This window comes from Periophthalmus magnuspinnatus, chromosome 11, assembly GCF_009829125.3.
Source record: "Periophthalmus magnuspinnatus isolate fPerMag1 chromosome 11, fPerMag1.2.pri, whole genome shotgun sequence".
Lineage (NCBI taxonomy): Eukaryota > Metazoa > Chordata > Actinopteri > Gobiiformes > Gobiidae > Periophthalmus > Periophthalmus magnuspinnatus.
The window spans coordinates 563972-636060 of record NC_047136.2 but is presented as its reverse complement, the minus strand read 5'-3'; the positions used below and the strand labels follow the sequence as shown (position 1 = coordinate 636060).

The window sequence follows — 72089 nt, the reverse complement described above, 5'->3', positions numbered from 1 at the left end:
CCCTTAAGACATAGTTAAAATATCATGTTTCAGAAGTGAAGTTGACCTCTGACCTGTCGGAAACACATTTCATAGATCGTTAAAGAATCTGTAGAGCAGCAGGTTTGGACTGAAACTTTAGACGATCGGGATCCAGCGACGGCTCCAGACTGAACATGAATCTGCACGTCTGAAAAACACAAACAACAAACAAACACGAGTCAAAGTTTGACACGTTACATAATAAACAACTACGAGAAGATCCAATAAAAAGCCTTGTTTTTGTTTTTACGCTGACAACGTCTTGATCAAAATTCAAAATATAAAATGCAAAATATGTTTTAGTTTTTGGGGTTTTCTTTTCTTTTTTTCTTTTTTTTTTTTTTTTACAGATACAGATAATATTTCGTACGCAGAGCTTTGGAAAATCAACATCTTCTAGCCTGAATGCTGCTGCTGTATCAGAGGCAGTTGACCTGATTTTGCTTTGCTCCTTTGTAAATAAATCAGTGCTGAGCTGAAATTCCTCCTTTTTTAGTTCTGCACAGATAAACAGAGCCGTTCTGAGATATGAAACACTCTATGTTCGTACGCGCATGTTATTATCTGAATCTGGAGTTTCCACGCTCTTAAAATGTCCTGTAAACAAACCTGACACGATAAATACACATTTTGAAGAGACGGATATGGAAAATATAGACGATAAATGATAATATTGAAACTTATTCCAAAAAAAAACAATTCTAAATTCACAATATCGTTAAAATCATGAGCTGCGATAAAGAAATACTGCAGAATATTTTTACTTTGTATCTATAATGAGCCACAGAAGTTATTTATTTAGCGAAGTTGTTGAAGTTAACGCCTCTTTCCGCTCGCACCTGTGTTTTTAGCATCGAGCAGGCCCTTAGCAACGCTGTCAATCAAACCTGTTGCTAAGGCTAGTGGGAGTGACCTCAGGGAAAGAAGGTGCATGATTTGTTTCTTATTAATGTTCATATCTTGATTTACAGACAATAATATCTAAATAAAAATCCAGTGTCATGTAGAGCGGGTTAATATGAACATTTAAGAGCAAAATGATGAGGCTGAGGATAAAGTAAAGTGAAATGGAGCGTGAAGTGTGCCCACGATCACTTCCTGTCTGAAACGTGGCGTTAGCTTAGCAGGTTAGCTTTGTGCATTTCTGGTTTTCAGTCTGGTCTTAAACTGCATCACACTGTTTTTATAAAGAGAGCATGAGAGCGAGAATGTGCCAGAGTCTGGACACTGCCCCAGAAAAGGCTCCAAAACACGAATCAATCAAAACCCGACCGAGCCGACGCCGAGGGAACGCCGTTATAACATCATATATGTGTTTGAATACGGTTACGCTCATTAAAGTTGATTTTGCATAATACGTCTCCGTTAAGACGTCCACAGTGTGAGGCCCAGAGTCTGTGAAAGCACCGAGGAGCTCACTGATTGGACGCTCCTCGTCTCACTGTGAACCCGGGACTAATGAAGTCCCATGTGACCCGCACCAGGCGCCATCGGAACTGAAGGCTTTTCAGCGCCGCACTCGACAGCTGCAGCGTCTCTGTGTGTCTCTGTGTGTCTGTGTGTCTGTGTGTGTCTGTGTGTCTCTGTGTCTGTGTGTGTCTCTGTGTGTGTCTCTGTGTGTGTCTGTGTGTCTGTGTGTGTCTGTGTCTCTGTGTGTCTCTGTGTGTGTCTTTGTGTGTCTCTGTGTGTGTCTGTGTCTCTGTGTGTGTCTCTGTGTGTCTCTGTGTGTCTCTGTGTGTCTGTGTGTGTCTGTGTCTCTGTGTGTCTCTGTGTGTGTCTTTGTGTGTCTCTGTGTGTGTCTGTGTCTCTGTGTGTGTCTCTGTGTGTCTCTGTGTGTGTCTTTGTGTGCTTCTGTGTGTCTCTGTGTGTTTCTGTGTGTCTCTGTGTGTGTCTGTGTCTCTGTGTGTGTCTCTGTGTGTGTCTGTGTCTCTGTGTGTGTCTCTGTGTGTCTCCATGTGTGTCTCTGTGTGTCTCTGTGTGTCTCTGTGTGTGTCTCCATGTGTGTCCCTGTGTGTGTCTCTGTGTCTCTGTGTGTCTCTATGTCTTCTCCCAGTTTCCAGTTCCCAGCGTCTCTGTGTGTCTCTGTATGTCTCTGTGTGTGTCTGTGTCTCTGTGTGTGTCTCTGTGTGTCTCTGTGTGTGTCTCTGTGTGTCTCTGTGTGTCTCTGTGTGTGTCTGTGTGTGTCTGTGTCTCTGTGTGTGTCTCTGTGTGTCTCTGTGTGTGTCTCTGTGTGTCTCTGTGTGTCTCTGTGTGTGTCTGTGTGTGTCTGTGTCTCTGTGTGTCTCTGTGTGTGTCTTTGTGTGTCTCTGTGTGTCTCTGTGTGTCTCTGTGTGTGTCTTTGTGTGTCTCTGTGTGTCTCTGTGTGTGTCTCTGTGTGTCTCTCTGTGTCTCTGTGTGTCTCTGTGTGTGTCTTTGTGTGTCTCTGTGTGTCTCTGTGTGTGTCTTTGTGTGTCTCTGTGTGTCTCTGTGTGTCTCTGTGTGTCTCTGTGTGTGTCTTTGTGTGCTTCTGTGTGTCTCTGTGTGTCTCTGTGTGTTTCTGTGTGTCTCTGTGTGTGTCTCTGTGTCTCTGTGTGTCTCTGTGTCTTCTCCCAGTTTGTATAACACAATTCGTACACAAATTCAAAGAGCTTTACAGAATAAGAAAGATTAAAATCACACAAATCAAAACATAAATAATCACAAATAATCATCATAAAATTAACATAAAAACAGAAGAAACAGAAGAGGCAGAATAAAAACTGTTCTATGTGTAAAGATCAAACTCTTGTGGAGGCAGAATAATCAGATCTGACCAATCAGAGCGCTTGCTGCTAAAGCGGAGCGAGCGTGGGCTAAGGCGGGGCTAAGGCGGGGCTAAGGCGGGGCTAAGGCGGGGCTAAGACGGGGCTAAGGCGGGGCTAAGGCGGCGCTTGAACTCACACAAAACCTGCTTTGTGCTCGGAGGTCAAAGGTCAGGCGCACTCACCCTCTGTTACACTGTGCTCTTTTGTCTCAGAGCTGCAGTACCAGGAGCCGCCACTAGTCGATCTCGCTCCGGGACAGAAGTGAAGCGTCTTTGTCCCGTTTTTATCGTAGATCCATGAGCACGACAAAACAACGACATCTGTGTGGAGAAAAGGTCCACACTGCCCCTTTAATCCACAAATAACACGTCGAGTTTGTTTCTATGACGACAATGACCGGGCACGGCGTTTGTAGATGAACTCGGCGGCTCTGAAATCGTGACATCACATTGTGGAAAGTCCTGAGCCGTTTTGTTCGCTCAATCCTATTTTCTCGGAGTCTTTGGCGAAGCTGCAGAGACACAACTCGTCTGTCGTTCTCTTATCTCCTTCGCCGCAGCAGAGGAAACACGGGACCGTCTTTTCACGAGGAATCTCCACCGCCACGCCCAGCGACACATTTAAGCCGACAAGGAAGAACGCCAAGCCGAGATTAAGCCGCGAGACGCTAACAAGAGCGGCGAAGGGAAAGATCAGCCATTTGTGTACGATTATTTCAGTGAGTGTGTTACGCCGTGTAGTCCAAGTGTCGACAGATTTATGTTTTTTTATTTTTTTTATTTAACTCGGTCACGTGAGATGAATCTTAAACATCCTGTACAATTTTCCTGATTTATTTGAGCTAAATCTGTCTTCTGGTGGGGGTCATGTTCTAAAAATAACCCGTAATAAACAAAATCCACAAAGTATCATCTTTATTTTTTACATTATTCTCTCTGTTTTTGTCTGTAAAACCCCTCACCACACACTTTATACACTTTTCTCACACAGGCGTTAACATTTTCTCACGTTTCTCTCTCGTTTAAACTCTCTCAAAGTTCAAATCTTCATAAATTTTCAAAAATAAGTGCAGTTTTATAGAAAAAAAAACAAAGATCAAAACCAACCAAACATTTGCTTGAGAAATAAAATAAATAAATATAAAAATAAATATAAAAAAATCAACATTTTCCTGCACTGTAAATAAAAATGATGCTTTAAGAAATAAGTCCTGAAGTTAAAGTCCGTCTGCTGTGAACTGCATCTGATTAGAAAGAATTATGTCATCCAATAATCAGGAAGTGCACGTTAGCATGGCTCCACTCTCTTCTGAAAAAACTCATATAAACTCTCTGTGAACTCTAGTCGTTTTTCACATTTTTTAAGACTGAAAAAAACTGTAAAAATGAGTATGTTCAAATGTGATTTTTGAATAAGTCGATTCAAAGCCGAAACAGAAGATTCTGGATAAAAGAAAGAAAAATAAAGCAGAGGAGGTGAAGACGAGCGGCTCTGGAAGAACGAGAGGTTTGGGATTCACAAAATGGATGGAGGTGCCACAGAAAACAGTGTTAATACAGAAAATAGTCACGTTTTTGTACAGCGTTTTACACACACACACGCACCCCCCCCCCACCCACACACACACCCACACTGGGGGGGGGGGGGGGGTGTCCTGCCCAAGGACACAACAACAGTATTCATCTGTGATCAATAACCCTCTGATCAGTGGACAAACGCTCTACCGACTGAGAAAAAAAGAAACTTTATATAAAAGAGACTTTGACATTCTATCGTTTTAACGACTGGAAAAGTGTCATCCTGAGTTTGACCAAAGATCAATCTGGACTCACCCTGTGTCCACCCTTTGTCCACCCTGTGTCCACTCTGTGTCCACCCTGTGTCCACTCTGTGTCCACCCTGTGTCCACTCTGTGTCCACTCTGTGTCCACCCTGTGTCCACTCTGTGTCCACAGTCACTTTGCTCCGTGATGGTCCTGACGTCCCCAGACGACTCTGGACTGTTTGACTTTGGGCTTTAACTTTCTCCAAATGAACAAACTTTTAAAAGCAAAGAAAGTTCAAACTAAACTGTATTTTTATGCAAATGGACGATTCATATTTTCAGTGGACTTCTGGTCATTCAGGTGAGTTTGTGAGCTGATGTTTTGTCTCATCACAGATCTATAAATTTAAACAGAGATGTGTTGTAATGATTTTTTATTATTTTTTTAATTATTATTATTATTTTTATTATTATTATTTTTAAGTACATCAGAATAAACTAACATATATTTATCATTATTTTACATTTTAGAAAAAGACATGTACACTTTTTTTTCTCACTGTCTGACTGAAATCAGACTAAACTTTTCCTGTTTTAGCTCAATTAGGATTAACAAAATTATTTCCATTTGCTAAATGCCAGAATAACGAGACCCGACTGTGTGATTTGGGTCAAACATTTTGGATTTACTTCCACAAATTTCTCACAATAGTTGACAGGAGTTTTGTCCCATTCGACCAGACAGAACTGGTGTAACTGAGCCAAGTTTGTGTCCGTCTCACTCACACAACTGAGATCAGGGCTTTGTGATGGACACTCCAAAACACTGACTTTGTTATCCTTAAGTCTCTCTGTTATCCTTAAGCCTCTTTGTTATCCTTAAGCCTCTTTGTTATCTTTAAGCCTCTTTGTTATCCTTAAGCCTCTTTGTTATCCTTAAGCCTCTTTGTTATCCTTAAGTCTCTTTGTTATCCTTAAGCCTCTTTGTTATCCTTAAGTCTCTTTGTTATCCTTAAGCCTCTTTGTTATCCTTAAGTCTCTTTGTTATCTTTAAGTCTCTTTGTTATCCTTAAATCTCTTTGTTATCCTTAAGCCTCTTTGTTATCCTTAAGCCTCTTTGTTATCCTTAAGCCTCTTATACCAGTTTGGCTGTATGCTTCAGGTCATTGTCCATTTGAAAACCCATTTGTGTCCAAACTTTGCTGTGCACGATATTTGAAGAAAAGAAACAATGAAATGAAACAAAAATGAGACTGACAGTTTAAAATGTGATTTGAATCATAAGATATTTGTCTCTGTTTCTTTTGTTTTCTTTTCGCTTTAATCTGAACTAAACGCTGAATCTTTGCTTTTTGCTTCTAATCTGTTACTGTCAACAAGCGTAAACTCTGTAACTTTACAACTTTCTAATCAAAAATGAGTAAAATGAAGCGTGTGCTGCCTCTAGTGGCCGTTGCACTTTCAAGGACTCTGTGACATCACGCTGCCCTGGGGCCGGAGTTTGAAGTGTAGATACCTGTTCGACCAATCACAGTCCCGCCCCTTTTAGCAGCTCTATTTAAACGTGCTTGTGGGCGGAGTTTGTGTGTTTAGTTCCACTTTAAATGTAAAACGCTAAATCCACGTATATAAGACCTGTCTATGTTTCGATGACGCTCCCTCGTCACTCTTAAACTCAGAGTCGTATCTTGATTGATTCATGCAGATTTGAGTTCTGGATCGTTCTATATTTGAGGCTCAGAAAATGTGGTTTTTCACCTACCTCCTATCCCCGCCCACTTTCTTAAATGAATCAGTGTTTATTCAAAACATTCAGGGAGAAATTCTATATATTATTATTATATTATATTTTTACGTCAATAAATGTTGTCGTTATTCTGGCATTTAGCAAATAATTATATATATATATAATAATATATAATATATATATTATATATTAATTATATAATAAAATAATTTTGTAAATCCTAATGGAGCTAAAACAGTAAAAGTTTCGTCTGATTTCAAGTCGCACAGTTAAAAAAAAAAGCGTACACGTGTTTTTCTATATCGTGCCCAGCCCCTCATCAAACCATCTCTACATCAAAAACCGCCAACGTTTGATTGAAATTCCAGACGTTCCTATTTCTGCTCGTTTGCGCAAATTAATTTATTTCAAATCCATCGCCGCGCGGAAGCGACGGGGAAGGACGGCGCGGCGATGTGAGCCACACGCAGACGTCCGTAATGAATTCTCCCTGTGAGGAAGCAACTGAACAAACAAACTGTACATGCAAATTCTCCAGGATCAAGTGACAGAGACGGCTTCCCCGAGGACGACTCCCAGCGGCGATAATTATCAATCTCGCTCCGCCGCCGTGTTCCAGGTGCTGTTGTTTATAAGGCTGTTTTTTAATACGAGAGAGAGGGAATCGTGTACGCAGTCGGGTTTGTTCGGGGCATAGGGGGATTGAAGAAGAGTAATTAATCTGTAATCTCATCAGATAAGAACGCACGCCGACAAATCAAGTGTAGTTAGAAACGCCTCCCTGTCCCGCGGCGGGTTATTCCAGGTAATGAGGCATGTTGGAGTAAATAAATCACTGAACGAACAAAACTGTTGTGTCCTTGGTCCACAAAAACGACGGAAATACTTTAACGAAAACTACTATGTGCAACAACAGACTGTAAATATAAACGGACACAGCTAACCCGCTAGCGTCCGGCTCCATCAACTCGTCGTTTTGGTCTTACATGTTCATCTTAACCCGCTCTACGTGATCCTGGGGTTTTTAGGAGACAGGCTGTTTCTCAGGGAGCGGGCGCTTAGCAACGCTGTCAATCAAACCTGTTGCTAACGCTAACAGGAGCGACCTCGGGGAAAGAAGGACCTGATTTGTCTGTTATTAATGTTCAGATCTTGATTTACAGACACAATAGTGAAATAAAAACCCCAGGATCATGTAGAGGGTTAATACGAACATTTAAGACCAGAATGAGTCTGAAGCAGCAGAGACAGAGACACAGAAAACAAAAAAATAAACCAAAAATAACACACACAAAAAACTCAAAATTACAAAAAATGTAAAAAAAAAAATAAAAATAAATAAATAAATAAATAAAGTAACAAAAAACAAAAAAATAAAAAAATTCAAAAATTAAATCAAAATAACAAAAAAAAACTCCCTCCAAATAACAAAAAATAATGATAATAATAATAATAAAAAATAAATAAATAAACAAACAAAAAAAGAACTCAAAATAACTTTAAAAAAAAAAAGGAAAAACATGGAAAAAAAAACAACCTCAAAATAAAAAACCCAGGATCATGTAGAGGGTTAATACGAACATTTAAGACCAAAATGAGTCTGAAGCAGCAGAGACAGAGAGAGGAGACAGATTTTACACAGAAAGTGAATTGGAGCCAGAATTGCGGTGGCTAGCAGGTTAGCTATGTCCATTTATATAAACAGTCTATGGAACCAACACAAGAATCAACGCAGACGCAGAGCAGGTGACCCAGAAAGAGCAAAAAACACAGTTAGCATCATATTACCGTATTTTCCGGAGTATAAGTCGCACCAGCCAAAAAATGCATAATAATAAAGAAAAAAACATATATTTCACATATAAGTTGTTCCTGAGTATAAGTCGCACCCCCTGGCGATTTATAATCTGTAAAATACGGTCGTTAAAATGAGTTTTGACACTGGCGTCTGTCACATCGATAAATACAAAGCTAAGTCCATTTCCACGTCACTATCACACACAAACGTCACACACTTTGGTCTGTTTTGGCTCATTTCGATGGCGCGTATGAATCTGGTCTATAATTATTAGCGATGACAAAAGCCCCAAAGCCCTCGGGTGTAGTTCTCGTGGCGCCGTGATGAGGCTGCGTCAGTCCGGGCGTCGCACAAACACAGCTGCTCGTCCTGTAGATTAATGCAGCATCGTCACACGCCGTGATGGAGCGCTCTGCAAATTAGATATGCGCTACAGCTAACCCCAGCCCCCGGTCGCTGCTAGTCCCACATTAATCTGCTGATGACTGGAGAGGGATGGCTTTATATAGTGGAAGTGTAACTCAGGAGGCGCTGACGGCTGCTTTATATACGACGTCTGCAAAAGGAAGTTTTTATCTGAATTTTCAAGCAGCGGATGATAACGAGATGCAGCCTGAAGTTTGTGACGGCGGAATAGTTGAAGCTAGCATCTGTACGGCTGTTGTATTCTCACATATCACCACTAGAGGCCGTCTACAGTACTGCAGTCTGATGGTGTTCCAGGGAGGGGGGGTTCACAGCGGACTTCTATGGTAAAAAATCTAGCTTTTTTTTTTATTTCAAACAGACCTGGAGTTGTGTTTTGTTTCATTTACACATGTTTAAAATGCAAAACAAACCTGCAGATTTAGGCTGAGTTCTTCTCTCAAACAGAAAAAAACACTCTGTTCCACCTTGTGATGTCATCATGTGGTGATACAGGAAGTGCTCCACTGTGTTTTTAAACTCCACACACCTTCATTTATAGAATCATTTGGAACATTTCAGGAATCCTGGAATTGCCAATCTCTACTGAACTAAAGGTAAAAGGAGCTCCTCCTCTCCTCCTCTTGTCTCCTCTCCTCCTCCTCTTGTCTCCTCTCTTCCTCTTGCCTCCTCTCCTCCTCTTGTCTCCTCTCTTCCTCTTGTCTCTCCTCCTCCTCTTGTCTCTCCTCCTCTTGTCTCCTCCTCTTGTCTCCTCCTCTCTTCCTCTTTAGGCTGAGCTTTTATCTTAAAAACTACCACTTGATGACATCACAAGGTGGAACGTTGCATTTTGATCTGTGTAGATGTGACAGACTGATAATAAAGTGACTCAAACATGTGAATGAAACAAACACAACTCCAGTGTTTTTGATGCAGTTTTAAAACATGGATTAAAGCTGCAGGAGTCACTTTTGTGTGATACAGCAACTTTAAATTATGATTCACCGATTTATGGGAATGTGTTTAGTGTGTGTGCGTTTAGTGTGTATGTTTGTGGGTGTTTGAGCGCCCCCTGGAGGTAGAAAATTGTTATTTAAAGCAGTTCTTTCTCTATTTACAGTTGTCCTGGTTTGAGTCCATAGAGTTTGCACGGTTTTCTCCAAATGCATTTCCCCCAGAGGAACATGAGGATCAGCCATTGAATCAGCGTCTGCACAAATCAAACTTTAACACCAAACTTTACGTCAAACTTTACGTCAAACTTTACAACAAACTTTACGTCAAACTTTACGTCAAACTTTACAACAAACTTTACGTCAAACTTTACGTCAAACTTTACAACAAACTTTACATGGAACTTTACACTAAACTTTACACTTTACATCAAACTTTAAACTAAACTTTACATCAAACTTTACATCAAACCTTACAGACTTTACACAAAACTTTAAAATCTTAGACTTAACAAGATTCTGTTGAAATGCACAGATTGATGTTTTGATATCTAAATTCCAAGTTTTATTAATTAGTTTGATTCATTAAAATTTCGCCTCATGTTTTAAAATCAGGAAAAATTTGAATTTCAGGCAATTTTTCAGAAAGATTTAGTTTTCTCACAAACAAGACACACAAAATGTCCTCTGTTTATTTTAAGATGTAATATATCGACAAAATGAAGCGAGACATTTAAAAAAACAACAAACAACAACAAAACATGATGAAAAACTAATTCATATAAATAAACTACTCATAAAGTTTGAAACATTAATCTGGGACAACAGATGGAAATGATCCTTTGGCTCTAATCTGGTGTATTTACATTCATGTTGAGTCATGTTCATCCAAATGCATTGTCCCAGTCAAATAAATAAATAAATCTGTAAATGTGGTGTTTTTTCCTGTTCAGCCGCAGCGTCGGGTTTAAGTAAAAACATAAACGATGTCACTCAGCAGTGATCTCCTTAAGTGAAGCATGGAGCTGTAAATATTGTGCTTCGCTAATATCTGTCCTCCAGCTGCAAACATCATCAAAACATCACATCCAGAACTGCACCGAGAGCATTCCAACGCCGCCGCCGCCAACGCCGCCGCCAGAACCTTGGGACAGTTTGAACTTTTAAAGAGTTTCAAACTAAAGGCAGAGGTCAAGTGTTTGTGCTGACCTGTGATAAATCTTACATTTTACCTCTGACCCGGAGAATGTGGATTAAATATCACGGCGGACGTGTTCAAACTGCACTTGTGCCCCGAGCCGGAGGGTTTAGGATCATTTCACCCGAGTTTCCTCGTGTCGGCGACGGAAACATTTGAGTGACAGACATTTTGGTTTGATTTGCGTCGTTTTGGAGGTGACGGCTCCTGACATGTGCCACCGCTTAAACCTGAGATGCTTCACAGTGAGATCTTTACAAACTTTGCACTAAAACTTTCAACACAATTTTATATCATTTTTTCTGTTATTTAAAGCATCTTTAAAGCAGCACTGCGTAACTTTTCTAGTGTCTCAGTTTTATAGCAACGAGATGTTAGCATTTTACCAACAGAATTTATTTCATTTCTACTGCGCAAAAACACCTCCAAAAACATTCATTCTTATGGTGTCGCCTCTCCACAGATCGGACCGGTAACTGGGTGTGGTGGTGTCGTCTGTTTGTCTCCATGGAGATAAGAATGTGCATCGTATCGTCAAAAGTCTCACAATAACATCATGGGCCATCTCTATGTATGCAAGTCTCTTTGCTTGACACGCCCACTGTGACACGCCCACTGTGACACGCCCCCTGTGACACGCCCACTGTGACACGCCCACTGTGACACGCCCACTGTGACACGCCCACTGTGATGTCCGCACTTTCTTCTCCATTTTTTTTTCTTAATTGTTGATACTCGTACTCATTTACTCGTCGATACTCGTCGTCATTTTGGTACAAATGTATAAAAAAAAACGTGCTGCTCTAGTGTGACGTGCATCTGTCCATAGGGGGCGCTACAGCATGCGGCGTTTTGTTGTGATGATGTTTACGGCGACACCACAGTTTTGTGGACGTCAGTGGATTAGTTTCTTAGTGGTTTTAGATGAATATTGTGATTTAAAATGTGTAAACTGTGACATAATGATGAAACAGAGAGAACTACATGGACCATGATCCTTTGCTCTGTTTCAATGGCAACTGTGTTTATATTTTAAATCTTAGTTCCACAAAAGTTAAACAGAACAACCTCAGGAAGAACTACACTGTGTGTGTTTGAATGAGCTACCATGTACACACACACTAACACACACACTAACACACACACACACACAAACGCACACATACGGAGACACACACTCATCCAGTATCTAAATGAGCTTATGAAGCGATTTCTTTTGTGTGCATGTTGTGTATCTGTGTGTGTGTATCTGCGTGTGTGTGTGTTGTGCATCTGAGTGTGTGTGTTTGCTGTGCGTCTGAGTGTGTGTGTTTGTTGTGCGTCTGGGTGTGTGTGTGTGTGTGTGTGTGTGTGTTTGTTGTGCGTCTGAGTCAGCAGCCTGTGTGAGCTGTCAATCAAATGAGCCAATAAGTGACCACAGAAACACGTCGGACTCAAACTGAATTGAATCTGATTAAAGATAAACGACCACAAGAGGAAGACGCTTTTATTCAGGCAACGCAACATTATCTGGACAACACAATTCATACATAAAGTGTTTTACAGAATAAGAAAGACATTAAAATCACAACAAATCAAAACATAAAACATGGTCAAATGATCTTTATGGAGTTTATATGATACAAACTGACTCCTGCAGCTTTAATCCATGTTCTAATCATCAAAAACAGACCTGGAGTTGTGTTTTGTTTCATTCACATGTTTGAGTCACACTTTATTATTAGTCTGTTACATCTCCAAAGCTCAAAATGCTCTGTTCCACCTTGTGATGTCATCAAGTGGTAGTTTTCCCTGTTAGCTCCTCCTCCTTTTGCCTTTAGTTCAGTAGATCGACCCAAGTCCATTTATAAAAACAGAAGATCATGACACACAGAGCAATAAAAACATCCAATATGAATAAACATGTTTTTTTTGGATGAAAAAGTTACACAGTGGAGCTTTAACTGTTCACCTTGAGGACACATGTTTCGTGGCTGTGAGGACCTGGTCTGTGACTCTCATCCTTCAAGAAAAACATGAAACACTTGGATGGATGTTGAATAAAAGTGTTGATTTATCGTCAGATTTAACTCAAACCTTTCGTTTTTCATGGATCATTTGAAACATCGGGACTTCAGGAGCCGGGAATCGGGAGCCGGGAGCCAAACTCGGCGGATCCCGGAGAGTCTGGACGTGTCTCATTTCTGCACATGGACATGAAGATCTCACTGTGTCGCTGTTTATGTGGGAGCAGATCAGACCTGAAACATTTAACCACACCAGAGAAAACGACAGGGACGATGCTCAGGAGCAGACTCGATACTCGATACTCGATACCACCATGATAAAAACACTCTTTATTTAGACGATATGTGACAAAGTGCGTCTCTGTCCCGTTTAATCTCACCGTAACTTTGTTTAGGTTTGTTTTGTTTAGTTTTTCAGTCACTTTACCTTTAATTTAAACACCACTCACCTGCTAAAGACATTTTATTTGATTTTATTTGATTAAACGTCAGTTCAGTTTAACACATCCGTCTGTTTTGACCTGAGTCTCCACCTGGTCCAGACACAGAGGGGGCGTGGTCTGTGTCGGCCATTTTGAAAGCCTTGGGTGTGGTCTGTGTTTTTGTTTCTTTTGTCTGTGTTTGTTTCAGTCTAATGTTTATAAGTTTGCTTCTGTTGATGTTTGTAACTGGACTATTGTATTTTACTGTATTTTGTTAACAGTGTCTTATAAACCCGCTCAGCTTTTCTTTTTTTTTATGCAAGACACAATAATAAAATAAATTCATTCTTTCATTTTTCTAGTGAGGCTCAGGATCGTTCTAAAGATTCAGAAAAGGTTCATTTCTGTCAGTGGAACCTCCTCAGTGTCTAAAATAAGTATCTTTTTTCAATCCGAGTTTCAGTATCTGACGTCGGACCCTTTGGACAGCCCCACTAGCATGCTAACGCGCACATTAGCTTGTCAACAGTCCTTTAGCTCTGATCCGAGCGGAGAACACGCCGCGGGACGCAACTGTGAGAACGAGTCAAAAAGGCACAAAGGCGGAAAAAATGGAGCTGGAATCCGGTGAAAACGTAAAGCCACAGGGGAAACGGAGTGATAAAAGGCCAGGGACGAGGGAGGAGGAGAGGAGGATTCTGGGAGTCGACAGGAGCGCGACGCCCGGAGGGGCCACAGCCACGCTCCACCCACGACCATCCATCCTCCCGCCCCACAACCCGGACCACACGCGCCTTCCAGCAGCTATTTAACATGGAAATTGATTTAAAGCGAGCGCAGATATCCGCAGAGGGAGCGCGGGACAGGTGCCTCCAGTCTGCACCGGAGACGCTAATGAGAGGAGACCCGCGCAAGCTAACGAGGAACAGCACAACGCCACAATAAGCTAGTGAGAATTAGCGTCGGAGCAAAGCGTTGAAGCAGAGTCGAGAAGAAATAAGAAAAGAAATGTTTTTAATGAATTTTTTGTTCGGTGCGAGTTCTCCAGACGGCGGCGGAGGAGAATTAGAGGAATAAAAATCGCTGGTTTGTGTGTAGGAGGCTGCAGTCAGAAAGTTAGCATCGCAATCCACACAGGAGATAACTTTGCACTTTTGCCACGTACAAGTGAAGTTTTAACTGTAAAATATGCTGCAAAAAGGTCTAAGTTTGCCTGAAAAATGTTCTCGAAAACCCAAGATTAACTATATTTGAGTTATAAATGTTGGAGCGCCGCGTTCAGAACTTACATAACAGTGTTTGATTATTATTATTTAGACTATCAGGCCTCAGCACAAAGATCCTGCAGGTTTAGACGGGCTGGAAAACTCATGAGACAGAAGAAAACGCTCTGTTCCACCTTGTGATGTCATCGTGTGGTGATACAGGAAGTGCTCCACTGTGTTTTTAAACTCCACACACCTTCATTTATAGAAACATTTGGATCGTTTCAGTCCTGGAGTTGTCACTTATCTCCACTGAACTAAGAACATCTTCACTCTCTTCACTCTCTGTCGTGAAAAACTGTTCTCACTTTAATCACTTTTTCCGTATTAAAGAGTTTACGCTGCGTTTGAAGGAAACTCGACTCTTTTGTTAACGACTCTTCGCCTTTTTTGTGACTTTTTTGGTCCAGAATCACAGACAATAACAAACATAAACATGAACTAAAAAGGAAACGGCCAAATTATCTCCTGTGGTTTAGTGAAGTGAAGTGGACCAGATTATAGATTATGTAAATAAGTTAAATAATGGTGTAATAATGTGGTTGTTCTTATGAATGTTCAGTGATTTATGATAAAAAATAAATAAATAATTATGTCATAAATCATACTTCTCTCTCAAATGAAGCTTTTAGCGATTTTTGGCTCCTGTTGGTAATGACAGCGCCCCCTTGTGTGTTTATTTCTTTTTTATTTCATCATTTATGTGTGTCTATACGTGTAGATGTGCTCGTTTGTATATGTTTACATGTGTATATATATTTTATTTTATTATCATTATATATTTTCTCTTTCGCTTCTATACTTGTTTTATTATTAATAAAATGTCTGTTTTATGACTCAGCTCAGTGAGAGGAAGTAACAAAACAACATGGAAAATTGTGAAACTAAAATTATAATTTATTTAAGAGGAAAAAAATAAAATAGAATAATATTTAATGAACAACTAACACAAAAGTACAATTACACAAAACAAAACAGATTTACAAAGACACAAAAACTAAACGAGTCACAGAGCAAAGGTGGCGCTGTTCACTGTCTGGAGCGGCGGGGGGCGGGTCCTTTTAAGGCGTGGCTGCCGCAGGTGAAGGCTCAGGATTGGCCGGAGTCTCGGGCGTCGCACCAAACCACGCACAGGGCCTACGAGCCAATCAGGCGCCAGTTTGAGAACGACGATCCAATCACAAGAGTCAGACCAAAACTCGCAAAGAAACAGGGATGAGCTGCAGAGAAAACTACCACTTGATGACATCACAAGGTGGAACGTCGCATTTTGAGGTTTGTAGATGTTACAGACTAATAATAAAGTGTGAGTCAAACATGTGAATGAAACAAAACACAACTCCAGGTCTGTTTTTGATGCGTTAACAACATTATAACATGGATTAAAGCTACGAGAGTCAGTTTTGTGTGACATATGACCTTTGACCTGGCGGGTCACAGGTCAGAGGTGTTGAAAAGTGGGTCAAATGTAGAGAACACATGTCTCTACACACTGTACGGGTCTCACCAGGACACGGTCGATTCATTTGCATAGTGTTTTAAACCAGACCCCGACACAACACGACGGATCCTCTTCACCGATGTTTATATTGTGAAGTCAAAGCGCCGCAGTCGTCGACCATTAAACGAGCCGTTCCCTCGTCTCCGCGGGCTCTTCACCTCCTCCGCCGGATCCTCTTATTAATATTCCCCACACTTGAGAGAAACGCGCCCCGTCCTCAATTAACAACAAGAGCAGATCATCTTGACTCCGTTGTGGCGTCGGGCTGATTTCACTCAGACTCACTTCAGCTGAAACACGACCCCAGAGGCGAGGACCGGGTCAGGGCATCAGGGACGAAGAGAACGACCACGGAGCGACGCAACAAGATGCACATGTCAGTCAAACAGGCAGAACGCTGATGGTCTATAAATGTGTGATTATGCAGCGACAGACGCACAGTGAGTGTAAACACAGGAAATGCGACGCACAACTGACTTTTGTGAGTTTTTAACCGTGTTGTATCATCGTCACCTCATGGAAAACACACCTGTTCAGCTTCACACGTGTTTGTTTTATTTACCCGTTAACCCAAAACTGTCTTCTCTGTTTGCATTTTACCCAGATTATTGCGTCACAGGTAAAAATCCGTGTGGTTCTTTTCGGCTTCAGGCTTCATTTGTTTATTTTTGAGTTGTTTATTCCCGTTGCAAACTCTAGAATCATTGAGTAAAGGTGCACTGTGTAGCTTTTCCACGTCTCCGTAGAGATGCTTTGTGTAGAAAAGTTCCACAGCAGCGTGACTTTACACATGCTGCCCGTTTGTCCCGTTATCTTATGTGTATTTTATATTTATGTTTGTTTTTGGGTCACAGTATAAATAGGCCGGGGTTTGTCCATTTTAAAGTAAATTAAAATTCACTTAAAATAAACGATTTAATTTTCTTAACCCGTTTAACTCCTGTGTTCTTCTTAAATATGTTTGATCCACTCGGTCGTACCACACACTTTATAAACAAACTTTATCTCATGGACTTTTTTTTTTTAAATACCTTGAAAAACACGACTTCTTCTGTGAGTTTGACCTGCAGCTTGTGATAAATCAGTTTAATGCCACACTGTAGAACATTCTCGGCAACGCAACAGCATCTCCATGGAAACTAGCGGTGAACCATTCAGGAGAGTTTTAGACTGTGTCCGGATGTCCACGCTATTCCCTACAGGGGGCGCTCGCTATTTAAGGCTCACGCCATTTTTAGTCGTGTGCGATCGTCCAGTGATTGAAAAGCAGCGCACGTGAAATTACCCACAATGCACCTGGAAAAGTAGTGACACGGCTCGACGTGGAGGAGACGGACGCTCTGGTTTATGACTGTGGATCCTGAATATGAATCAAACTCTGAAATAAACCGTTATGCTTAAAGCTGTTAGCATTAGCCGCTTTAGCTCGAGTGTCGTCCTGGGGTAATTTATGACCCCAAAAAAATAAGTCACTCGCAGCAGAACTTGGACATTTCTTCATCAAATAGGTTGAAAAAAATGTTGACTGGCGGATAAACAAGTTACGTTAAAGTTCAATTTGACCCCAATTTGTTTCTCTTATAGCTCAGATCGACTTAATTTCCACCTCTGCACTCGACAAACACAGTGATGGAAAGAGCTGCAGGTCCAAAAAACGCACAATCTTTACTAAAATACGACCTACTGACCAAAAAAAACAGAAAAGAAAAGTATGTTATTAAAAAAAATAAATAAACTGGGGTCAAATTGAGCCCAGAGGAACTTCAACGTATCTCTACCTGGAGGAACACGAGGGTTTTAAAAGAGCGAGAATCTCCACATCTCAGACAAAAAGATGAATAATCCCGTCCGTTTACGTCAGATCCAGTTTGACATAAACACATGAGATTATTATTATCAGTCCATAAAAACTTGTGCCAGTCCAATGTGCGGAGGAAAACAAACGCGGCGATGAAACCTCCAGAACGGCGGCGTCTTTAGAGTTTTCTGTGAGTGAACCTCGTGTCATGTTTGAGACGTTTCTACTGACGTTCTGCGCGAAATCAATCCAGAATATCCCGAGCGCTGAAAACCTCACTGCCATTTCCAACATCGTGTCTGTGTGAAGCGTTTTTTTTTTCTGCGGTGACGGCAAAAAAGACAAGATCACAGAGCAGACTGGACGTAAGAAACACACTGCGGCGTCGTCTCGTGTCTCTCCTCGATGGGACGACCTCAGAATCGAACGCAGGACTCGTCTGATTCAGTGAGTTATTATCGTATTTAGGCCGATCTGTGAAAATAAAACCCACATTATTCCAGTTTGTGGTGCAAAAAAGGTGAGGGACTCGTGTGAATGAGGGGGTCAGGAGCTGGGGGAGACATTCAGACACACCCATACTCTCTCTTTTTTCAGTGTATTCCTTCTTAAACAGTTTTTACTCACAGATTGTTCCACACCGATGTCGTAAACTCTCCCAAACGTCTCTTCACGGCGCTCGGTTTGACGTTTATTTGACAGATTTTCATGTTTTTCTCTCGACGTTTGACGGATAAAACCCGTCAAAATGTTTCTGTAATCACCTCTGTATCACTTCATCTCTGCTGCTCATGTTCAACCGGGAAATTTAACGACAAATTTCACCAAAATTTAAAACAAATCTAAGCAAGATTTTGAGTAAGAAGTGAAATACGAGCGTCCGACCGTGTGAAGTGCAGTCGTATTATTTCAGATGACGAGTTAAAGTTCAGAGTATCCCATAAAAACACGAGCTGCCCGTCTCCTCAGACTCTCCCCGATCTCTCGTTACCGGTGTGATGTATGAATGCCGTGTTGTGTGTAGCGCTCGCCGTCTCGCTGCGGCGTCTGAATATCAATGGCATCACTAAAAGGTCTGGCTGTCAGGAGGTTTTCAGATTGTAAACTGCACGACGAGTCCGCGCTGTTCCTCTTTAAACGCGATCTTGAGATTTGATGAATGGTATTTGGGAAACACGACAGGTATGACATTTCCGGCAATATCCTCCCACAGATGTAAAGGCAAAGCTCCGTCTGCGGCGTCGCAACAAGAATCGTGACGTTTGTGAAAGAGTCGGCTCCTTTGATCGGTTTCCTAATGTGAAAGGCTAGAACTGAATCTTTTCCTTAGCAATTTGTTTACATTTTTACACTGATTAACTCTGAACTGCACTGATATCGTCTGATATTAATGTTCAGATCTGGATTTACAGACACAAAAGTGAAATAAAAAGGATCATCAGGTTAATACGAACATTTAAGACCAGAATGAGTCTGAAGCAGCAGAGACAGAGAGAGGACACAAAAAAAAAAAAATAATTAACTCAAAATAACACAAAAAATCAAAAATTAACTCAAAATAACTAAAAAAAAACCCCAAAACATTAAAATTACAAAAAAGTTAAAAAATAAACTAAAATAAATAAATAAATACATTCAAAAAAAGAACTCAAAATAACCAAAAAACAAACAAAAAAAACTCAAAACAACAAGAAAAGGAAAAAATAAACTAAAAAAAACACCTCAAAATAACAAAAAAAAGAAAAAAAAAGAAAAAAAAACCCTCAAAATAACAAAAAATAAAAATAAAAAAAATTCTAAAATTAACTCAAAATAACTAAAAAACAAATTAAAAAATAAACTAAAAAAAACTCAAAATAACTAAAAAAATAAAAAGTAAAAATGGAAAAAAATAAAAATAAACTGAAAATAAAAACCCCAGGACCAAAATGAGTCTGAAGCAGCAGAGACAGAGAGAGGAGACACAGATTCAATAGAAAGTGAACTGGAGCCAGAGTCGCGGCGGCTAGCAGGTTAGCTTTGTCCATTTATATAAACAGTCTATGGAACCAACACAAGAATCAGCGCAGAAGCAGAACCAGAAAGAACACAAAAAAAACATAGTTGTCCCTCAGTACATCACCGTTCACCTTTTGTAGTCTTGTTGTTTCCTTTCGCATGTTTTTTTACAGAGTATGAACGTGTGCTGTGTCGTGTGTCCTGATTGGCTGTTGGACTGTAGACCATTGTGTCCTGCGTCCTGAAGTCCAACTTTTTCTGCGATGGTTTGCGTTTTTCTCGATCTTTTGGACTTTTGCCAAAAACATAGAGAATAATGTAAAAAATAAAGCTATTGTGGGTTATTTTTAGAACGTGACCCCCGCGATAAACCAGGGACCAAAGTATTAGTTAAAATTAGTTTTCACATTGACTTTTGTCACATCAATAAATACAAAAAGAGACAGTTTTTTGACATGAACGGCTCTTTGTCATGAACGGCTCTTTGACATGAATGGCTCTTTGTCATGAACGGCTCTTTGACATGAACGGATCCCACAGAACGGAGACTCGGCTCCCATAAAAGAGTCGAGAGTCCCTTCGCTAAAAGCAGCTGATGGACTTAGCTCGCCGCACACGGGTTTTCGTTAATAACTCTGCTGAAACGTAGCACAGAATAAAACCCCACATTGCGACACGGAGCCCGTCGTCCCTGGTAACGGTTTGAAAAGTACGATTCCTCCACTTTATATAGCTGGCCTAGTTTGTCTCCGCTCAGCCCCCGTAGAGCGTCGCCATCAGTGGTGACGGCCGGGGCTTTGTGCGCACACGAGGCTCAGGGGTGGGGAGGGGGGGGGGGACGCCATTGAAGTCGTCGCACCAGAGCAAATCCCTGTGTAAATACAACATTTATGCTGGAGTTTTGTGCCCCACTTAATCATGTTTGAAAAAGGCTGAAGAAAGAACGAAGCAAACACGAGTCCCACTTTTGGATAAAACCTGCAGTGTGGAACTTTCTGACGGACGGTCTGCCACCCGCTCGTCGCCATGGAGATGTTATTGCTTCGCTTTCAATGTCCCGCAGTATGGTATTAAATGGATCTATCTCAGGTGAGGCCAAAACGAGTCAGATCTGTGGAGCGGAACATGTTTTTTAAGGGATTTTAAGGGATTTCAGTGGTAAAAACAACTGCAATACAGTCAATCCAAGACACACAGGTTTAATGCCGGACTGTGGAACATCGTAGACAAACAAATAACATCTCCATGGAAACAGGGATGTTACAGAGTGGGGTTTTTTGGCCCTCAAACAGTGACAGACACATGGTTTATTGACTTTTACACATCAGTTTGAGCGTTGGTGGTTCAGTCGCTCATCGCTGGACGGTTCATACTTTTGTTGTGCCTTTGAGCAAAACAAATCTCAGTCCACAGAATCTGGATGGACTGTTTTGATTAAAGTGAAACTGTGCTGCTTTTGGAAATAAAGCAGAGATGTTCTTCTGTGAGTCGCACTCGTCTGTCACTCTTCTGTTTTCTCGTTTCTCCTCAGTCCGGCTCCGTTTTCCAGCCTGTTCCGTTTCTTCGTTTGTTCTTCCTTGTTTTCCTCACACTTGTCGTTCATTTCATAATCAGAGGTGTAGTTTATAAGTTCTCCCTCTGTTCAGTTTGCGTTGTGTGATTGTCATTTGTTCTTTTCTTTTCTTTCGGTCCACTCCGAGACACATAAACCTGTCGTTCTCAGATGTTTTTGGGTTTTTCTCTGTGTTGGCGCATCGTCGTCTGAGCCTTGAGATAATAATCGCTCTCGTTTCGCCGTAGTCTGGATTATTTTGCAAACATTTAGCGTCTTTACTGATTTCTCAAACTGCATTTTCCCTCCTGGAGTTCAGTGGTTCAACAGCAGGATGGATTCTCACTGTATTTATAAACTCTCAAATTTCGTGAGAATCGATCTGGAGAAACTCGCCCTGTAAAGTTCAAATCCGCCCAGCGACGTACGGACCAATCACAGAGCAGCAACTCAAACAAACACCTGCGACGCTGACTGATGAACTTCAGTCTGACGATGACGAGGTCGGAGCTTTTGTCTCAAGTCGACGCTTTTTTGTTTTTGTTTTTGACGTTTTATATGGATTTATTTGGGGGTTTTTTTGTATTTTAAACAGGAAGTTCACGAAAGCGAGTCCCCAAGTGCGTCGCTGACCACTGGGACGCCACGCCCTGGTCTTGTTTCGTGGCCCACGCTTCACAGACCACGACGACGAAGAAATCTGCAGCACGACAAACAACGACCGCAACGAGACGGAAGAACGAAGAAGAAGATGGAGACGAAGAAGAAGACGAAGAAGAGAGTGAGGAAACATCTGGAACGACCTCAAACGCCACATCGCACTGTTCTCTGATCTGATGTTTCCTCGTCACAAACAAACCTGCAGATTTAGACTGAGTTCTTCTTCTCTCGGACTAAAAACACCCCGTTCCACCTTGTGATGTCATCATGTGATACAGGAAGTGCTCCGCTGTGTTTTTAAACTCCACACACCTTCACTTCTAGAATCGTTTGGATCATTTCATCCACTGATCTCGACTGAGCTAAAGGTAAAAGGAGCGACAGTGGCTCAGTTGGTAGAGCGTTTGTCCGTCGATCTGAAGGTTGGTAAATAAATAATCACGTTCAAACATTTGTCACGGTGATTTCTCGATGTTTCATATTTTCCCGACGTCTTTCAGCGAGAGTTAAACGATTATTTCTACTGAAAATTGAGTTTTTAAAAATCCGTTTGACTAATTTTACATTTTAACAGTTGAATTATCTCCTCTCAGTCTGATTTTTGGTCCTGAGTCTCACACGTTAAAGTTCTAGAGCAGATTCGTCTGTTCTCGCACAGATGGATGTGGGACTGTGGTAAAGTGCAGTTCTGACGTTATAAAGAACACGTCCCGGCTTTGATTTAACTCGGCTGAATTATTTTTATCCCCAGCGAGCGCTAAATTCATCCAGCCTTCATCGTGATTAATGCTCGTCCGGGCCCCAGACCATATAGAACGCCCAAAATAGCATCTGTGGAGATATTAATGTTTGAGGGAAATTAGCTGCCGACTCGTTCAGACGACACGGGACGAGCCGCTGGAGCCTCGTTATAATTCGATGGTGAACGATGTTTGTGTCGTCGTTTCATTATGAGATTGTTACATTATCACGGCGTTTATTCAGGGGGTTACCGTGGCAGAGTGGTTAGCATTTTATAGTATTGAAAAGGTAATAAACTTTTAATGGTGATCTCATCCTGACGGTGGCTCAGTTGGTAGAGTGTTCGTCCGCGCTCGACGTAAACATCTCTGGTGACCCACAGGTTGTCGGTGCGATTCCAGCTCTCACACACGAATACTGTCGTTGTGTCCTTGGGCAAGACACTTACCCCCCTCGCCTCAGTGTCTGTGCCATTTTGGTCAAATCAGTGAACAGCTGTAGGACACTTTTCTTCTTCTGTTACTTTTTCTGTTTCCATCTCACACACCTTTGCTCTTATTGGTCTGTCTCTGTGAGTGACAGCAGGAAATGACCAATCAGAGCACAGAACCACAGCCTCCTGGGAAATGGAGTCCACATGAGGACAACACATTTTGGGTCTAGGTCATGATACAAATTATTTTCTCTACGAGGTCCTGGTGTCTTGTGTGAGGTCCCGGGTGTCACATGTGAGGTCCTGGTGTCACATGTGAGGTCCTGGTGTCACATGTGAGGTCCTGGTGTCACATGTGAGGTCATTAAACTGTCTCGTGTCCTGCTCCTGTCTCTTCATGTGAGTCCCACTGATCCAAATGTCGTGTCTCTTTGTTTTTACTCAGGACACATGTTGCTGTTTCAGGCTCTTAATCATTTTTGATAATTATTGTGATTGTGATTTAATTTTGTTCTTTCATCATTAAAAAGTAGAACAAATGTCTTCATACGTGGACGACATGTTTCTCAGGATGTAAAAACATAATTCTAAGTTTTTACACAATCAGCCCCGAAAACAAAGACAAATGAATAAATCCATGAAAGAGTTTGTTCTGAGGAGGTGAAGCCGACGACTTTATTCACCTGTTATGGACTTTTTATGTTCACTCTTGATCGACTTTTATTCAGTGGCTCTGACCTTCCTCACGTCTGCACAGTCTCTTCTTCTCCTCTTATATAAGTTAATGAACCGCCCACTTTAATTTAATCGACTAATCACAACAGTGAAAAAACACATTTACACTCAGACCCCGATGAACCTGCAAAAATGTGCATAATTCACTTTACATCAGTTTAGTTACAACACGAACAAAAAGACAAATATAAAGATTATTATCACAGTAAAAAGGGAACAGTCGTGCAGCATAAATGTGACATTTTTAAACAAAATTAAGTGACGCCTCCAACAAGTGCGCTCTTCATGACCGCACCTTTAAAATCATGACACATTAAACGATAGTTGATCATTTAAACCTTTGGACTAAGAGTTTGTAAAGTAAAAATCCAACAGACTTGACGTTTTTAACAGTCACAGTCGTGTTTTAAACGTCTCTGAAGTAGATGAGCTGATCTGTGCTGTTCATCACGTTTCTTACATCACAGTCACAAGCTAGCATTAGCATTAGCATTAGCATTAGCCGACAGTTTTTCAGTTTTTTGTGTAAAATCAAACTCTTAAACATGGCCATGAGCTCAGATTGATCAGAGGCGACGGAAACGTTTTCTTTTCAGTTTTCCGACGATGTTAAAACGTTTTTTGGCAGTGTTTGCTAATGTTTGCTAATGTTTGCTAATGTTTGCTAATGTGTGCATTGTGTCTCCGTGGAAACTGCCAAACGTTCCATCACAGAGGTTCACATCTTCATAAATATCTCTAAAGTCTGAACATTTTTGGGGTAAAACATTTTTATTATAGAAGGAGATCCTGGAAAACACAGAGTTAAAATATAAAACGTGAACAAATAAACCATGTGTTTAACATTGTGGTGGATTCTGGCTTCATTTAGTCGTCGTTACTGATAAAATGTCACTTCCTGTTTTATTTCCTTCAGGTTTGGGGTTAAATGTTTGCAGATGTCGTGATTATAATGAAAATACGACTTTGAGGCAAACACTTTTCTAATTCTCTGTGGACGGTTTAATCAGTGTCGACAGATTGGGCCAAATGAACGTTTAATTAAAAAGTCTTTTTTATTGTTCCTGTCAACAAAATCGTCCTCTTGTGAGTTTTATCAAATCTAGAACATAAAATAAGCTCAGCTCAGTGTTCCAGATCTAATGAGAGTTTGAACATTTCTCATTAGATGTGATTGTTCTGTTTTTTTCTGTGATGTTTTATCACATTAAACGTGGAAGTTGTCGACAATCAAAGTATTTGTAAAGTATGTGTAAAGTATTTCTAAAGTATTTCTAAAGTATTTCTAAAGTATTTCTAAAGTATTTATACGTCGCTGCACTCAGACTGAACAAAGCTCCGGTCACAGAGTGTGAACCTGCAGAAGAGGAAAGTGAAATGTTTGACAGACTGAGCTGCAGAGGCTGCACTGGCTCAGATTCATGATGAGCTGCAGCTGGAACCAAACACCAAAGTAAAACTGAAACATTTAACACGAGTGAGGACGAGCTGCACCTGAACTGAGACCAGACACTGAGCAGTTTTACTTCACAAAAATGAAATATACTTAAAAAAAAGCAAAACTGGACACGTCGCTGACACAATCACAAATGAATGATCTGATAACAAACATTTCTCCACACACTGCTCCTGTTTTTATGTTTTTTATGCACTTATTTGTTTTGATTGTTTTTTTGTTTTGTATTTTAAACGGGGCCCATGAAAAAAAGTGTCTCATTGGGTCCCTCTGTACAAATAAAGATAAATAAATAAATAACATTAACAAACTTGTCCATGTGCAGAGTTTTTGGAATAAATCAGCAAAACATTTGTTCCATATTTGATTTAAACATGTTTAATTTGTGTCTGGGACAAATATAAGTCATGATCATGTCAAATGTAAATCTGACACGTCCCTTTAAGATGATCCTAACCTGTTATGCCACGCCCCTCCCCCTGTGGCCCAGCCCCTCCCCCTCTGGCCCCTCCCCCTATGGCCCCTCCCCCTCTGGCCCCTCCCCCTCGCCGCAGCAGCTGTGGCGAGGGGGCGGCTGATTGTCACCGTCCTTTTCGCAGGTTGGGGCGCGATGTTCCTGATGTGTGAAAATGTCAGGATCACAGGACTGGCGCAGCTGTCCGGCTCGCCGCGTCTCCCACCGCCTCTCCACCTCCAGCGTTCTGACACCTCCACCCCCCTAATCCGAGCCCCCACCTCCCCCCACCTCCCTCAGCCTCCAGCTCGTCTTCTGTGACTGTGACGTGAATGAAATAAACCAAAACGAGGAGCTTCAGGTCTGAGGACACGAGGTTTAGAAGACACAGAAAAGAAGAACAGTTTGGATTTAAGGGCGACGGTGGCTCAGTTGGTAGAGCGTTTGCCCACTGATCCGAAGGTTGGCAGTTCAAATCTTGCTCTCAACATAAACATCATTGGTTGCTGCTATAGAAAAATGATTATAGCCACAGCTGCCCTGGGTCAGACTGACAGAAGTGAGGCTGCAAATCTGCACCATTGACCCCTCTGACCGCCGCCAGCACTCACACGTACCACAAAAGAACTCGGCCTGAGCGGGAATCGATTCTCTAACTTTCTGTGTCTAACCACCAGTGTGGACAGGGGGAAATGTTCCACAGTGTGACTTTAACGTGATCTGCACAATAATCACCTGAGACCACGGAAAAGGACGAGTATTTAGGAAAGTGACCAGACTCTACTGCTCTTTATCACAGTTATGTTCATGGTTCTTGGTTTGTTTCTAAAAGGCAGAAATAAAAACTAAAATAAAGCAAATAAAATATAAAACATGCAAATACAGAATATACTGAAGCACAGGACATTTATGAGAAATATGATGTTTACAATGACACGAAACAATAATGAATTAACACTGAGAACATGGACTTTCTCGCCTAAAAGTATAAAATTACGAGTGTCTGTGAACGCACCACGGATGACAGTCGAGCGCAGGGAAAATGCAAAGGTCTGAAGGTCCTTGAACGCATCACTGGAGAAACAGAAACAACGAACAAAAGAAACAGAAATAAAACGAATTCAGGCTGAACTGACGGAATATGAACCACAAACAGTAAAATAATAATATCGACATTCTCAAGGACATGGACAATCGAAGATAAAGTGGAAAAGGACGGCGGGAGCGACTGTCCCAAACACGAAACTCGACCACGACCAAACGTTCTGCTGGAGGCTGGCGAGTCCTGATTGGTCGAGGAGTGAGACAGGCTGGTCACTGATTGGTTAAGACGGTCACTGGGCTCGAACGTCCGAATAATAATGAAAAAATAGTGAAAACCTAATGACTAAAAACAACTTAAATAATATGAATAAAATTACACTCGAGCAGTATTTCTTGGGCGTCATTTTGTCTTTGTATTTGTGGGAAAAATGTGGTTGTTTTTTTCTGTTTTCTGTTTTAAATGATGAACTTTTCTGTGGCTCATTATCGACACAAACTCCTGAAGTGCAAACATTCACTGCACTCTGTTATTTATTTATTGCAGTTCATAATATTTAACAGAATTGCACATTTATAATACGGTTTAGTTCATTTAGAGCATTTTTAGAGCCGTTTTAAGGCAAACTACAATTATTTTGGCGATGTTAATGATAATCGCGACACAAAACTTCAGTATCGTCCCATGTCTAGTCCATTTAAAAGCAGATTTAAAACACAAAACCTGTTTAAAATCTACAATATTGTTAAAAAATCATGAGCTGCTTTACACAGACTTAAGTGTGCTGATAAAACCTGTTTAAGAAAGGGCCTGTACCACATTTGTTTTAACATAAACTGCATTAAAACATCGACGGAGTGATTTATCAAACATGGAATCCCTCATTTTATTTTTTTTATTTTGTCTCATTTTCAATTCTGCGTTTGCCATTTGAACCTTTGTAGTCTAAACTGGATGTGCTATGAAAATGAGAATGTTGGAGTTACCGGGGGCTCTGGTCGTTCTAGTGGAGGCCAGTGCCTTTAGCCCCTCCCCTCGGCGCCGCCCCTGCTTCAGAAATACATCGCACTTCAACATTTGTTCTCGTGACAGGCTCAGTTCATATTTTATAATGTTCTGATGCTCAAAAGGACCACGAAAAACAAGTTATTGTCCAATTCATGTACAAAAACACGCTTCCTGCACCTTTCATCTTCCTCCTCTGGTCTAGTCTATTTTTTTATTCTCTTTAACTTCAGTGAAAAACTCTGAAGCCAAAAGTGTCTGGGTTGAAAAACACAGCGATGAGCGATGGTCGGCTTTGCTCTTAGTCAACTTTACTTTTATTGATCAGTTCCACAGCAACATTTACTTTCTCCTCTGGCCTTCTTCTCCAGACGCCTCCATTGATTCACACAAAAGAGATGGCCCCACGCCTTCACTTGTCTTTCATTAGATTATCCAAGACACCAAAATCATTACCCGGGACATGATGGCACATAAAGACTGAAGAATGATGTGTTTTGGTTATATCCTCTGAAATGACGGCGGCTCGTCTAATATCTAATGTCCTTCCTCGCGTTTCCAATAAACTAAATGGAGGCTTCAACTTGGCTAATGCCGCTTTTGACCAGCGGATCAGCGCAGGGGAAATTTGTTTTTAATCCGTGAAAGTAGAGTTTTGACCTCCAAATGTAAGTTGTAATGTAATCAGCGGTAATGGCGCAGAGTGGCGTGGACGGGAATCGAATAAACACTGACAAAATGGATGGAGAGATGGATGAGAGCGCGTTTGAAATGTCCTCCTTCAGCCGCGGAAGTGTTTTCACGGCGGCTGTGGTTTACGAGCGTCAGGACGGTCCGAGAGCGTCGGGTCACTGTGGTCCCGGTCAAAAACACTGAGCGGGTGTGAACAGGAGGCTACGAGGCGTTCAGGGGGCGCAGGACGTTAGCATTAGCGCTAAAACTTTGCAGCTACGATTATAAATATAAACATTATACACATAACCACACTAAAGGCAGAAATGGATCAGCAACATCTCGTTTATGTCGAGTGTTTGGTTTTTAGACTTGCTAAGACGTTACTAAGAAAGTCTGACAAAACTCACGGCGTTTCATATTTGGAATTCTGACTGAGTATCATAGCAACCGAAGAGCCAATCCGGAGTGAAGCTGTTAAAGGTAACGCCCCTTTCCACCCACAGCCTTGTGTCCGAGCTAATTCATGCTAACGCTAACGTGCGCGACATCGAGGAAAGAAGCTGCCACTTTACAGTTGCCCGTCATTATATTGCGGTTCATCTTTCGCCGTCTTGCTGTTTCGCAATTTTGCTTGTTTTTTCCGCCAAATTTACATAAATGTTTGATTGACACTACAGCCGAGCGGCGCCAGGACGAAGAGGAACTGGGAAATACACGAGAGTCAGTATTTATTAATTAAATGAGAGAGAAATGTGAGAAAATGTTAACGCCTGTGTGAGAAAAGTGTATAAAGTGTGTGGTGAGGGGTTTGACAGACAAAAACAGAGAGAATAATGTAAAAAAATAAAACTTGCAGGTGATTTTTGGAACGTGACCCCGACAATAAAAGACAGACCAGTGTATTTCTTAATTTACGGACACGAGCCAAATAAAAAACCCAGGATCATGTAGAGGGTTAATACGAACATTTAAGACCAGAATGAGTCTGAAGCAGCAGAGACAGAGAGAGGACACAGTTTAAAAAATTAAAAAAAACAGAAAATAAACTCAAAATAACCAAAAAAAAACCCAAAAACCTCTCAAAATAACAAACAGAGACGAAAATAACAAAAAAGTGGAAAAAAAAAAAGAAAAACAACCTCAAAATAACAAAAAAATTCAAATAATAATAATAATCAAAATAATAATAATAATAATGATAAATGAACCCCAGGATCATGTAGAGGGTTAATACAAACATTTAAGACCAAAACGAGTCTGAAGCAGCAGAGACAGAGAGAGAAGTGACAGTTTCTCCAATAGAGAGTGAATTGGAGCCAGAGTCGATGGAGCTGGACGTGCGCACACACTCACTTCTTTATTCTGAACGCGGCGGCTAGCGGGTTAGCTACGTCCCTTTGTACAAACAGTCCTGGTTACTCAGACTATTTGCTCTCGTTTTCACTGAAGCTCCCGTCATTTTCACTTCAAACCTTCAGTCTGTGAGTTTATTAGATTTTTTCCCCGTAGACGCCGTGTGAAACCTGAATCAGAGCGCGCCGTTACACGCAGCAGGTACGTCCAGATGGCGTCTCCAGATGCGTCTTTGAGATTCCGTTCACGACGCCTCAATCGCAGTTCTCAGGTTTTACTGCATTTTGAAAAATCTGTTTAAATCGGATTACAGAGTTATCCGGTTTTCCTGGTGTTTAAACGGCGTCGGCGTCTTACATTCGCTCTCCACTTGGACGCGGAGCAGCGGAGAAAGAGCCAGCGCTGGTTACGAAGGCGAGACGCGCTGGTCGTGAGCGAGCAGAACATGCAGCTCGTAGCATTAGCATGTGGTGTCCTCAGGGGCTCCGAGGCCGAGCGGCGAGGGGGGAGGGGCGATGCGTGGGTTTGTGCTGAGGGAGAAGATAGTTATTCAAAATGTCAGAATATTTCAAATTTGTGGTCCAATTTCGACCTGCGTGAACGTTTACTGTGTGATTTGGTTGAATTTGATGCAGCGAGCTCATGTTTCTGTGGAAATCTGTTTGGATTATTTCGTATGATAGCCCCGTTTAAAAAGAAAATCAGTTTATTCATGTTTTTGCACCTGATGCCCTGTCGCAATCTGTTTTTCTGTGCGTTTGGAATCATCATTTTGAACAGTTTCGGTGCAGTACATCCAGATTTATCACCGTATTGTCTCATGTTTTAAGTATAAATTAGGGAAAGGACGAGACAAAAATGCCACATGTTGGAAAATGATATGGCGCGATTCTGTTTCACGTGTTTACATCTGGATTGGTTAAGAACAAGTACAATCAACGCAAAAATATGAAATAAAGTTAAACAAAACTACTGAGGCTAAAGTTCTGACCTGATCCCACAGACTGTGTAAAGAAGTGACTGAGTCTGACGTCACCGCAGAGTTTGGCTCCAAATGAGGCGAAGTTACAGCGGCGAATTTAGAGCAGAGTTTCATATTTGTAATTCCGACCACGAGTATCATAGCAACCAAAGAGCCAATCAGGAGCGAGGATGTTGAAGGTAACGCCTCTTCCCGCCCACACCGCTGGTTCAGCAGGGAGCAGACGCTTAGCAACGCTGTCAATCAAACCTGTTGCTAACGCTAACAGAGCGACCTCGGGGAAAGAAGGACCTGATTTGTCTGTTATTAATGTTCAGATCTTGATTTACAGACACAATAGAGAAATAAAAATGAATATGATAATACGATAATGAATAAGGTCGTCTGGGCCACAGTGCAAATTTTTAGAAGAAGAAGAAGAAGAAGAACGGCAACAATACAAAAATGTTCAATTCAGAATATTTTTAAGAGTTTAGAATGTTCAAAATATGTTTTTATTTTCTTTTGTTAAAGTCACAGGTGTCTCATGTGAAGAGGAGCAGACCATTGTTGTTTCTCATTTTGTTTTTACTCAGGACAAATGTTGCTGTTTCAGACTCTTCATAGTTTTTGCAAATCATTATTCAAATGTTCTACCAAAATGATTAAAATGTCCACATATGTGTCAGAAATGACATGGAGTAAAAAGATAATCCTTTGTTTTTACTCATCAGGTCCAATCAGCCCATAAAACAAAGAAATGGATAAAGTCATGAAAGATCTCAGGCGTCAGGAGGATAAGACCAAAATGAGTCTGAGAGCAGCAGGTGCAGAGAGGACAGTGTTTCAATGGAAAGTGAAAGTGAAAGTGAAAGTGCACCATGATCACGTCCTGTTTGTGGCTGTGTCCATTTATATAAACAGTCTATGACATCATTTATAATAATGAAATCTCGTCCGGTCTCGTCGTCATGGAGACAAACTCACGTCTCGCGTTGTCCCCTCGTGTGAATCTGTCTTTGTTTACAACTGTTTAATTACAGGTGTTTTTAGTGTGAATAAATGTATATACACACTTTTATGGTGTCGCCCGCTCGTCTCCACGGCGACTGATAGATTTTAAGCCCGACTGTGGAACAACATCTCCAGGGAGAACAGAACATTTTGAACTCCTCTGAAAAACCTCCATACTGCTGCTTTAAGTTCTTCTGTGGATCAATGAAAGTCTTTTTTAATGTATTTTTTGCTGACGTCCATAAACAGGTTTTATTGCTGCTTGTGTCGTCAGGAATCATCTTTTATTTTTAGCACCCAAAACAAATCAGGTTAGCCATAACTTCTCATTAAGAAAAAGCTGAGTCAATAGAGCAAAAAAACAACAACTAAACAACAGGAGAGCAGTTTTAGAGGAAACTGGGGACAAGAGGATTCAATTTTGATCCTGATGAATTTGGAGAAAGACAGAAGAAGAAATAGTTGAGTATAAATGTAAACACAAACCCCACCTCGTCCAATTAGGCCGCGTTACAGAATCGATGGCGTAATTCAAGGGTTGGACCAAATTAAAACCAATTTCACAGCCTTCTATAACAGGAGGGCTCATTTTATGCCAAATTAGGCTGGAACAATTACATCTGTTGGAGCAGGGGTTTTCTCAGAGACTGTACAGCAGTGTGCAATCAGCGAGCACTTCCACAGACTGAGGCATTCGGAAATAATTACAGGGATAAAAACGCCGTAATTCAATATTGACAAAGGAGAAGGACTTGTAGAAAACGAGTCCAGCAAATGTACGAGTCAGTCTGAGGTTTGGGTGACCATCTGCAGCCTTTAAATGTCCAGTCTGAGGTTTCGGTGACCATCTGTAGTCTTTAAATGTCATTCTAAGGTTTTGGTGACCACCTGCAGTCGTTCCATGTCCAGTCTGAGGTTTTGGTGACCATCTGCAGTCTTTGCCAGGATCAGTGAGGTTTTGGTGACCATTTACAGTCGTTCCATGGTCTATCTAAGGTTTTATGACCATCTGCAATCGTTCCATGGTCAGTTTGAGGTTTTGGTGACCATCTGCAGTCTTTAAATGTCATTTTAAGGTTTTGGTGACCATCTGCAGTCGTTCCATGTCCAGTCAGAGGTTTTGGTGACCATCTGTAGTCTTTAAATGTCATTTTAAGGTTTTGGTGACCATTTGCAGTCGTTCCATGGTCAGTTTTAGGTTTGGGTGACCATCTGCAGTTTTTCCATGGTCTAAAAAGAGGTAGAGCGATAGTTCCGGTCAGTGTCCTCAGGCGTGGTCAGCTGCACACGGCAGTGGGCCCTACGCTCCGCTCCATCTCAGTGCCGGGCTCGGGGCGTCCGGTCTGGGTGAGTTTGAGGCTGGGAGCCCCGTCTGACCACGTCCTTCTCTCGGGGCTTCATCCTGGACAAAACAAACACATTACGCTGAGTGAGGTTTCAAAAAAATAGACTAAAAGAAAGAAGCAAAGTGCAATTCTTCTGCTTAGGCGGGAATGTTCCACAGTATGGCATTAAGTTCATTTCTGTATTGCGGTTATTCGACGGCAGGTGTTTTTATTCTTACTCTGAGGATCTGACCTCCAGCCTGGCCTCGTGGTGCCAGCTGCTCGTCTCCATGGAGATAGATGCATTTAATGGAACACTGTGGAACATTCCAGAAAAGCAAGTGTCCAGAAAAGCTGCATAGTGGAACTTTACATCTAGATCAAAGTGGGTAGAGACGTTTGCCCTTTAACTCTGCGGTTAACAGTCCAATACTCAGTCCAGACCAGAACAATGAAGAAGCAAATAATGATTTAAAAATATAAAACAAGAACTTTTAAAGAGTCTTTATGTAAATGAGGTTGTTTATCGGAGTTTCATAATAATTTCCATTTGTTTGTGTTGGTTAAACTGAGCGAAACAGGACGAGGAGTGAAGGAGCTGCTGGACAACGGCGGCTTTAATTAATTCTTCAGAAACGCATTTGTAAACCAATTTGAAGTGTTTTTTGTTATTTTACGTTTTCCAAAAGTAGAAAAGTGAACCGCAATTAATACAAACATAAATGGATTTCGCTTTAGAGCCAAAATATTCTTCAGTACTTTCACGTCCAAGGTCCACAGGGTTTTTTGTGTTTTTTAGACGTTATTAAAACAATTATAAACGAAACCTAAACCATTTTCCAGGCACACAACAGGAGGCACAGCGTAGAAAATAAAACAAAACAAGACGTGATATCTTAGTCTGGAGAAACCCACGACTCGGCTGTCAAAAATACTTAAATATTTAACTCCGTGCGGCCCCCCTCGAGGAGCGGCGTCTTTGTTTGGAGATGACAGAACCCTTAGAGCCGTCAGTCAACGCGCAACTGGAGATGGAGATGTTTAGAAAGGTAAACACGGAGCTTTACACATTTACAAAAACAACAACGTTCCTACTCTCGTTTATGAATGAACCGCTGCCTGTGACAGAAACACGGCTTTCTGCGTAAACCGTAAGTTACACGTACACGCCAAAGTATGTGAGGTGATGTTAGCTTTAGCATTTAGCAAAAAAACTGCAGTAATCTGAGCGGAACTGAAGAAGAAACGGCTTGTAGGAGCGAAGACGTTTGTCTGCTCGTCCAAGCCGCGGCTTGGACGAGCAGCCAAACGTCTTCGCTCCTACAACGTTTTGTCCGGTTACAGATTTAACCTCGACTTTTACTATTTTTACGTCGTCTGTGGGAGCTGGAATCGCACCAACGATGTCTGTGTCGAGAGCGGGATTCGAACCGCCGACCTTTGAATCGGCGAGAAAACAACGGAGCTACTGTCGTCCCACGAACGTAACCCAAGAAATTCAAATGTTTATTTTCTTTTGTCCATCCATCCATCCATCCATTTTCTTCCGCTTATCCGGGGCCGGGTCGCGGGGGCAGCAGTCTAAGCAGGGACTCCCAGACTTCCCTCACCCCGGACACGTCCTCCAGCTCCTCCGGTGGGACCCCAAGGCGTTCCCAGGCCAGAGAGACATAGTCCCTCCAGCGTGTCCTGGGTCTTCCCCGGGGCCTCCTCCCGGTGGGACATGCCCAGAACACCTCCCTAGGGAGGCGTCCAGGAGGCATCCTGAGCAGATGCCTGAGCCACCTCAGCTGGTTCCTCTCAACGTGTAGGAGCAGCGGCTCTACTCCGAGCTCCTCCCGTGTGACCGAGCTCCTCACCCTATCCCTAAGGGTGCGCCCGGCCACTCTGCGGAGGAAGCCCATTTCAGCCACTTGTATCTGCGATCTTGTCCTTTCGGTCATTACCCAAAGCTCATGACCATAGGTGAGGGTAGGAATGTAGATTGACCGGTAAATCGAGAGCTTCGCCTTCCGGCTCAGCTCCTTCTTTACCACAACGGACCGATACAGCGACCGCATCACTGCAGACGCTGCACCGATCCGCCTGTCAATCTCACGCTCCATCCTTCCCTCACTCGTGAACAAGACCCCGAGATACTTGAACTCCTCCACTAGGGGCAGAGACTCACCACCCACCCGGAGAGAGCAAACCACCTTTTTCCGGTCGAGAACCATGGCCTCGGATTTGGAGGAGCTGATTCTCATCCCAGCCGCTTCACACTCGGCTGCAAACCGCCCCAGTGCTGCAGGTCCTGGCTCGAAGAAGCCATCAGGACAACATCATCTGCAAACAGCAGAGATGAAATCCTGTGGTTCCCAAACCAGGCCCCCTCTGGCCCCTGAACCAGGCCCCCTCCGGCCCCTGACTGCGCCTAGAAATTCTGTCCATAAATATAATGAACAGAACCGGTGACAAAGGGCAGCCCTGGCGGAGTCATTTTCTTTTGTCATTTAATGAAAAGCACGTGACACTTTATTGAACATCATCGTCTCACTGTCAGTATTTGTTTGGTGATTTTCATTTGTATTTAACGTATTTTCTGGACAATAAGTCGCACTTTTTTTCATAGTTTGGCCTCGGATGTGACTTAAATGTGAAACGTACGGCTCTTTTTTCTTCATTATTATACATTTTTTGGCTGTTTTGCGATTTATACTCAGGAAAACGCAGCACGTAACATCCAACAATCCAATCAGATTAAACCTGCAATGATGTAACAAGAACTTAACCATCGTTTTTTGGATGGAGCTGCCTGATTTTGTACAAAAAAAGTATTGAGATTAGAGAATTTGCTGATATATTTGCCCTTTATTTTCCCCTGACTATCGGCCTTCAATCTCCAGCACATGACGATATGTTGTTTTGTTTGACCTGCTGCGTAAAAAAGGAACATAAAAGTTTATTTGAACACTTTAATTTGAAGAGATAACTGCACAAAACATGACGACACAGCTCTGATGGGTTTAAGGTGAAACAGGGCTGTCGCTGAGGCTGTAGTTCATTTAAATCGGGGAAATAATCTAAATCTACCCTGTATATCGACACAAAAATATCTGCAGAACTTCACCACTGGTTTCTCTGAGAGTTGAATAATCAATATCGACATGAGAAAAAGCCACATCTGTCGATCTCTCACTGAAATTGTAATTAGATTTGCAATATCTGTTTGAAAAGTGGAGTTCTGTTCAGATCACACTTTGTAAACAGCTCCAGGTCTTTCACGTTTAAGACTCAAATATGAACTGATAAAGTAAAAAGAACCTCATGTGTCTCAGAACATCCAAACAGAAACACCATTTCCCAATAAAAAGAGGAGGATATTCAGTTTTCTGCAGAGACCTTCAAACTGCAGCTTTGGCGGTTTGATTTCGATTCAGTTTTGATTCTTTTTCTCTGGATAAGATTTCCTCAAATAATCAAACTTAACAGAGTCGTATTCTGATTTAGATCAATGTCCTACAGAAGAACATCCAGAGTTTTCTCTCACATCACGTCTCCTCCAAACAAACCCATTTAAAGGACATGGAAAACTGGACAGATCGGCGCCACTAATGCACTTTAATAATGTTCTGTTTGGTTCTGTGTAGAAATAAAAGATCAGACACTACTTAAAAAAAAAGGAAAAATATGGCATCAGAGGAATTACTCGCAGCTGGAAACGATCTTCTGAACAAACCTCAGTGTGTAAAGGTAAATGATATTAATTATTACGCATGGTGTTCCGCAGGGCTCTGTTTTAGGACCCATATTATTTATCATGTCTGTGAGGAAATGGACGATCTGAGCCGTGTTTTGTTTTGTCGTTTGCGGACGACTCCAGACTCAAACGCTCGGGAAAGAACTCACCAAATCTTATACAAACAGTAGAAAATGAGCTTAGCAAAATAAAACAGTGGGTTAATATTAATAAACTTTCAATGAACCTAAATAAAACTAAATATATTATCTTTGGGAATAGAAAAAATGACTGTTCAACTAATATAAATTAAATGATATGGAAACTGAACGAGTGACTGTGACCAAATTCTTAGGTATTATATTTGTATTATATTTGTATTATATTTGTATTATATTGATGAAAAACATAATTGGAAAGTGCACATTATTGTTCTTCAGAGAAAGTTTGCAAAAAAAAAAATCATTTAGCAACAATTTTGTCTGAGTCGGGATTCACTTAAATTATTGTACAACCGTCAGTTTCTACCATATTTGAATTATGGTGTAGAAATTTGGGGTAACACTTATAAATCTGACATAACATTTATTTATCTCCTCCAAAAGAAGATCGTTAGAACAGTTCACCAAACGGACGATCTCGCGCCAACAAATCCTGTTTTTGTTACGTTAAAACGAGTAAAATTGTCTGATGTTGTTGATTTGAGCCGTGATGATGTAAAAGGCAGAGAATCATAAACTTCCTCTTGTTTATATTTGTTATTTAAAGAGAGAGTCAGTTTCATCTCAGACGAACAGGTTTGTCCAAAAACAGTGAGTCTTTTGTCGTAGAACTGATGCTTTTCTTGGAATTCTTGTGCGTTATTAAATAGAGTTAGACATTATTAGTGATTTTGACTTCAGACTAAACCCTTTGAGTCATGATAGAAATGTTAAGTACAACCTAAAGACCCAATAAAACAAACACTACTACTAAAATAAATACTATTAAAAAGATACTCTCTGTAGCTCTGTCCTCTCTGGAGCCTTTGAGACGTAGACGCACACGTGAAATCCCCACCCACCTCGTGTTCTGGGTCCATTCCAGCCCCGGGTGCCGTGTCGCCGCCGTCACGGGCCCCTGAGCTACGGATCCTTATTAGTCCCGTTCCCCGGGATCGTACCGACGGCGTGCTGCGAGAGCCGCTCGAGCCGAGTGCCGCCTCACACCAATTCTCAGCCTGTCAAAGCGACGGGACAGAAGCCGCACGACGCTTTGTAAAACTCACCACTAATCCCACTGAAGCAGACACTTATTTAAAAGCTTCATTTTCACACGTTCACAGTGGCCTCGGTGAATAAGCACAGACCGCTGGTAATTACTCCACTGCAGCTGATATTTCACAGACTCGGCCCAAAAGAGTCAAGTCTTTGGCAACAGATCACAATTTTGATATCCATCTAAAAGTATCTGCGTCTTAAATCTAGAGGGAATAATGGACTTGAACTTTAACAGACACATCAAATCAAAACATCTGCAGCTTTTTACATCGAAAAACATCAAAAATCAAAGGTAAACTGTCCAAACCAGACTCAGACTTATCCTGAATTTGTGTCCAGTAGATTAGACGACTGTAACGTCCTGATCACTGGACTCTACAAACGAGCCACAGAACAGAACATCCAGAACATCCAGAACATCCAGAACATCTAGAACATCCAGAACATCCAGGACATCCAGAACATCCAGAACATCCAGAACATCCAGAACATCCAGAACATCCAGAACATCCAGAATACTGCTGCTCGGGTCAGGACTAGAACCAGGAAGTACGAGCAGGGACTGGCCTCCTGCTGGTCCCAGAGTCAAAACTAAACCAGGTCTAAACCAGGACTGAACCAGGACTAAACCAGGACCAAACCAGGACTAAAAACCAGGACCAAAAACCAGGACCAAACCAGGACTAAACCAGGACTAAACCAGGACTAAACCAGGACCAAACCAGGACTAAACCAGGACTAAAAACCAGGACCAAAAACCAGGACCAAACCAGGTCTAAACCAGCACCAAACCAGGACTAAAAACCAGGACCAAAAACCAGGACCAAACCAGGACTAAACCAGGAATAAACCAGGTCTAAACCAGGACTAGACCAGGACTAGACCAGGACTAGACCAGGACTAGACCAGGACTAGACCAGGACTAGACCAGGACTAAACCAGGACTAAACCAGGACTAAACCAGGACTAAAAACCAGGACTAAACCAGGACTAAACCAGGACTAAACCAGGACCAAACCAGGACTAAACCAGGAATAAACCAGGTCTAAACCAGGACTAGACCAGGACTAGACCAGGACTAGACCAGGACTAGACCAGGACTAGACCAGGACTAAACCAGGACTAAACCAGGACTAAACCAGGACTAAAAACCAGGACTAAACCAGGACTAAACCAGGACTAAACCAGGAACAAACCAGGACTAAACCAGGACTAAACCAGGACTAAACCAGGACTAAACCAGGACCAAACCAGGACTAGACCAGGACTAAACCAGGACTAAACCAGGACTAAACCAGGACTAAAAACCAGGACCAAACCAGGACTAAACCAGGACCAAACTTGTTGAATCAGTGTTTGAGTTTTGTTCAGTTTAAATCTGTCTCTTTCTTCCTGTAGATGTGACTCAGACCTCGACTCTGACGATGTTTAAATCCAGACTCTGTTTCTCTGCTGAGACTGAAGGTTTTTATTCTGCCTCTTCTCGTTTAATGTTCATTTTACGATGCTTATTTATGTTTTGATTTGTTTGTTTGTGATTTTAATGTCTTTCTCATTCTGTAAACCACTTTATGCATGAATTGTGCTTTTCAAAGTCATTTAAATAAGCGCCCCTGAGTTCACGCTGGTTAAATCCTGTCACTCACTCAGAGGCGTCACACGTCGACTGAACAGTAGGGGGCGTGAGAGGGAAAAAGTGCATTGAAGAGAAAAGCCGTGATTCACGATACGACAATCTGAGAATACCGTTTAGTCACAGGATTACATCACGGTTCGATGTTTTGTCGCCGTATCGTCACGCCCTCGTCACAGGTCGTGTTTTTGTTGTTATTTTACCAAACGATTCAAAACAAGATCACGTCAAATCACAAATAAATCCATTTACTCCAACTCTAAAGTGTGATCTCTGTGTCGCTACAGACCAAACCAGATGTCTGCATCCAAGAATAAAACCAGAGCTTTTTCTTCTACCTCAGATTTACACTTTGCTGATTTGTTTTGCCTTAAACCACTGAAAGATAAAAGGAGTAAACACTGTGCACGTCTGACCTGCAGTGACCTCTGGACTGGACATTTGGAAACGAGGATTATGTAAAAAAAACTGCAGACTGACAGATGTGGCCGAGCTCGACGCCAAATTTCTGGAGCGATGGAGATTCAAAAATGTAATAAAAAGGCGAGAGTTTGAACAGAGCCCGGCTGAAGCTCTGAGGTTTGTTTGATCGTTCGCGTCTTGTCAAGTTCAAATCAAAAGGGATTTTCTGTTTGTTTTTTTCTGTTGGAGCAGATTTAATCCTCAGGTTCCAGAGGCTCCTGAAGTCGTTAATGAAGAGACTCGGAGGCACTGGCCCTGCACAGCCTCTGATACTTCACATCTGAATGATTCAGCCACTGCGTTTTACGTCGACTTTAAATCGGTTTTGTTTCCTGGTGTGAAAGTAAAGTACAATTTTAAAAGCACAAAAGCACAAGCAGCTTTCTCAATACTCCAGAGTTTGATTTTAAATTTGTCCCCAGACACAAGGTAAACGTGTTTAAATCAAACTGAGCTTTTTATGATAACGACTCTAAAGCTGATTATTTTTTATTGGAAAAACCCTCATGTCATGACGTCCAATTTAATTATAATCAGCCATTTTTGTATTTCAAGACGATCACAAATCAAAATGTGGCTCGACTGATTCAATAAACCACACACTTTGATTCAAGACAAATTCTCTGTAGATTTGAGATTTTTAAGGTTTTTACTGTTAGAAATTCCACAACGTGACTCTCATTTGTGTTTCCAGTTCCAAAGCTGAAATCCAGTTGTTTTAAACCTAAAATGTCTCTGTCTGATCTAAATGATCACAGCCTAAACTCCAGCACCAGCAGAACAATCATCAGGGCCAGTGCAGCCTCTGCAGCTCAGGGAGAATCTGGAGGTTCTGATCTTCACGTGGCCACGGCCTTTACACACAGAGAGAGTGTGTGTCTGACGTCTGCAGTGATGTTTGTGCGGTGGATGAGTTCAGTGTCTCTGTGTCTCAGGTTTAGTCAAAACAAACGTCTGACAGACAAGACTTTTGTTTTAGTTCAAAAATACAACGTCCAGTGTCTTTGTTTTGTTTATGACGTAACACAGATCCACCTGCTTCACCCACAGAACAGAACAGAACAGAAGAGAAGAGAACTGAACAGACCAGACCAGATCTGACCTGATCTGACGCCTTGAGGAGCCACGTGCCCAGTGCTTTACATTTTATGACACAGATATAATCGTGGTTTTACTTTGCTGCATTTTTGCAAAAGCACATTCAAAGTTTGTGAATGTTGTTCACGGTGATGGAAAGAAAACTGTTTTTCCTCTGATTCAGTTTTTTTGCATCGGTGTAAAAACAAAACAAAAAAAAGTCTCAGTGACAGAAACGTCCAGAACATGTAACTAACCCGAGTGTTAATGTGACACTGAGGAGACGCCCGAGGACGAGCCAGATCTGTGGAGTGGAACCTGAGCCGTAATGAAACTGTGAACAACTGTGATGCTCTGGAGCAACAAGAGAGAAACACACAAACACACAGACACACACATACACAAACACACACACAGACACACCCCCACATGTATACACACACATGTATACACACACAGACATACACACTCACACACACACACACACAGACCGACCTGTGGTCAGATTCTCCTCGGTCCTGTCGTCCGTCTGCGGCGCAGGGACCGAGTCTGAGCCTAAAGGGAAAAAAAAGAGCAAATCAATCGAGGAACAGAAGCCACCGGAGAAACGAGAGACAGGATCATGCAAAGTCTACAGAAGATCTGCTCATGCAACTCAAGCTGTCGTCTGATAAACTCTGACCAGGCACAACCTTTTAACACGACTATAAGCAACTTTTACACAGAGATGGCAAAAGAAAAGTAAGAGCAGCTCAACGGCCCAGTGGATTTGAACATTTTAGCTGGAGTTGCATTAACACTGTTCTATTAGATATTATGTTAGTAAACTGTTATTTTGGTCAATAAAACTACAATATATTGAAATTACATTTGTCTTACTTTTGAGGACTTTTATTGTAAAAAGTGCTAAAATATTTTATTGCATTTACCAATAAGTTTAAGTGACAGGATGAACACACATTTAGGGTTAGGTTTACCTTTACAGTGGAGTTGTCTAGGTTCTAACATCCTCTCCTTTTGTCTAAAGCCATCGCCAGCGTCTTTCATGACAATGAGGCCTACACCTGAATAGTTTGAATTCAGTTAAGTTTCAGATGCTATAAAAGCAGTTATTACGATTACGACCACAGGTAAGAGGATTGAAAAAGTCTTATACGTACCCAGCATTTAGAACGCTATACACATTAGGAAGCTATCCAGGTTATTTTAGAGGTCTTACCTCTGCGTCCTTTTTAAAAGTATAGAAAGAGACAGAAACAATAAGTTGTGTTTTTGGATCATTCAAGACATTTAAGATTAAAGTCGTCATACATTCATTTAGATTTAAAATGGTTTTAAATGAGAAACAAAGGAAAACATCTACATCTGACGGCTGATTTTTGACATGAAACAAATAAGGCAAGTTAAGTTTCATAAAAAACAAACTAAGCTTTATTGACAAACTGTTGCAAAACATTTTTGGACAGATTTAGTCACCTATTTAGGCAAGCTTACACATGATGCATTTTAATGGAGAGGGCACACAGACTAGAATCATTACAGTTAAAATGTTTTAAATATGTACAGGACTGAGCTGCAGGATCCCTTCTCTGTGGAAAGAGAAGACCCATGTGGAGATTTTTGTCCCAATCCTTTTGTGGAGTTTGGTGCATGCAGTTTAACACCAGGTCCCATTAAAGACCTGAGCCGCAGTTTAACACCAGGTCCCATTAAAGACCTGAGCCGCAGTTTAACACCAGGTCCCATTAAAGACCTGAGGGTTTGAGCAGAGCCATGTGCTTTTACAAACAAGAGTGTTAAGATTTTACAGTGAAACAAATGGAGGATTTGAGGACAGTCCATCTCAACAGTGTCTATTTGGGCTATATTTCAAAACTCTACAAACAGTAACAAATATTGAAGACTGCAGCTAAATCAATTTGTTTTAAATCTATTTAAAAGAAAGACATTGTCAAAGAATGTACATTAATCGTTTAAGCTTCGTTTTTGTTTTATTTTACAGTTAAAGTTTAATATTTATTTTATTTGACGCTATATTAACAGAATTTTGAAATGTAGCCTAAGTGGGAATCTGCAACTGACCCTCAACATTTTCTTAGTATTAACATTAGAACATTTTAAATTGGTTCATTTTACAAGATCTACTTCCACTAAAAAGTCGGACTCCCAACAGTTAGAAAAGAACGATCAACATTGCAAAAAAGCCAGAGGGTTAAAAAGGGAGAACAGCAAGAACGAAAAGGAAAAGAAAAACTAGTAAAGAAACGAAAAGGACACCCGCTCGTCCTCTACCCACTTCAAGCCGCTTTGGTTCATGGGTGTGGGAGGGGGAGCGATGGACGGGGAGGGGTCAAAGGTCAGATCTCACAGAAAACAGTTCCGGTGTTGAGTTCCCGAGTCTCGCTCTCAGTCCGAAAGTAGGAAAAGATCAAACCAAAGACAAAACTGACAATTACTTTTGTCGAGCTGCTTAAAGCGAGCGCTGCCGCGTGGACGGGCGGAGCGGGCGGCGGGCGCGGTCCGGGCCTCAGTACTGCCGGTACGGGTGCTCCCTGTACGGCGCCTTGGCTCCTCTGGAAGGGGGCGGGGCCTTTCCGGGGGTGGTCCTCTGGGTGCCGTTCCAGCCGTCCTGACCTGGAGACAAACGAGACGAACGGCGGAGAACGAGGAGTCAGACTAAAGGTTTAAGTTTTATACATTTTTAATCGACTTTCTTCACTTAAAGGTCAAAAGGTCAGAATAGAAACTTTAAATGTTTTTAAACACAGAGTTTTTAGATTCCAGAAAGAAGAAAAGTGCGACGTAATGTGACTTTGGGATTAGTCTGAAAAAAATATCATAAAAAGTGAAAAATCAAAAGGAATTTGGCAAATGAAAACAGTATCTACATAAATATTATAAACATTACAACGAATTATTTTTGTGAACCTCAGAAACTTTTTTGAGGCTCGTAAATGCAAAATAAAGAAATTCTACCCTGAAAATTCAAATTTGTTGCTCTTTTTTTAATATAAAAATCCAGGAGCGTTTAGACTCAGTCCTCAGTTTGTGTCAAAATGTGTCTCAGATGAAATGTCCCTGACCTGTGGGGTGCCCCAGGGGTCAGTCCTGGGGCCCCTGTTGTTCAGTCTCTACATGCTGCTGTTAGGACAGTTAATACACAACAATAATGTGTCACACACAACTCTGCAGACGAGTCAGATCTATGTCTCACTGCAGCAGGTGAATATGGACCAGTGGATTCACTGCATCAACAGATCAGTGTGTGGAGGAAAAACAACTTTGTCCAGATAAACTCAGACAAGACTCAAGAGAAACATAGAGAAAGTGTCAGCGTCACCTCCAGTCTCTCTCTCTAAAACCTTCAACTCAGGACAGAAATCTAGAGGTAAAAATGGACTCAGACTTGAACTTTAACAGACACAGAAAATCAGTAACATCTGCAGCTTTTTACATCTAAAAACATTGTAGAACGTAAATAAAACCAGACTCAGACTTATCCTTTTGTCTTCAGTTGGACGACTGAAGTGTCCTGTGTTTCAGTTTTGTTCAGTTTAAATCTCTCTCTCTCTCTCTCTCTCTCTCTCTCTCTCTCTCTCTCTCTCTCTCTCTCTCTCTCTCTCTCTCTCTCTCTCTCTCTCTCTCTCTCTCTCTCTCTCTCTCTCTCTCTCTCTCTCTCTCTCTCTCTCTCTCTCTCTCTCTCTCTCTCTCTCTCTCTCTCTCTCTCTCTCTCTCTCTCTCTCTCTCTCTCTCTCTCTCTCTCTCTCTCTCTCTCTCTCTCTCTCTCTCTCTCTCTCTCTCTCTCTCTCTCTCTCTCTCTCTCTCTCTCTCTCTCTCTCTCTCTCTCTCTCTCTCTCTCTCTCTCTCTCTCTCTCTCTCTCTCTCTCTCTCTCTCTCTCTCTCTCTCTCTCTCTCTCTCTCTCTCTCTCTCTCTCCCTGTAGATGTGACTCAGACCTCGACTCTGACGATGTTTAAATCCAGACTCTGCTGTGACTGAAAGAGTTTTATTCTGCCTCTTCCCTTATTTATGTTTTCATTTCTTGTTTTGTGAATTTAATGTCTTTTATTCTTTTATTCTGTAAAACACTGAATGACTCTGCTCAGATAAATCTGCCTTGGCTACTTTTTTTTTTGCTCTGCTGTCTGTACTTTTACTTAAGTAGATTTTTTCATGTGATACTTTTACTTAAATAAAACTATTAAAGTGTCTGTTTAAAAATGTACTTAAAGAGTAAAAAGTAAAAGTATTTTGAGTCTCATGAAGCTTCAAATGTGGAGATTTTGATAAAGATTTGAGCTGAATTTTGTTCAACAGAAACAACTGAATCAATCAAAAGTTAAAAATGTAAAGTACAGATACCTCACATGTTTACTTAAGTACAGTACTTTAAACAGAGGAACGTGAGTAGTATTAGAGTCATACGGCTCCGTATGAGCCACACTCACCGTAAGAGTCATACGGCTCCGTGGCGTCGCCGTGGCTGTAGTCATAGTACTCTGAATCTCTGCGGGTCAGAAATAAGAGCAGCTCAGATTGATCATGTTTGATGTTGAGAGAGGTGGAGGAGGTGGAGGAGGTGGAGGAGGTGGAGGAGGTGGAGGAGGAGGTGGAGGAGGTGGAGGAGGTGGAGGATGATGATTGGCTCGTGAGATCAAAGCTGCGCCTCAGTCTCTAAATAAACTCTCCAGACGTCTCTGCGCCGCTTCCTCCACTTCAGATTTTAAATCACATTTTAGAGTCGGAGCAGAGACCTGACGGTGCAGTTTGTGTCAGGTGGAGGATCAGCACAGATCAATAAATTATATCGACTGATCAGTTCAAATGTGAAAGACAGAATCATGTCTTTGGGTCAGATTTGTGTTATATTTTTGTCTAAATGATGAGATTTAAACTGTAGAGGCGGGGCAGGTGAGGGGCGGGGCAGGTGAGGGGCGGGGCAGGTGAGGGGCGGGGCAGGTGAGGGGCGGGGCAGGTGAGGGGCGGGGCAGGTGAGGGGGCGGGGCAGTGTGACTCACGCCTGGGGCTGGCTGTAGTAGTTGTCGTACGACTCGTAGCAGGAATCTGTGTAACTGTCATCATAACCCTGAGGAGAGAGAGAAGAGAGGGAGAGAGAGGAAGAGAGAGAGAAGAGAGGGAGGGAGAGAGGAAGAGAGAGGGAAGGAGGGAGGGAGAGAGGGAGGGAGGGAGGGAGGGAGGGAGGGAGAGAGGGAGAAGAGAGGGAGGGAGAGGAAGAGAGAGAGAAGAGAGGGAGGGAGAGAGGAAGAGAGAGGGAAGGAGGGAGGGAGAGAGAGGGACGGAGAGAAAGGAAGAGATGGAAAAGGAGAAGGTGAGGGGGAGAAGGAAAGAGAGAGAGAAAGAGAGAGGGAGGGGGAAAAATTAAGAAATAGAGAGGGGAAGAGAAAGAGGGAGAGAGTGGGGAGAGAAAGGAAGAAAAAGAGAGGGAAGAAGAAAGAGAGAGAGAAAGAAAAAAGAGAGGGAGAGCAGAAGAAAGAGAAAGAAATAGAGAGGGAGGGCAGGAGAGGGGAAGAAAAAGAGAGATAAAGAGAAGGAAAGACAAAGAAGAGGGAGAAAGAAAGAGCGAGAGAGAGAAAAGCAGAGAAAAAGAAAGACAGAGAGAGGGAGACAAACACAGGAGGAGATTAGAGTCGACTCAGAGCTCGAACTTCAACATTCACCAAACACAAATCTTTATTCTGAGCCGACGAAAGTTTGAATAAAAAACACTTTGTATAAAAATAAGTGGATTATACGTCTGTGGAGAATTAACTATGAAACGTAACATATTTAACACTTTTCACACGTTTCTGATGACGGAGCGTTCAACTTGACAGAAAGCTCAAAAAAGTCCTTAAAATGTGACTAACCACCTAAACTCCGCCCACAGTCACATTTAAACAGACGCTCAGGTTCACAAGGAAAATGTGTATTTCCCCAAGACTTTTCAAAAGATTTAAATATTGAAAGTTCAAGGGCAACACGGAGGCTAACAGCTACAGGCTAACAGCTACATGCTAACCAGCTACATGCTAACCAGCTACACGCTAACCCGCTACATGCTAACCAGCTACACGCTAACCTGCTACATGCTAATTAATATCTATAAGTTTTAATATTTTTTTTCGTAAAGTCTATGAGAAACTGCGGTAAATTTTGTTGGAGGCGGAGTCTAAAGGTGTAAGGAACGCTCTGATTGGTCTAAGAGGTGTCCACTCCTCCCCGTTTGTAGAAAGAAATCAGAAACACATGACCCTGAGCAAAACAGCTTTCCGTGATGTCACCAACTACTTGACATTGCAGTGGCCACTAGGGGCAGTGCACACTGAGGTCACTTTCAGGTCAAAAATGTGCTAAAGTCGCTGCTAACGCCTCTGAACAGCGGCGCAGTACTCACATAGTCCTCGTAGTTGTCGGTGGCGGCGGCGGTCGTGTGCTGATGAGGGGGCGGTGCCATCCTTTGCGGGGGTCCGGCGGCGGGGGGCCTGGCCCTGGGAGCGGCCGTTCCTCTGGCGGGCGCGGCGGGCGCTCCCCGTCCCGCCGGCGCCCCCCGCCCCGCACCTCCTCTGGCGGGGCCGCCACGGCTCACTCCTCCTCTGGCTGCTCCTCGCGGAGGCATCCCCCGACCCCTGAGGACAGAGTCACATGACTCAACATCTGCGGCTCCAGAAAGTCATTTAGGACGAAAACAACGACACAAATGTGATTCATTAGACGAAACAAAGGATCAGTCACATCTGAAGCTTTTTATCAACTAAAAAACATCAAAAATCAAAGTTATACTGTCAAAACCAGACTCGTTTGTGTCCAGAAGATTAGACGACTGTAACGTCCTGGACTCTCCACACGAGAGACAGAACAGAACATCCAGAACATCCAGAACATCCAGAACATCCAGAACATCCAGAACATCCAGAACATCCAGAACATCCAGAACACTGCTGCTCGGGTCAGGACTAGAACCAGGAAGAACTTCACACATGTGTCCTGTGTTTAGTTTAGTCTAAACCAGGACTAAAGGACTTTTATTCTTTATTTTATGATGATTATTTATGTCTTTATTGTGATTTTAATGTCCTTTTATTCTTTAAAACACTTTGAATTACTCTGAGAAAGGCAAGTTTTTTTTGTACAGCACAGTCATGATATAAATAGTCCCCAGTTCGTCTTTATTCAGTCCGACTCTTATAAATGTCGTTATTGTCGTGTCTCGGTGCAGAAATGGAGAGACTCTGGGGTTTTACAGAGATAGTTTCACTTATAAAACATGGACAGGATGGATTTGATAAGAGAAACTTTGAAAACTCTTAAATATTTTGAATAGTGAAGGACAAACTGAGACGACGCAAGAAAAAAAACACACACACACACCACAAAAACACACACACCACACACACTGGAGACGTCCTTGGTGCCGTCACTTTTTCCATTGGTCCATCTTTTCGTTTTCACTGATTGTTAATGTGAATATTTATCTTAAAAACAAAAACTAAATCTGTGTTTGATGAAAAAGCACAAAAGTCTCTCTGTACATGTCCATCGTTCTGCCCGCTCACACAGCTCCTCCCCCTCCCGACGGCTCACCTGTGTGCGGCTCCAGGGGGCACTCCGCGGCCCCTCCCCGGCATGCCCCCGCGGCCCCGGGCCCCGTGCTCCTGCCCTCCGTTCAGGTAGCCCATCTCCATGAACTGCTCCTGACAGATTTCATCCATCATGTCCTGCACAAAGACACGGAGCGAAGGTTTGAGAACACGAAGAAGAGAACGGGACAAAAACGAGAGGAGAAGAACCGGAGAGATGAGAGAGAACAGGTTTAACCAAACTCTGAGCGTGAGGGCAGAGGTCAAGGGTCGAGGGTCGAGGGTGTGGGGCTGGAAAGTACCAAGGTCACATTTTTATACAGCTCTTTACGTCAATGAAACACACACACTGTCACACACAGTCACACACACAGTCACACACACAGTCACACACACACACACTGAGGGGGGGGAGGTGTCTTGCCCAAGGACACTGTCGCGGTCTCTGTGCCACCAGCAGACAGACAGACGGAGTTTAAAGGTGTTAGAACGCACGGGTTTAGAGAAGAACCTTGTGATGTCATCAAGTGGTAGTTTTCACGTTAACAGCTCCTTTTGTTCAGGAAAGATCGACAAATACAATGATCTGAAATTATTCAAATGATTCTATAAATGAAGGTGTGTGGAGTTTAAAAACACAGTGGAGCACTTCCTGTATCACCACATGATGACATCACAAGGTGGAACAGAGTGTTTTTCAGTTTGAGAGAAGAACTCAGTCTAAATGTGCAGAGTTTGTTTGTGTGAATGAAACAAAAAAACACAACTTCAGGAAACAAACAGGAGGAAACAAATCAGAAAACAGCGTCACAGCGGCTCTTTACAAACTGAAAACATTTGAACTGTTTTAAATGAACTTGTTGTGTTTTTTTAAGTAAAAACACCTTTAAGGACGAGTACAAGAACCTCGACTCGACTGAGAGAACGCAGAGGAGTCGGGATGTGAGGAGGCGGGCGATATCTGTCCCTGTGCCGTCTCACCCGCACGCCGCCGCTCAACTCGCCCGTGTGCCGCCGCCCGACTCGCCCGTGTGCCGCCGCATCAGCGCGTGCCTCATTTTATCCGCAAAAAAACAATAAGTTGGTCTGGATTAGGAGGAGCTGCCAGTCTGAGCTGCACAAATCCCCACTGCACAGATCCTCCTGCCTTTTCTCCGGCGCTCCGTGACCCAATCAATCCTTTTTCATAAATCGGCTCCGTGGAAAAAGGAGGAGGGTGAGGAACGACGAGGAGGAGGAGGAGGGGGGAGTTTTAATGATGGCGGGTTGGAAAATGGCTGGATACTAGAATATGCAGCGAGAGGTTTCAATTTATCTGCAGAGGAGACTGGCAAACACGAGGCTTTTGACTGATTACGAACGTGAGCCGGGGAAGGTAGAGCGGCGTCCGATTTAACGAGCGGGGCCGACACGTGTTCAGTCGCGCCGAGCCGGGATTAATCATCTCCTCGGATTTGGAGTCATTAAATAAGAGAAATAAGGGAAAGAACAAAAGGCGTCAGAACGTTTAAGACGAGTAAAATGGAGTCGTTACACATCCTCACATTTGTGCGTTGGGTTTGTTTCGGGGAGCTGCAGTGGAGCTGACAAATGAAGCGCCTCCGAAGCCACGGCAGCTCGGAGTTATTAAGAACAGGAGGACGTCTCTGGGGGTCACGGCGTTTCCATTTTGGGGTTCACGAAAAAAAAAAGAAGCAGAAATCAAACAACTTTATTTCTAAAGGCGATGAATGCAAAGAAGCTACAACAGAACCACAAACTGTACCAAGAAGTGGATTAACACAAGTCGCACCAGCTAAAAACGCAAAATAATGAAGAAAAAATAAATAAATTCATGTATAAATCGAATCTGAGAATAAGTCGCACCCCCGGCCAAACTAAAAAAGTGCAATTTGTGATCCGAAAACTACGGTAAGTGTGACGTTAGAGCAGCTAATGTGGAGCAGGAAGTGCGCACATGATCATTTCCTGTTTGGAACGTGGTGGATGGCAGGTTAGCTACGTCTGTTTATGTACAGAGTTTTCCGTCGCTATATCACAGTTCTCCTTTCATGGTCTCGCTATTTCGCAGATTTTTTGTGCAGTTTTTCATGTTTTTTTTTTCCAGAGTATGAACGTGCATTGTGTCGTGCGTCCTGATTGGCTGTTGGACTGTAGACCATTGTGTCGTGCGTCCTGATTGGCTGTTGGACTGTAGACCATTGTGTCGTGCGTCCTGATTGGCTGAGGGATGTGCCATGTCTCCTGTACAGCACAGAATGCGCCAAATTTATGTAACTTTTGAATAATTTGACGTATATTATTTTATGTATTAACATTTATTTGGGTCATTAGTATTTTGTTTATTACTCTGGAAGGAATACTTTGAGGATCTCCTCAATCCCACTGTCACGTCTTCCGAGGAGGAAGCAGAAACTGGGGACCCAGAGGCGGACTCGTCCATCACCCTGGCTGAAGTCACTGAGGTGGTTGGCAAGCTCCTCGGTGGCAAGGCTCCGGGGGTGGATGAGATCCGTCCTGAGTACCTCAAGTCTCTGGATGTTGTGTGTCTTGGCTGACACGTCTCTGCAACATCGCGTGGCGGTCGGGAACAGTACCACTGGAATGGCAGACCGGGGTGGTCCCTCTGTATAAGAAGGGGGACCGGAGGGTGTGTTCCAATTACAGGGGAATCACACTCCTCAGCCTTCCCGGTAAGGTCTATTCCAGGGTACTGGAGAGGAGAATCCGACCGATAGTCGAACCTCGGATTCAGGAGGAGCAGTGTGGTTTTCGTCCTGGTCGTGGAACACTGGACCAGCTCTATACTCTCCATCGGGTCCTCGAGGGCTCATGGGAGTTTGCCCAACCAGTCCACATGTGTTTTGTGGATCTGGAGAAGGCATTCGACCGTGTCCCTCGTGGTGTCCTTTGGGGGGTGCTCTGGGAGTATGGGGTCCGGGGCTCTTTGCTAAGGGCTGTCCGGTCCCTGTATGACCGGAGCAGGAGCTGTGTTCGCATTGCCGGCAGTAAGTCAGACCTGTTCCCGGTGCATGTTGGACTCCGCCAGGGCTGCCCTTTGTCACCGGTTCTGTTCATTATATTTATGGACAGAATTTCTAGGCTCAGTCAGGGGCCGGAGGGGGCCTGGTTTGGGAACCACAGGATTTCATCTCTGCTGTTTGCAGATGATGTTGTCCTGATGCTTCTTCGAGCCAGGACCTGCAGCACTGGGGCGGTTTGCAGCCGAGTGTGAAGCGGCTGGGATGAGAATCAGCTCCTCCAAATCCAAGGCCATGGTTCTCGACTGGAAAAAGGTGGTTTGCTCTCTCCGGGTGGAGAGTCTCTGCCCCAAGTGGAGGAGTTCAAGTATCTCGGGGTCTTGTTCACATATTTTATATTATTATTTTTTTATATTATGTTGGATTCATTATTTAAATTCTTTCTAATAATATTGGTTCCTACTTATTGTTTCATTACAGCACATTTGAGGAGCGCACCAGACGAGATGAGTTCAGTTGTTGAATAAAGTCGAGCTAAAGTTAAATCTCGTTAAATCTGTGACCGACAAACCACAAAATCAAGAACAGAACAAGATGTGAGGGTCAAATCTACATAAACGTTGGATCTCAGTGTGACTCTGAAGTGCTGTACGTTTGCAATTTGTTTTCTCCCCGACAAAACCCACAATGTCGATGAAACGTTCTGCACCGACAAAGACGCAGACGAAGGTTTGAACTTTGAGAGAGTTTAAACGAGAGAGAAATGTGAGAAAATGTTAACGCCTGTGTGAGAAAAGTGTATAAAGTGTGTGGTGAGGGGTTTTACAGACAAAAACAGAAGAATAATGTAAAAAATAAGACTGATACTTCGCAGATTTCGTCTATTGTGGGTTATTTTTTATTCAATTTTGACAGGAGAATAAACGACATCTGTATCGTCCGTGATGTCTGATTTGATCCGCTGTGAGGAAAAACGTCTGGTTCAAACTTCTCTGTAGATTTAGATGAAACCAGCTCAATAAATGTGATGAATTACTGTTATACGACATAGTAAGTTTTAACGCTCCGGAGTTTTATGTTCTCACGGTTTGTTTACTGAATATAAAACATTTAATTGGAAGTTTATTTATTTAAACTAAGGTGGTAGAAGAAACAGGAGCACCTAATTAAAACTTATACAAGACAGAAACGAGCGCGGTCCAGAACAAACCGGGGAACGCGTCGCTGTGAGGCTGAAGCGCTAACGCTAACGCCCCAGCGCGACATCAGAGCCACCGCTCACACTTAAACTGTGACGAATATTCTGAGATAAAACACATAAATGAGGCTTTAAAACGCATAAATCGACTGTTCCACAAAAATATGTCACGATTTATGTTTTGTTTTCATTTTCATTAGCAAACAGAACACGGCTAACGTCTCCATAAACCGTCACAATGCACCTGAAAATAATAATCCTGTAGAATTCTTCGCCGTCCCGAGGTAATGGTCCCCTCTTCACCTCTGATCCAGCTCCGTCGCTACAATAATCTGCCGCGCCAATTAAAAATGTATAGAGTCTCACCTGCGTTAGCTCGAGCCTTTGTTAGCGCTACAGGCCTGACAGCAGACAGCGCTGGCCCGACGTCAACAATCCTTCAGCATAAAACCAATAAAGGAGCGAGCGTGGGCTGAATTTCTTCACATTTCTGTCTGGGAGGAGCCGTACGTCTCGTTGTCGCTCGGTGAATGATGATGCGGAGGTAAAGAGGCTGTGACGGACGGGGAGGCGCAGGGATCAAGGTGGAATGTCGCTGACACAGGGAAAGCGACCCAATTCCCGCTCTTAAGCCGATTGTGGTACGTGCCCAGACTGCGACGAGCCCAAAGGTAAATACACACTCCCCGTGCACTACTACACTACACTACTACACCACACTACTACACCACACTACTACACCGCACTACTACACCGCACTACTACACCGCACTACTACACCGCACAACTACACCGCACTACTACACCGCACTACTACACCGCACAACTACACCGCACTACTACACCGCACTACTACACCGCACAACTACACCGCACTACCACGCTACTACACCACGCTACTACACCGCACTACCACGCTACTACACCGCACTACTACACCACACAACTACACCGCACTACTACACCACACAACTACACCGCACTACTACACCGCACTACTACACCGCACAACTACACCGCACTACTACACCGCACAACTACACCGCACTACTACACCGCACTACTACACCGCACTACTACACCGCACTACTACACCGCACTACTACACCGCACAACTACACCGCACTACCACGCTACTACACCACGCTACTACACCGCACTACCACGCTACTACACCGCACTACTACACCACACAACTACACCGCACTACTACACCGCACTACTACACCACACAACTACACCGCACTACTACACCGCACTACTACACCGCACAACTACACCGCACTACTACACCGCACTACTACACCGCACTACCACGCTACTACACCACGCTACTACACCGCACTACCACGCTACTACACCGCACTACCACGCTACTACACCACGCTACTACACCACGCTACTACACCGCACTACTACACCGCACTACTACACCGCACTACTACACCACGCTACACTACTACACCACACTACTACACCACACAACTACTCTACTACACCACACTACACAACTACACCGCACTACCACGCTACTACACTACACTACTACACCACACTACTACACCGCACTACTACACCACTACACTACTATGCTACTACACTACACTACACAACTACACCGCACTACCACGCTACAATACCACACAACTACACCGTACTACTACACTGCACTACTATGCTACTACACTACACAACTACACCACACTACTACGCTACAATACCGCACTACTACACCACACAACTACACTACTACACCACACTACTACACTACATAACTACATAACTACACAACTACACCGCACTACCACACGACTACACCACACTACTACACCACACTACTACACAACTACACCGCACTACTACGCTAGTACACTACACAACTACACCACACAACTACACCACACTACTACACTACACCACACTACTACACTACACCACACTACTACACCACACTACTACACTACACCGCACTACTACGCTACTACACTACACTACACAACTACTCCGCACTTCTACGCTACTACACCACTACACTACTACGCTACTACACTATATAACTACACCACACTACTACACTACACTACACTACTACACCACACAACTACACTACGCTACTACACTACACTACTACACCGCACTACTACACCGCACTACTACACTACACTACTACGCTACTACACCGCACTACTACACCACACTAGTACACCACACTACTACACCGCACTACTACACCGCACTACTACACTACACTACTACGCTACTACACCGCACTACTACACCACACTACTACACCACACTAGTACACCACACTACTACACCGCACTACTACACCACACTACACTACTACACCACACTACTACAACACAATACCACACTACTATCAGAGCAGACGAGGGCAAATGGTCGAGACCACAGACCGAGGCTAGCAGATATAGCGGCTAATTTGGAGTTCAGTTCCACATTTGCAATTCCGATCATGAGTATCAAAACAACCAAAGAGCCAATCCAGAGCGAGGATGTTCAAGGTAACGCCCCTTTCTGACCACACCCCTGGTTTAGCAGAGAGCGGGCGCTTAGCAACGCTGTCAATCAAACCTGTTGCTAACGCTAACAGGAGCGACCTCAGGGGAAACAACACAGGAGAAAACACTCAGTCGAAATTTAATAATCTGGTAACAAACTTTTACACAAACACCTGCTCCTGTTTTTAATGTTTTATATGGACTTTTGTGTGTTTTGTTTGTTTTGTTTCTGCTTGTGTTATAGTTTAAACGGGGCGCTCGTGCTCTCATTGGGTTCTCCTGGATAAATAAAGATAAATAAATAAAAATCAAGCGTATGATCATGATCTGTAGGAGCAAACACGACGATAATATTTAAACTCATTTCTACCACAAAACCCAAGAGCAGATTAAAACCACTAAAACTTTTCTAAATCGACCATATTGTTAAAAATCACGAGCTGCAGTAAATAAACAGCAGAGTTAAACAGTTCAGACGTTTGTTCAGTAATGAGCCAGATAAAATATTCATTATTAACCTTCCACAGCTCATCATTTAGATAAAAATAAAAGGATAAAAACTGAGCCCAAAAGCAGACGATCATGACCTTGACACAACCAACATCATCACTGGACGCGGCCGATGACGGCGGCGTTTAAAGACGATGTCACAGACGTTTGTTTAAAGACTCAGGAGCAGGTTTGTTTTTTGTTCTGATGATGTGAAATTTATATTTTGTTTATATTTTAAATCTGTTCATAAACTTCAGTGTGAACAGTTTGATTTAGACTAAAAACACCTCATAAAGAGATCTCACCCAGAACAGAACTAAACCAGGACTAAACCGGGACTAAACCGGGACTAAACCAGGACTGAACCAGGACTAAACCAGGACTAAACCGGGACTAAACCGGGACTAAACCAGGACTGAACCAGGACTAAACCAGGACTAAACCAGGACTAAACCAGGACTGAACCGGGACTAAACCGGGACTGAACCAGGACTGAACCAGGACTGAACCAGGACTGAACCAGGACTAAACCAGGACTAAACCAGGTCTAAACCAGGACTAAACCAGGTCTAAACCAGGACTAAACCAGGTCTAAACCAGGACTGAACCAGGACTGAACCAGGACTAAACCAGGACTAAACCAGGACTGAACCAGGACTAAACAAGGACTAAACCAGGACTGAACCAGGACTAAACCAGGACTGAACCAGGACTAAACCAGGACTAAACCAGGACTGAACCAGGACTAAACCAGGACTAAACCAGGACTGAACCAGGACTAAACCAGGACTAAACCAGGACTAAACCAGTGTGTATCATCTTGGTCACTGTACGTCGCTCAGAACAACATAAACTCTTGAAACTCTCCTTTTTAGAGACGCATCGATCTGCAGCTTTTCCAGTTTAAACATCGACCCTAAACTCACAGATCCTGATTCACCTGATCGTGTCGCAGCTGAACACAGAACAGCTTCATATGAATAAAAGCTCAAATATTACGAGACGCTCCAGGTCTGTAAATAATCTGATTAAATCCAACTAAAGTCCCGACCAGGACATCGGCTGAATCGTTACAATTGAACCGATACCTGATCCGGCTCATTTCTCTGACAGATCAGTTCAGCCCAAATCCTTCTGGAGACTTTCATATTTTTCAACTCACAGTTTGACAAAGAAATTAGACTTTACTTTGAATTATGACTAAATCTGTACTTCTACCCACCAGTCAAACCCAGGGGCTGATCTGAGTCTTTATCAAACGTGTGTAAATCTCAACAAACTTCACTTTATCTGATAAAACCAGTCAACACGAGCACATTCACACAGCCAGGCCACATGAGAGCGACGTGAGGTCTAAAGACGAGAGTGGAGAACATGTGGGTTTGGACCTGTACATAAGGAATTTTAATTATACTTGGATTATTTTGTGCTTTTTGTGTCTTGCTCAAAGGCACATGCAGTGTGTCTGTAACGCTCAGATCTTGAATTGAAATGCCAACTTTATGTCTGTCCAAAACGCAAAACTCAGTGGTGTTTGGTGTTAAAAGAAACACAAAGCTGAAGTTTGGATAAAGTCAAATGTAAAAAGTCTGAGAAACACCAGAGATAAAAAAACACTTAAAACAAAACATCTGCAATAAAATCATGACAAATTTGTTGGAGTCGCTGTGACGTAACAAACCGATAAAACTGTAGAATGAGGTGGGATCTTACCGGGAACAGGAACTTCTTGACCTCCTCCATGGCGTGTGCCATCCGGAGGTAGGCGTCTGGCACCGGGGCAAACACCTCGATAAAAACGTGCAGCTCCATCGACAGGTGGGCGTATTTGGGCTCGCCGCCGTTTCTCAAGTCCTCCTCCTGAAAACGACAGACGAGAGTCAAAACGTCTGCAACATATTTACAGACAAAAATCCATTTTCCCTTTTCTTTTCTCAGTGACGAGATTTTTAAAAGAGTTTGAGAAAAATTAACTTTAAAACATTTATCACATTCAAAGTATTGACAGAACCTGTGACCTTCAGCTCCACAGCTCTGTGGGTGGTGCTGGGGGTGATGGAGGTGCTGGTGATGGGGATGGTGGTGCTGATAGTGAATGTGGTGGTGCTGGTGGGGGTGCTTGTAGTGGTGAGTGTGGGGGGGTGAGGTTGGTGGGAGTGGTGTTGGGGGTGGTGAGTGTGGGGGTGGTGTTGGGGGTGAGGTGCTGGTGCCTGGGGATGGTGCGTATACTGGGGGTGTTGGGGGTGTTGGGGGTTGGTAGTGGAGGTGGTGGTGGTGGTGGATGTGATGGTACTGGTGGGAGGTGGGTGGTGAATGGTGGTGGTGGTGCTGATAGTGAATGTGGTGGTGCTGGTGGTGGTGGGGGTGCTTGTAGTGGTGAGTGTGGGGGCGGTGAGGTTGGTGCTGGTGCTGCTGTGTGTGATACTGGGGGTGGAGAAGGTGGTGCTCCAGCCTCCACCCTTCACTCTTATGACAAACCCACAAACTCCAGCTGCAGAAAAACACATTTGTGAGAGCGCCCCCTATGTGCCCCCTGTGAGAGCGCCCCCTATGAGAGCGCCCCCTATGTGCCCCCTGTGACAGCGCCCCCTGTGAGAGCGCCCCCTATGTGCCCCCTGTGAGAGCGCCCCTGTGACAGCGCCCCCTTTGAGAGTGCCCCCTATGAGAGCGCCCCTGTGACAGCGCCCCCTTTGAGAGCGCCCCCTATGTGCCCCCTGTGACAGCGCCCCCTTTGAGAGCGCCCCCTATGTGCCCCCTGTGACAGCGCCCCCTGTGACAGCGCCCCCTGTGACAGCGCCCCCTGTGACAGCGCCCCCTGTGACAGCGCCCCCTGTGAGAGCGCCCCCTGTGACAGCGCCCCCTGTGACAGCGCCCCCTGTGACAGCGCCCCCTGTGAGAGCGCCCCCTGTGAGAGCGCCCCCTGTGCGCCCCCTGTGACAGCGCCCCCTGTGACAGCGCCCCCTGTGACAGCGCCCCCTGTGACAGCGCCCCCTATGTGCCCCCTGTGACAGCGCCCCCTGTGACAGCGCCCCCTGTGACAGCGCCCCCTGTGGACACACCTTGGCCTTGTCCCTCATGGAGCCTTTGCCCAGGACTGAGATCTTGGCTCCAGTTTCCTCCTGGAGACGTTTGATGGTGTTGCCCTGAGGTCCCAGAATCTTCCCCACGAAGTTGAACTGAAAACAGAGACAGAAAATAAATAGTTTAAAAAAGTGCATTAGCAAAAACATCTGTGCGTTTTCTTTTTGTTCCATGTTCCACAGACATGAGACAATCATCTAAAGTGGATTTATTTGATCAAAAAGGTGGAATTATATTTTGAAAGCAGTAAAATAGAAAATCTTATTATACAAAGTGTAAAGCACAAACCTCCCATGACTTTTTCAAACGACACTTATCGTTTTTTGCAAATAAACTCTTCAAATTCTAAAGAGACAAACCCGTCACGAAAACACAATTTGAAAAGTGATAAAACGCCACAGGAAAACGATAATATTGAAGCTAATTTACGCCACGGACACGACCAAACTAAAGCACGAACGCCCAAAAAAACGTGTATATGTGAAGTATTTTTAATGAACACGAGCTGCAACAATTAACTTGTGTGACTCATTAAGTGTTTTATTTATTTATTCAACTGTCTACAACTCTACAAATCTTCATAAAAGGACAAAAAAAAATAACAAAACGTTTCCCAGAAGGACAAAGAAAAAGTCACCACGATAAAAACTGACCCTCAAAAATAATTTTCCCATTTATCAGATATCGAACAGTGAGTCGCTGTGATTAGGAACGACTTTTTAAACTTGTTCATAAACTTTCTGTGTTTATTACTTGTTCCATTTACAAATACTGCACATGTGTTTTCATAGAGATAAAAAAAAAATCTCCTAATAAACTGACATTTTAACACAAACCTTTTCATTTAGCTCGTTGTGGGCCGCATGAAACGACATGGCGGGCCACATTTCGCCCGTGGGCCTTGAGTTTGACACATGTGATGTAGATAATTAATACTTAATACTTAATACTTAATACAGCTTAATACTAGACCGAAATACTTTTGTCTATGGGGTTTGTCAAAGCAAAAAAAAACAGCTGGGGGTTGGATTTATGATCATTTTAATTATTTATTTATTTATTTATTCATCTAGACCAAGGGCGTCAAACACATCAGCAAAATGGTTTCCCTCAAAGGGCCAGACGTAAAATAAATACAAATACTGCAACTTGTTAATTAACCGTTTCTGTATTTTTTACTCAAATTACAAATACTGCACATGTTTTTCCATAGATGTAAAAAAAAAAATGTCTATGTAACTGTATCTCCTGATAAACTGACATTTTAAGACAGTCAGACCTTTTAATTTACCTCGTCGTGGACCTCATAACCTGATATGGCGGGCCACATTTCGCCCGTGGGCCTTGAGTTTGACACATGTAGATGATGGTGTAAAACTGGATCTAAATGTTTTGTCTGAGGTTTGTCAAAGCCACAATAAACAGTTGGAGGTTGGATTTATGACTTTTTTTTTTATTTTTTATCTAGACCCAACAAGGAGGAGTTTGTACAGAAAAGGGACGATGCAGTAATATCGTTTATCGTGATAAAAACGGAGATAATAATCGTCCCTGTGACATTTTTTCTATAATCATGTGAATCTCCAGCAAAGATAATCGTCATTAAATCATGAGAACGTGCAGAAAAAAGTGACTTCACCTGATGATTTCTTCTGGATCATTGTTGTTTTCACTTATATCAAAGCACAAACCCATCAGTCGTGAGTATTTTCTATTTTCTGGTTTATTTGACTAAATTCTCTCCCGAGGCCTGTCCTGATAATCACTGCATCGACTTATCGTTCTGTCTGAAGGACGGAACTATATTTTTGGGTCAATATTTATCGTGTCTTTCATCTTTTTCTTTGCACTTCTGGAAAATGTTTGTTTATCTTTTGGCTATGATCAGAATTGAGCTGTAAAAATGTGAATAAATAAGTCGTCTGGCTCGTTACAGATGCAAACTAACGACTAAAGTGTTTCATAATAATTTTCTATAATCGTGAGAATCGTCGTTACGTTTCCAGGAAGTGCGGAAAAAAGTGACTTCTCCTGATGATCTTTTCTGGATCTTTGTCGTTTTGACATTTAACAAAGTACAAAACTATAACAGCTGTTTAAATATGGAACCTGGTCCTAATTATTCACATACAGAACATTTTAAAGTCTCAGCAGCTTTAATTATCGTGGTGATTTTATCGTTAATCGTGTTTTGGTCGTGTTCAGTGGAGAATCGTGTCAGTGAAGCTTTGAATCATGAGAACATCACATCACTCAGACTTTTACACTTTGCACAAAAACAAATCTAAAATGGCTTATTCACATTTGAAGCACAAGGATCTTTAAAACATGTGTCAAACTCAAGGCCCAGGGGCTAAATGTCGTCCACCGAGTCATTTTAAGTGGCCGCGAGAAGGTAAATTAAAAGGCGTGACTGTCATTTTAAAATAAGTCGATACAATGACCGTAAAATAATGAGATTTTACAACAAGTGGAACTGAGAAATATTTGTAAATAATGATCCCAAAATGTTCAGAAAGAGGAAAACTGTCGGCACGAAGGGCAGTTTGAAAAAGAAGAACACGAGTTTGTGCTTCAAGGAGAAAAACCTGTGTGTTTTTTGTGTTACGAGGCGGGTCGGCGGTGAAAGAGCAGGATCTATGCTAAGTATGCTAAAGTTAGCCTTCAAGAAAAACAACAAACTGACCGATATTTAAAAGTCTGTAAAAGTCTGAGCAGTGAGTCCCGACCAGATACTTTAAAAATGTCACTTTATCAGAAAATACGCAGTTATTGAACATGTGACAAGTGTAAACGTCGTTATATTCATTTAACGTGACATTTGTTTACATTTATTGACATTTAAACGGCCGCACACACATCTGGACCGTTTTGCTGAGTGAAAATGAGTTTGACGTCTCTTTTCCAGTCGTGTCAGTGAATAATTATATCTGTGATTTTAAACTTTGACAAACCCAGACTCTCGGTTCATTCATTAGAGACAAAAACGACGCCTTTTTCCCCCAAAACTAATAACAACACAATTATTTCTGATGAGGTTTTGTACATTACACGACTCGATCAAAGTCAGAGCAGAACAACCCCCAAGAATTTATATTAGAATCTAAACAAGTCTCATTAAACTCGTCATTTGGAGCAGATCTGATTAAAACCAAACGCCTGGATCCAGAGGCGGCGCGTGTCCATTTTAAAAACTTAATTGTGCGAGACTTTTTTGTCAAATCTTTTTCAAATTTTGCTCCAAGCTCCGGACTATTTTTCATGTGTTTTTCGTCACAGCTGCGTGTTTTTCCTGCAGAGTCTCCAAAACATTTTTAAACCACCTGAAGCAGCTCACGACAGGAAATAAAACGAGATGGAACGACGCCAGAGTCAGAGTGAGACAGGAAGTGACCGGGACGACGTCATTTACAAGTTTAATTCAGAGTTTTGTACAATTTATAAACACGATTCTGTCAAATCTATAATTCAGATGATTTAACAAAGAAAATACTGTCTGCAAATACATTTATGTTCAGAAAATTAAAGATGGAACGATGTTTTTGGGGTTGATATTCATCGCAGATCTGTCACAATAACAAATCACGATGTCGATAGTTTAAATATTTTTGTTTATCATTTATATTAACACTTGTTGTCGATGATATAAAGCAGGAAAATTCAACAAAAACTGTCCTAAATCTACAAAAATATGAGCTGCAGTAAATAAACAAAAAGAAACACTTAAGTCGTTTCTTTTGTTTGTTATTAAGTTGAATTACTAAACAGTTATAAAGTTGTTTGTTAATTATTAATTAATTCATTCATTCATTGTTTTACAGCTTAAATCTTATCATATCTCAAAAAAAAAATGATCAAAATGTCAATTGTGCAAAGAAAAAGTAAAACAATAAATACTGACCCCAAAAAGTATTAAATTTTTTTATATATATATTGAAAAGATATAAGTTATTAATTCAGCCTTTTATGGCTTAAATGTTTTTGTATCACAAAAAAATTATCAAAAATTTCCCACTTGTGCAAAGAAAAAGTAACATGATAAATATTGGCCCATAAAAATATAGATTTTTAAAAGAAAATATAGTGAAAAAACATTAAATACAGTAATTATCACGATACGTCTCATCGTGGGTGGATTTTCTTTGCTGTAGTTGGAGGATTTTTGTTATTTTAGTTTTGATACGACTGGATTTGAATAAGTCACTTCTGTGGTTAATTATCGCTTCATTCTGCGATTCATCTGTTCAGTGGCTCAGGGGTTGAGTGTTGGTCCCAACCCGGGGCCCTTGGGCAAGACACTTCACCCACATTGCCTAGTATGAAAGTGGTGTATGTGTGAATGATAGGTGGTGGTCAGAGGGGCCGATGGCACAGATTGGCAGCCTCGCTTCTGTCAGTCTGCCCCAGGGCAGCTGTGGCTACAATAGTATCTGACCATCACCAAGTGAAATGAATGAATCATGACTCTAGTGTGGAGCTTTGAGAGGCTTTGACAAACGCAAAGTGTAAGACATTATTAAATAAACGTTCACTGAGCTCATCCTGATGTTTTATTACTGTAAAACTAGTGACATAAAGTCGTTTGAACCTCGATGTATCAATACAGAGAAATATCACGATGAACGATCTTATTCAAAATGTGACAAACGCTCAGAATGTGACGATCAGATGTTTGGATAATTATCAAACTATTACAATTACAGAGAATGTAACGGCAAAATCACCTCAGACTGTGACGTTTGTGTCTCATTTAAATCATGTTCAGAAATCAGATCATAATCAGATCATAATCAGATCATAATCAGATTTCCCTGTGAACTAAGCCCCTGATGTTAAAATAAATGTGCAGATCTAAAATGTGACATGTACAAGTCCTGATAATGTCCTGAAAATCACTTTATCGACTCATCGTTCTGATGTGAAACATCAAACTATATTTTTCGGGTGAATATTCATCGTGTAGCTTCTTTATTATTTTTTGACTGTATCAGACAAAGTTTGAATAAAAGACTCTTTCTGATGTTTATTTCTTGCGGCTCATGATTTTTTAACAATTTTGTAGATTTTTAATAGTTTTTGTGGTTTAAATCTGCTCTTTTTGTGTCAGTGGAACAAATGAGTTTCAATATTATCATTTATCGTCTGTATTTACTTCAGCGATGTATCAAACTTCACAATAAGATAATGTGACAGAAAAGAGAATTTAACAGATTTAGTTTGTGCTTTTAAAGAGAACGACCTCAGTGTTTCTACAAGGAGCAAACACAACTTTAAGAGAACTGTTTATATATATGGACACAGCTAACATGCTAGCACCGCGTTACAAACAGGAAGTGATCATGTGTGCACTTCCTGCTCCAATTTACAATTTTTTTATTTACAATTCTTCGATTACAAAATCACAACCATTAGAGACAAAATTAACAAAGCTACTCCAAAAATCAGCTCTGAGCAAATCCAGTCTGTAATATCCCACATGGATCCTCTAATAATATTAGATAAATTTACTCCTGTTGATGAGGTGGAGATTACCTCAGTCATCATGTCGTCAAAACCATCAACCTGTTTGCTCGACCCTATTCCAATCAGACTCCTCAAAGAAGCCCTCCCCCTAATAATAGATTCCATCCATAACATATTAAATATGTTGTTAGAAAATGGCTACGTTCCTCAGTCCTTTAAGTATGCTGTGATTAAACCCCTTTTGAAAAAACCTAACCTAAATCCTGATGAACTAGTCAACTACAGACCTATCTCTAATCTTCCCTTCCTCTCAAAAATTCTAGAACGAGTTGTGGTGAAACAGCTCTGCCGCCACCTGCAGGACAATAATATATTTGAAAAATTTCAATCTGGATTCAGAGCTCACCACAGCACAGAGACTGCACTGCTTAAAGTAACAAATGATTTACTACTAGCTGCTGATAACGGGCTGGCTTCAGTCCTGGTCCTACTGGACCTCAGTGCAGCGTTTGACACCATTGATCACAACATTCTACTGCAGAGGTTAGAATGTGACATTGGAATCAGAGGGACCGCCCTCAAATGGTTTAAATCCTATCTATCAGATAGGTACCAGTTTGTTAGTATAAACCAGAGCACCTCTCCCTGTTCTAAAGTAGCCTGTGGTGTTCCACAAGGATCTGTGCTTGGTCCAATCCTATTTACTCTGTATATGTTGCCATTGGGTAACATTATCAGAAAACATGGCATTAATTTTCACTGCTACGCTGATGACACTCAGCTGTACTTATCAATGAAACCAAATCAGACTGATCAAATAGATAAACTCAGTGCCTGTGTGAAGGACATCAAAACCTGGATGACCTTGAATTACCTGCTCTTAAATCCTGAAAAAACAGAGGTCATTGTCGTTGGTCCCAAAGGTCAAAGAGATTCTCTGTCAGACCAGATATTCTCACTCGACAATGTGAATATAGCTTCTAGCCCTACTGTAAAAAATCTTGGAGTCCTATTTGATCAAAATCTCTCATTCACAGCCCATATAAACCTAGCTTGTAAAACCGCATACTTTCACCTGCGAAATATAACTAAAATTAGAAATATTTTACCTAAAAACGATGCTGAAAAACTCATCCATGCATTTGTTACTTCCAGACTTGATTACTGTAATTCCCTGCTTGCCGCCTGCCCCAAAAGTACTATAAGGAGCCTCCAGTTGGTCCAAAATGCAGCGGCCAGAGTCCTAACAGGAACTAAAAGAAGAGACCACATCAGTCCTGTACTAAAATATCTGCACTGGCTTCCTGTCGAGCTTAGAATCAAATTCAAAGTCCTCCTCCTGACATACAAAGCCCTAAACGGTATGGCCCCATCCTATCTGCAAGATGCTATTGTCCCGTACCAGCCAAACAGAGCACTCCGCTCTCAGAATGCAGGACTATTAGTGGTTCCTAGAGTGTCCAAAAGTACAGTGGGAGGGAGAGCATTCAGTTACCAAGCTCCTGTGCTATGGAATCAACTCCCTGCTGATGTTAAACAGGCCCCCACAGTCTCTGTATTTAAGACCAGGCTTAAAACCTTCCTCTTCGGTATAGACCAGGTTACATAGTGAGGGAGTTAGGGACATTAAAACCCGGGATAAGATAAGCTGCAGTAGGAGTAACTAGCTGGGGGACGTATGGCAACCTGAGCACTATCCTCTACTTTGTCCTATTTTCTCATCAGCAATGCTATTCACATGTTGTCCCCTGTCCCACTCCCCCTGTGGAGTGTAACTCTTTCAGATGCCCCGATGACAGATGGACCCTCTCCTCCTCCTCGCCTGGCCGATTTTTCTTGTTTTGTCTGATTTTTCCTGTTGTTTTGTTTTTGTGTGTTGTTGTGTTTTTGTGTGTTGTTGTGTTTTTGTGTTGTTGTGTTTTTGTGTGTTGTTGTGTTTTTGTGTGTTGTGTGTTTTTGTGTTTTTGTGTGTTTGGTTGATCCCCGGGTCACCAGGCCTTTCTGTGTGGAGTTTTTCATGTTTCTCCTCGTGTCTGGATGGGTTTCCTCCGGGTACTCCGGTTTCCCCCATCAACCAAAACATGAACGCCCTTCAGACAACTGTTGTTGTGATTTTGGGCGTTACAAAAATAAATGAATTGAATTGAAATTGAATTATTCTGCTTCAGACTCATTCTGGTCTTAAATGTTCGTATTAACCCTCTACATGATCCTGGGGTTTTTATTTCACTATTGTGTCTGTAAATCAAGATCTGAACATTAATAACAGACAAATCAGGCGCCATCGCTCCTGTTAGCGTTAGCAACAGGTTTGATTGACAGCGTTGCTAAGTCCTGATAAGTTTGAAGTGCTGTACGTTTGCAATTTATTTCCCCCCCGACAAAACCCACAATGTCGATGAAACGTTCTGCACCGACAAAGACGCCTACGAAGGTTTGAACTTTGAGAGAGTTTAAACGAGGGAGAAATGTGAGAAAATGTTAACGCCTGTGTGAGAAAAGTGTATAAAGTGTGTGGTGAGGGGTTTTACAGACAAAAACAGAGAGAATAATGTAAAAAATAAAGCTGACACTTGGTGGATTTCTGAACGCTGTGGTGACGTCACACAAATCCAGCCGTTTTAAACACGTTTTCCTTATTACAGACGACACAAGGGTCATTAAAGTTTAAACACACGGCGAGGAGTTTAGCGGCGGCTCCACTTCAGACCGATCGATGCGGCGACACGTCTGAGCCAGGTATAGATCCACTGGAGAACACCCATTTAGCCAAACGCAAATAAAGCCACTGAACCCAAACGCCACACGGAACCATCGTCCGAACATTAACATTTTGATCCATTTAGTGACATTTTAAAACATCGCCATATTGGATGTAATTACCAGAGCGACGTTGAGGAGTAATTTGAGACTGTCGAGTAACCCTGTGGCTTTGTGTAATTGAAACTCAGCAGAAGGATAAATTAAATCAAGAGGGATTCGCTGCGACAGTGGGGGGAGCGGAGGTGTGGAATGTAAAGTGACGGAGGAGGAGGAGGGGGCGGCGGCGGCGGGGGCGGCTCACCTTGGGGTACTGTTTGACCGGTATGAGCACTCGTTCTTTGAGTTTGATGTTTTTTGTGGTGAACAGGTCCAAGTACGTCTCCGAGTCCTTTTTGGTCTCGCCTTTCTGGATTCTGTCGATTTCTAGACACACAAAGATGAGAAAATGTAAATATTCGGTCAATCTGGAGATGATTTAAGACGATTTCAGACTTTGTACAGACGGATAAACGAACAGAAGGTAAAAAAAACAACATCTGAAACGCGGCTCTTGTTCTGATCTTGTTCTAAATCACATCACTGAAACGAGAACAAGCCCCGAGGTTTAAAACATCACAGCAAATATGTTTTTAAATCATTTACACAATCGTTCAGTTGAATTTATTAAACAGATAAACGTTTATTTGTCTCACAATGGGGGAAATTACAGTGTTGCAACGTAAAGTGTAAGAGCAGCAGGAGAATAAGAGCTCGCCGTTTAGACTCAAGTGTTTGTGTCGATGAACGTGGCGTCTCCAAAACGGATCATTTCATCATTTAGACCTGATTTTTTTTTAAAACTTTGCAGAACAAAAAACAGCATCAACACAAACCTGATCACACAACAGAAACACAACTACTCTCGACTTTTGACACAGAAACACACAAACCACTTGAGCTCCTGTTCGCTCTATAATCTCTCACTTTACAAATTACAGTGTTGCAACGCGAAGTTCAAGGACAAACCGTTTAGTCTCGAGTGTTTATTTCAGTTGCACGAGATAAACGAGTTGATGAACGCAGCGTGACGTCTCCAAAACGGATCATTTCGTAATTTAAACCTGATTTATTTATTTATACTTTGCAAAACGAAAAACGACACAACAGAAACACAACTCCTCTCGACCTTTGACACGAAAAAACACACAAAAAACACACAAAAACCTTCTTCTCTGGACATTCTACGCTCTCCTGTTCACTCTATAACCTCTTTTCTCTATAAATGATGTAAAATTAGCCTCGTTGCCGTAGCGATTGACCATTTAAACCCCAAACATCAAACTGGAGATGTGTTTTTTGTGGTTCTGTTTGGCAGCAGCGTCGTCCCCCGTGACCCTCCTCAGCTCCGTCCTCTCGTCAGACTCTGGCCTCGGCTCCTGCGTGTGATCTGCAAACATGTCAGATACCCACAGTGCACCAGCTGCAGAGCCGAGCAGGGAACTCTGGGAAGTGTAGGACGAGACGCAGACCAGAAAACACATCTATGTTCATGGGGTTTTTGGATAATTACTCAGCGCCGTCAGGATTAGATGAAGAAACAGTGGGTTCTTTTTGGAGCTGAGGCGTAAACGGACACGGTTAAAGGTGAATTATTAAACTCCACATTTACAAAAGCTCTTTTACGTCGTTTAACTTTTGATTTTAACGTGTTCTGACTCTCCAAAAACGAAAACAGCAAAATCTACAGCCACAGAAAACATTTTATTTCAGGAGAAGCTAAAAACAGAGCTCTACTCACAACGAGGACACTCCACGGCCTCTGCCTCACACTTTTAAAAAACTAACGCTGACATTTGGGTTTTTAAGACTCGGGCGACACTGGACGTCCCACACGAAGAAGAAAAACCAGAAACATTTGAATAAACGACTGAGAAAGACCAAGACAGAAGCTCTGGAGCCGCAGTGGAACATCTACAGGAGCAGAACATGGAGCAGCTTTGATTCTCCAAATAAACCACATTATTTGTGCGTTAAAGCTCGACACCTCCTCATTCTGCTTAAATATTCAAACGACACGGACAAAAACACAATTATTTGAAGAGAACTGCTCAAAGTCGTCACATTCAAACAGAATCACAGCGTCCAACCCCACAGAGCCACAGAAAAGGACCAGAGTCTCATTAAACACCAGGTTCTTTTTCACTGAGGCTCAATTCTCTCCGGAATAAACACGTGAAAGACTCAAACCAGAGAAGTTTAGTTTAGTTAATTGTTTTTGGTTTTGTTTTTTTGTCAGGACCAGGCTCAGGCTCATTTATCTCACAAAATAAAAGATGTTTTGTAGCAGATTTAGCTAAAGCTGCTTTACTACTGCAGCCTCTGGACAGGTGCATCTTTAGGACAGGTGCATCTTTAGGACAGGTGCATCTTTAGGACAGGTGCATCTTTAGGACAGGTGCATCTTTAGGACAGGTGCATCTTTAGGACAGGTGCATCTTTAGGACAGGTGCATCTTTAGGACAGGTGCATCTTTAGGACAGGTGCATCTTTAGGACAGGTGCATCTTTAGGACAGGTGGACACATGTCAAACCCGCGCCTTGTGCCTCTGAGCTCGGCCCTTGGTCTTTTTCCTCTTTTCTCCAAACGCGTCTGTCCACGACACAGCAGCGGTGTATGGGACAGGGGACAGGGGACAGGGGACAAGGGACAGCCCACAGCCCTCGTCCCGTGCACAAACACACGTCTCTCTGCACAGCGCCTCCTTCACACTGACGCAAAGACAAAAGGCGCACTTTACCTGCGGTCAAAAGTTTGATGGAGTGCGTAAAGGACGTGTCCAGCGTGTCCTTCTCCGCCTGCAGCTCGGGGAGGTATTTGTCTCCGTTCTCCATTTTCACTTTAAACCGGATCGTAGCCACAAAACAAAAAAAAGGTTGAGAAAAGCCGCAGTAAAAGGTTAGTCCCGTGTGCGCAGGAGGCTCCTGTTTGGCGCATGTGGAGCGGCTCCTGCGTCCGCGGCTCCGGCTCTGGGCTCCGGCTCTGGCTCCGGCTCTGGCTCCTCTGTTCAGCTGCGCGCTCTGGAGGGAAGTGCGAGAACAAAAGCGGAGAGAGACTGAAAAAGGAGCCGCACGAACGAGACGGAAGTGACATAAAGAGGACGGACGCGCCCCCTGCCGAGGGAAGTGTGTAAGTGCAACAAGAACAGAAAACACACAGAGAGAGAGAGAGAGAGGGGGTGTGTGTGTGTGGGGGGGGGGGTGTGGGGGGGTGTGTGTGTGTAAGTGCAACAAGAACGGAAAACACACAGAGAGAGAGGGGGGGGGGGGGGGGGGGAGTGCAAGAAGAACAGAAAACACAGAGAGAGAGAGAGAGAGAGAGAGGGGGTGTAAGTGCAACAAGAGCACACACACACACACTCTCTTTCTCTCTCTGTGTGTTTTCAGTTCTTGTTGCACTTGCACACACACACACACACACACACCCCCACACACACACACACACACACACACACACACACACACACACACACACTTGTTTGCACTTGTGGCTTGTGGCACAAACACAAATGAACCAGGTCAGAGTAAAATGATGTGACTGGGGCCAGTGAAATAAACATCCATTTATTTAATCACATTGTTCAGTGTAAATTAAACTCACTGTGTAAAGTGACACATATAAGTACAAATATTATTGTATTTAAGAAACAAACTTTATTTTAAATATTGAGTCTTGTCCATTTACTTCTCAGACGTTTGTTTGTTTGAAACGACAGTGAGACAAAATCATCTGATGTTTGTTGTTTACATCAGATTTATGTCCCTGAAAACAGAGACACTTTAACTCTGGAGTCATTTAAGGAGAAATGTTTAATGTTGTACTGTATTTTTAAACACTTTTCCTCAGACTCTGCGGCTGAAGAGTCAGAGTCAATCTGTGTTTAAACACAGACCTGATTTATGAAATAAAACATTTAAACAAACAAATATGTATCACACACAAACACACAACAGCCCCACACACTCAGGTCACATGACCTGATGTTAAATCTGTGTCATGTTCAGATGAACTCGTTTCTCCTGTGAAAATAAAACATGTATTTTAAGATGTTCAGTTACACTGATGTTACATAAACAGGACGACCCTGTGGACACGTCAGGGACACGTCAGGGACACGTCAGGGACACGTCAGGGACATGTTTGCATCAGACAGTGGAACTGAGTTTAAGGCCAGAACCAGGGTCTGTAGAAAAAACATGTCCCAGTGTAAATACACACACATTATATATATATATATATATATATATATATATATATATATATATATATATATATATATATATATACACACACACACACACACAGTGTGTAAAGACACATGTGCTGCTGTCTGTTTCTTCACTCGTCTGATCAGATAAACTCTTCTTTCTTCTTTCTTCTTCTTCTTTCTTCTTCATTCTTCTTCTTTCTTCTTCTTTCTTCTTCTTCTTCACATTCAGATTAATCTTTCCTCGTCCTGTGCCTCTTCTTCGTTTTATCTCGTGCACAAACCTCAGGAGTTAGTGTCGACATTAGCTCTTCTTCCTTCTGTTTATCGCCCCCCGGAGGCCGTTGACCCAGTGAGCGGCGCTGAGTGATGGTCCCGTCCCACGCCTTAAAGAGAGGGACCCATTAGACCATTAATTACACCAATTAGTGCGCACCTGTGTTTGTGCTAATGAGCCAAAATGTCCGCCGCGATCGCCCTGTCGTCTCTTACACAATTACACCAGATTGTCTATTTAAGATTTAATTGTGAACAAATGAAGAGCCCCAGATAAA

At 42.4% G+C, this 72089-nt stretch overlaps 1 protein-coding gene across 1 annotated transcript; it reads right to left on the bottom strand.

Moving 5' to 3' along the window:
• Positions 1-42667: 42667 nt before the first annotated feature.
• khdrbs1b (KH domain containing, RNA binding, signal transduction associated 1b) lies at positions 42668-70326 on the bottom strand. Its single transcript, XM_033975595.2, has 9 exons — positions 70069-70326; positions 67593-67714; positions 59044-59160; positions 57698-57844; positions 48796-48929; positions 47609-47840; positions 46233-46300; positions 45663-45721; positions 42668-43849 (listed from the first exon to the last, which is right to left on the bottom strand). Exons 1-9 carry the CDS (start codon positions 70160-70162, stop codon positions 43743-43745), a joined length of 1080 nt encoding a protein of 359 aa, XP_033831486.1. The 5' UTR covers positions 70163-70326; the 3' UTR covers positions 42668-43742.
• Between the last annotated feature and the right edge of the window lie 1763 nt (positions 70327-72089).

Excerpts from the sequence above, each read along its gene's own strand:
- khdrbs1b (XM_033975595.2), bottom strand. The coding sequence starts at position 70,162 with ATGGAGAACGGAGACAAATACCTCCCCGAGCTGCAGGCGGAGAAGGAC. Across the intron at positions 59,161-67,592 it reads CGGTCAAACAGTACCCCAAG|TTCAACTTCGTGGGGAAGAT; the intron begins GTGAGCCGCCCC and ends CTCTGTTTTCAG. Across the intron at positions 48,930-57,697 it reads TCAAGAAGTTCCTGTTCCCG|GACATGATGGATGAAATCTG; the intron begins GTAAGATCCCAC and ends GTCTTTGTGCAG.